Source organism: Triticum aestivum, chromosome 6B, assembly GCF_018294505.1.
Source record: "Triticum aestivum cultivar Chinese Spring chromosome 6B, IWGSC CS RefSeq v2.1, whole genome shotgun sequence".
In the NCBI taxonomy this organism is placed as follows: domain Eukaryota; kingdom Viridiplantae; phylum Streptophyta; class Magnoliopsida; order Poales; family Poaceae; genus Triticum; species Triticum aestivum.
In genome coordinates, this window is record NC_057810.1 from 140,911,738 (window position 1) to 140,983,826 (window position 72,089).

The following is a 72,089-nucleotide window of genomic DNA, read 5'->3' on the forward strand; positions in this document are numbered from 1 at the left end:
GCTCCAGCAATCCTTCTAAGGACTGGAGTAAGCATCTCGGAGTTGGAATATACGCTTTGATGAGATGATCAAAGATTTTGGGTTTATACAAAGTTTATGAGAAACTTATATTTCCAAAGAAGTGAGTGGGAGCACTATAGAATTTCTGATGAATATATTGTTGGGGAACGTAGCAGAAATTCAAAATTTTACTACGTGTCACCAAGATCTATCTATGGAGAGACTAGCAACGAGGGGAAGGAGAGTGCATCTACATACCCTTGTAGATCGCTAAGCGGAAGCGTTCAACTGAACGGGGTTGATGGAGTCGTACTCGTCGTGATTCAGATCACCGATGATCCTAGTGCCGAACGGATGGCACCTCCGCGTTCAACACACCTACAGCTCGACGATGTCTCCCACGCCTTGATCCAGCAAGGAGAGAGGGAGAGGTTGAGGAAGACTCCATCCAGCAGCAGCACAACGGCGTGGTGGTGATGGAGGAGCGTGGCAATCCTGCAGGGCTTCGCCAAGCACCTACGGGAGAGGAGGAGGTGTCACGGGAGGGAGGGAGGCGCCAAGGGCTCAGGTATGGATGCCCTCCCTCCCCTCCACTATATATAGGGGCAGGGGAGAGGGGGGAGGCACAGCCTTGCCCCTTCCTCCAAGGAAGGGGTGCGGCTAAGAGGGGGGGAGGAGTCCATCCTCCCCAAGGCACCTCGGAGGTGCCTTCCCCCTATAGGACTCTCCCCTTTTTCCTATATCTTGGTGCATGGGCCTCTAGGGGCTGGTGCCCTTGGCCCATGTAGGCCAAGGCGCACCCCCTACAGCCCATGTGGCCCCCCGGGGCAGGTGGCCCCACCCGGTGGGCCCCCGGGACCCTTCCGGTGGTCCCGGTACAATACCGATGACCCCGAAACTTGTCCCGATGGCCGAAACAGGACTTCCTATATATAAATCTTTACCTCCGGACCATTCCGGAACTCCTCGTGACGTCCGGGATCTCATACGGGACTCCAAACAACATTCGGTAACCACATACAAACTTCCTTTATAACCCTAGCGTCATCGAACCTTAAGTGTGTAGACCCTACGGGTTCGGGAGACATGTAGTCATGACCGAGATGTTCTCCGGTCAATAACCAACAGCGGGATCTGGATACCCATGTTGGCTCCCACATGTTCCACGATGATCTCATCGGATGAACCACGATGTCAAGGACTCAATCAATCCCGTATACAATTCCCTTTGTCTAGCGGTATGGTACTTGCCCGAGATTCGATCGTCGGTATACCGATACCTTGTTCAATCTCGTTACCGGCAAGTCTCTTTACTCGTTCCGTAACACATCATCCCGTGATCAACCCCTTGGTCACATTGTGCACATTATGATGATGTCCTACCGAGTGGGCCCAGAGATACCTCTCCGTTTACACGGAGTGACAAAATCCCAATCTCGATTCGTGCCAACCCAACAGACACTTTCAGAGATACCCGTAGTGTACCTTTATAGCCACCCAGTTACGTTGTGACGTTTGGCACACCCAAAGCACTCCTACGGTATCCGGGAGTTGCACAATCTCATGGTCTAAGGAAATGATACTTGACATTAGAAAAGCTTTAGCATACGAACTACATGATCTTGTGCTAGGCTTAGGATTGGGTCTTGTCCATCACATCATTCTCCTAATGATGTGATCCCATTATCAACGACATCCAATGTCCATGGTCAGGAAACCGTAACCATCTATTGATTAACGAGCTAGTCAACTAGAGGCTTACTAGGGACATGGTGTTGTCTATGTATCCACACATGTATCTGAGTTTCCTATCAATACAATTCTAGCATGGATAATAAACGATTATCATGAACAAGGAAATATAATAATAATCAATTTATTATTGCCTCTAGGGCATATTTCCAACAGTCTCCCACTTGCACTAGAGTCAATAATCTAGTTCACATCGATATGTGATTAACACTCAAGGTCACATCCCCATGTGACTAACACCCAAAGAGTTTACTAGAGTCAATAATCTAGTTCACATTTACCATGTGATTAACACTCGATGAGTTCTGGGTTTGATCATGTTATGCTTGTGAGAGAGGTTATAGTCAACGGGTCTGAACCTTTCAGATCCGTGTGTGCTTTACAAATCTCTATGTCATCTCCTAGATGCAGCTACCACGTTCTATTTGGAGCTATTCCAAATAACTGTTCTACTTGGAGCTATTCTAAATTGTTGCTCCATTATACGTATCCGGTATCTCTACTCAGAGCTATCCGGATAGGTGTTAAGCTTGCATCGACGTAACCCTTTACGACGAACTCTTTTACCACCTCCATAATTGAGAAAATTCCTTAGTCCACTAGTTACTAAGGATAACTTTGACTGTTGTCCTGTGATCCATTCTTGGATCACTCTTGTACCCCTTGACTGACTCATGGTAAAGCACACTTCAGGTGCGGTACACAGCATAGCATACTGTAGAGCCTATGTCTTAAGCATAGGGGACGACCTTCATTCCTTTCTCTCTATTCTGCCATGGTCGAGCTTTAAGTCTTAACTTCATACCTTACAACTCAGGCAAGAACTCCTTCTTTGACTGATCCATCTTGAACACCTTCAAGATCACGTCAAGGCATGTGCTCATTTGAAAGTACTATTAAGTGTTTTGATCTATCCTTATAGATCTTGATGCTCAATGTTCAAGTAGCTTAATCCAGGTTTTCCATTGAAAACACTTTCCAAATAACCCTATATGCTTTCCAGAAATTCTACGTCATTTCTGATCATTAATATGTCAACAACATATACTCATCAGAAATTCTATAGTGCTCCCACTCACTTCTTTGGAAATACAAGTTTCTCATAAACTTTGTATACACCCAAAATCTTTGATCATCATCAAAGCATACATTCCAACTCCGAGATGCTCACTCCAGTCCTCAGAAGGATTGCTGGAGCTTTGCATACTTATTAGCATATTTCAGGATAGACAAAACCTTCCGGTTGTATCACATACAACCTTTCCTCAAGAATCGTCGAGGAAACAATGTTTTGACATCCTATCTGCAAGATTTCATAAATAATGCAGTAATTGCTAATATAATTCCAACAGACTCTTAGCATCGCTACGAGTGAGAAAGTCTCATCGTAGTCAACTCCTTGAACTTGTCGAAAAACATCTTAACGACAAGTCGAGCTTTCTCAATGGTGACACTTACCATCATTGTCTGTCTTCCTTTCAAAATCCATATGTACCTAACAGCCTTACGACCATCAAGTAGTTCTTCCAAAGTCTACACTTTGTTTTCATACATGGATCCTCTCTCGGGTTTTATGGCCTTGAGCCATTTATCGGAATCCGGGCCCACCATCGCTTCTCCATAGCTCGTAGGTTCATTGTTGTATAGCAACATGACTTCCAAGACAGGATTACGTACCACTCTGAAGTAGTACGCATCCTTGTCATCCCACGAGGTTTGGTAGTGACTCTATCCGAAGTTTCATGATCACTATCATAAGCTTCCACTTCAGTTGGTGTACGTGCCACAGGAACAACTTCCTATGCCCTGCTACACACTTGTTGAAGTGACGGTTCAATAACCTCATCAAGTCTCCACCATCCTCCCACTCAACTTTTCGAGAGAAACCTTTCCTTGAAAAAGGACCCGATTCAAGAAACAATCCCTATTGCTTTCGGATCTGAATTAGGAGGTATACTCAACTATTTTTGGGTGTCCTATGAAGATGCATTTTATCTGCTTTGGGTTCGAGCTTATCAACCTGAAACCTTTTCACATAAGCGTCGCAGCCCCAAACTTTCAAGAAACGGCAACTTAGGTTTCTCCAAACCATAGTTCATACGGTGTCGTCTCAACGAAATTATGTGGTGCCCTATTTAAAGTGAATGTGGTTGTCTCTAATGCCTAACCCATGAACGATAGTGGTAACTCGATAAGAGACATCATGGTATGCACCATATCCAATAGGGTGCAACTATGACGTTTGGACACACCATCACACTATGGTGTTCCAGGCTGTATCAGTTGTGAAACAATTTCCACAATGTCTTAATTCTGTGCCAAACTCGTGATTCAGATATTCATCTCTATGATCATATCATAGATCTTTTATCCTCTTGTCACGACGATCTTTCAACTTCACACTGAAATTACTTGAACCTTTCAATAATTCAGACTCGTGATTCATCAAGTAAATATACTCAACATCTACTCGAATCATCTGTGAAGTAAGAACATAACGATATTCACTGCATGCCTCAGCACTCATTGGACTGCACACATCAAAATGTGTTACTTCCAACAAGTTGCTATCTTGTTCCATCTTACTGAAAACGAGGCTTTTCAGTCATCTTGCCCATGTGGTATGATTTGCATGTCCCAAGTGATTCAAAATCAAGTGAGTCAAAACGGTCCATTTGCATGGAGTTTCTTCATGCATATACACCAATAGACATGGTTCGCATGCCTCAAACTTTTCAAAAACGAGTGAGCCCAAAGATCCATCAATATGGAGCTTCTTCATGCGTTTTATACCGATATGACTTACGTGGCAGTGCCACAAGTAGGTGGTACTATCATTACTATCTTTTGGCATGAACATGTGTATCACTACGATCGAGATTTAATAAACCATTCATTTTAGGTGCAAGACAATTGAAGGTATTTATTCAAATAAACAGAGTAACCATTATTCTCCTTAAATGAATAACCGTATTGCGATAGACATAATCCAATCATGTCTATGCTCAACGTAAACACCAATCTCGATGGTAGAGGGAGCGTACGATATTTGATCAACCTTGGAAATACTTCCAACACATATCGTCATCTCACCTTTTAACTAGTCTCTGTTTATTCCATAGCTTTTATTTCGAGTTACTAACACTTAGCAACCGAACCGGTATCTAATACCCTGGTGCTACTAGGAGTACTAGTAAAGTACACATTAACACAATGTATATCCAATATACTCCTATTGACCTTGCCAGCCTTCTCATCTACCAAGTATCTAGGGTAATTCTGCTCCAGTGGCTGTTCCCCTTATTATAGAAGCACTTAGTCTCGGGTTTGGGTTCAACCTTGGGTTTCTTCACTAGAGCAGCAGCTGATTTGCCGTTTCATGAAGTATCCCTTCTTGCCCTTGCCCTTCTTGAAACTAGTGGTTTCACCAACCATCAACAATTGATGCTTCTTCTTGATTTCTACTTTCGCGGTGTCAAACATCGCGAATACCTCAAGGATCATCATATCTATCCCTGATATGTTATAGTTCATCACGAAGCTCTAACAGCTTGGTGGCAATGACTTTGGAGTACCATCACTGTCTTATCTGGAAGATCAACTCCCACTCGATTCAAATGATTGTTGTACTCAGACAATCTGAGCACAAGCTCAACAATTGAGCTTTTCTCCTTAGTTTGCAGGTTAAGAAAGTCATCGGAGGTCTTATACCTCTTGACATGGGCACGAGCCTGAAATCCCAATTTCAGCCCTCAAAACATCTCATATGTTTCGCGATGTTTCAAAAACGTCTTTGGTGCCTCAACTCTAAACCGTTTAACTGAACTATCACGTAGTTATCAAAACGTGTATGTCAGATGTTCGCAACAACCACAGACAACGTTCGAGGTTCAGCACACTGAGCGGTGCATTAAGGACATAAGCCTTCTATGAAGCAATGAGGACAATCCTCAGTTTACGGACCTAGTCCGCATAATTGCTACTATCAACTTTCAACTAATTTTTCTCTAGGAACATATCTAAACAGTAGAACTATAGCGTGAGCTACGACATAATTTGCAAAAACCTTTTGACTATGTTCAGGATAATTAAGTTCATCTTATGAACTCCCACTCAGATAGACATCCCTCTAGTCATCTAAGTGATTACATGATCCGAGTCAAACTAGGCCGTGTCCGATCATCACGTGAGACGGACTAGTCATCATCGGTGAACATCTTCATGTTGATCGTATCTTCTATACGACTCATGTTCGACCTTTCGGTCTCCGTGTTCCGAGGCCATGTCTGTACATGCTAGGCTCGTCAAGTTAACCCTAAGTGTTTCGCGTGTGTAAATCTGTCTTACACCCGTTGTATGTGAACGTTAGAATCTAACACCCGATCATCACGTGGTGCTTCGAAACACGAACTATCGCAACGGTGCACAGTTAGGGGAGAACACTTCTTGAAATTGTTGTAAGGGATCATCTTATTTACTACCGTCGTTCTAAGCAAATAAGATGTATAAACATGATAAACATCACATGCAATCAAATAGTGACATGATATGGCCATCATCACTTTGCTCCTTTTGATCTCCATCTTCGGGGCTCCATGATCATCATCGTCACCGGCATGACACCATGATCTCCATCATCATGATCTCCATCATCGTGTCTTCATGAAGTTGCCTCGCCAACTATTACTTCTACTACTATGGCTAACGGTTAGCAATAAAGTAAAGTAATTACATGACGTTTAAGTTGACACGCAGGTCACAAATAAATAAAGACAACTCCTATGGCTCCTGCCGGTTGTCATACTCATCGACATGCAAGTCGTGATTCCTATTACAAGAACATGATCAATCTCATACATCACATATATCATTCATCACATCCTTTTTGGCCATATCACATCACATAGCATACCCTGCAAAAACAAGTTAGACGTCCTCTAATTGTTGGTTGCATGTTTTGGCTGCTATGGGTTTCTAGCAAGAACGTTTCTTACCTACGCATGAACCACAACGTGATATGCCAATTGCTATTTACCCTTCATAAGGACCCTTTTCATCGAATCCGATCCGACTAAAGTGGGAGAGACAGACACCCGCCAGCCACCTTATGCAACTAGTGCATGTTTGTCGGTGGAACCAGTCTCACGTAAGCGTACGTGTAAGGTTGGTCCGGGCCGCTTCATCCCACGATGCCGCCGAATCAAGATAAGACTAGTAACGGCAAGCATATTGAACAATATCGACGCCCAGAACTACTTTGTGTTCTACTCGTGCAAAGAATCTACGCAATAGACCTAGCTCATGATGCCACTGTTGGGGAACGTAGCAGAAATTCAAAATTTTCCTACGTGTCACCAAGATCTATCTATGGAGAGACTAGCAACGAGGGGAAGGAGAGTGCATCTACATACCCTTGTAGATCGCTAAGCGGAAGCGTTCAAGTGAACGGGGTTGATGGAGTCGTACTCGTCGTGATTCAGATCACCGATGATCCTAGTGCCGAACGGACGGCACCTCCGCGTTCAACACACGTACAGCTCGACGATGTCTCCCACGCCTTGATCCAGCAAGGAGAGAGGGAGAGGTTGAGGAAGACTCCATCCAGCAGCAGCACAACGGCGTGGTGGTGATGGAGGAGCGTGGCAATCCTGCAGGGCTTCGCCAAGCACCTACGGGAGAGGAGGAGGTGTCACGGGAGGGAGGGAGGCGCCAAGGGCTCAGGTATGGATGCCCTCCCTCCCCTCCACTATATATAGGGGCAGGGGAGAGGGGGGAGGCGCAGCCTTGCCCCTTCCTCCAAGGAAGGGGTGCGGCTAAGAGGGGGGGAGGAGTCCATCCTCCCCAAGGCACCTCGGAGGTGCCTTCCCCCTTTAGGACTCTCCCCTTTTTCCTATATCTTGGCGCATGGGCCTCTAGGGGCTGGTGCCCTTGGCCCATGTAGGCCAAGGCGCACCCCCTACAGCCCATGTGGCCCCCCGGGGCAGGTGGCCCCACCCGGTGGGCCCCCGGGACCCTTCCGGTGGTCCCGGTACAATACCGATGACCCCGAAACTTGTCCCGATGGCCGAAACAGGACTTCCTATATATAAATCTTTACCTCCGGACCATTCCGGAACTCCTCGTGACGTCCGGGATCTCATCCGGGACTCCGAACAACATTCGGTAACCACATACAAACTTCCTTTATAACCCTAGCGTCATCGAACCTTAAGTGTGTAGACCCTACGGGTTCGGGAGACATGTAGTCATGACCGAGATGTTCTCCGGTCAATAACCAACAGCGGGATCTGGATACCCATGTTGGCTCCCACATGTTCCACGATGATCTCATCGGATGAACCACGATGTCAAGGACTCAATCAATCCCGTATACAATTCCCTTTGTCTAGCGGTATGGTACTTGCCCGAGATTCGATCGTCGGTATACCGATACCTTGTTCAATCTCGTTACCGGCAAGTCTCTTTACTCGTTCCGTAACACATCATCCCGTGATCAACCCCTTGGTCACATTGTGCACATTATGATGATGTCCTACCGAGTGGGCCCAGAGATACCTCTCCGTTTACACGGAGTGACAAAATCCCAATCTCGATTCGTGCCAACCCAACAGACACTTTCAGAGATACCCGTAGTGTACCTTTATAGCCACCCAGTTACGTTGTGACGTTTGGCACACCCAAAGCACTCCTACGGTATCCGGGAGTTGCACAATCTCATGGTCTAAGGAAATGATACTTGACATTAGAAAAGCTTTAGCATACGAACTACATGATCTTGTGCTAGGCTTAGGATTGGGTCTTGTCCATCACATCATTCTCCTAATGATGTGATCCCGTTATCAACGACATCCAATGTCCATGGTCAGGAAACCGTAACCATCTATTGATTAACGAGCTAGTCAACTAGAGGCTAACTAGGGACATGGTGTTGTCTATGTATCCACACATGTATCTGAGTTTCCTATCAATACAATTCTAGCATGGATAATAAACGATTATCATGAACAAGGAAATATAATAATAATCAATTTATTATTGCCTCTAGGGCATATTTCCAACATATATGTTGTTGACATATTGTTGATTGGAAATGATGTAGAATTTCTGGAAAGCATATAGGGTTGTTTGAAAGGTGTTTTTCAATAAAAACCTGGATTAAGCTACTTGAACATTGAGCATCAAGATCTATAAGGATAGATCAAAAACGCTTAATAGTACTTTCAAATGAATACATACCGTGACAAGATTTTGAAGGAGTTCAGAATAGATCGGCAAAGAAGGAGTTCTTGGTTGTGTCATAAGGTGTGAGTATTGAGTAAGACTCAAGACCTGACCACGACAGAAGAGAGAGAAAGGACGAAGGTCGTCCCCTATGCTTTAGACGTAGGCTCTACAGTATGATATGTTGTGTACCGCACCTGAAGTGTGCCTTGCCATGAGTCAGTCAAGGGGTACAAGAGTGATCCAGGAATGGATCACAAGACAACGGTCAAAGTTATCCTTAGTAACTAGTGGACTAAGGAATTTTCTCGATTATGGAGGTGGTAAAAGAGTTTGTCGTAAAGGGTTATGTCGATGCAAACTTTGACACTAATCCGGATGATTCTGGGTAGTAAACCGGATTCGTATAGTAAAACAGTTATTTGGAATAGCTCCAAATAGAGCGTGGTAGCTGCATCTACAAGATGACATAGAGATTTGTAAAGCACACACTGATCTGAAAGGTTCAGACCCGTTGACTAATAGCCTCTCTCACAAGCGAGATATGATCAAACACCATGGGTGTTGGATTCATTACAATCACATAGTGATGTGAACTAGATTATTGACACTGTTGGAAATATGCCCTAGAGGCAATAATAAAATGGTTATTATTATATTTCCTTGTTCATGATAATTGTCTATTGTTCATGCTATAATTGTATTAACTGGAAACTGTAATACATGTGTGAATACATAGACCACAACATTTCCCTAGTGAGCCTCTAGTTGACTAGCTCGTTGATCAATAGATGGTTATGGTTTCCTAACCATGGACATTGGATGTCACTGATAACGGGATCACATCATTAGGAGAATGATGTGATGGACAAGACCCAATCCTAAGCATAGCACAAGATCGTGTAGTTCGTTTGCTAAAGCTTTTCTAATGTCAAGTATCATTTCCTTAGACCATGAGATTGTGCAACTCCTGTATACCGTAGGAATGCTTTGGGTGTACCAAACGTCACAACGTAACTGGGTGGCTATAAAGGTGCACTACAGGTATCTCCGAAAGTGTTTGTTGGGTTGGCACGAATCGAGACTGGGATTTGTCACTCCATATGACGGAGAGGTATCTCTGGGCCCACTCGATAATGCATCATCATAATGAGCTCAATGTGACTAAGTAGTTAATCACGGGGTTATGCATTACGGAACGAGTAAAGTGACTTGCCGGTAACAAGATTGAACGAGGTATTGGGATACCGACGATCGAATCTTAGGCAAGTAATGTACCGACTGACAAAGGGAATTGTATACGGGATTGCTTAAATCATCGACACGGTGGTTCATCCGATGAGATCATCATGGAACATGTGGGAGCCAACATGGGTATCCAGATCCCACTGTTGGTTATTGGCCGGAGAGATGTCTCGGTCATGTCTGCATGGTTCCCGAACCCATAGGGTCTACAAACTTAAGGTTCGGTGACGCTAGAGTTGTTATGGGAAATAGTATGTGGTTACCGAAGGTTGTTCGGAGTCCCGGATGATATCCCGTACGTGACGAGGAGCTCCGGAATGGTCCAGAGGTGAAGATCGGTATATTGGACGAAGGGTATTGGAGTCCGGAATTGTTCCGGGGGTACCAGGTGATGACCAGCGTGTCCGAAAGGGGTTTCGGAGGCCCGGGCAAGTGTTGGGGGGCCTTATGGGCCAAGGGGAGGGGGCACATCAGCCCACTAAGGGGTTGAGCGCCCCTCCCACCCCATCTCATGTAACCTGGAGAGGTAGGGGCGCCACCCCTAGGGCAGCCTCCCCTCCCGGCTTGGGGGGGCAAGTTTCCTAGGGGGTGGGGGCGCCCAAACCCATCTAGGGTTTCCCCTGGCCGCCGCCCCCTCCTCTAGATCCATCTAGAGGGGCCGGCCTCCTATCCCCTTCCCCCTATATATAGTGAGGGGGTGGGAGGGCAGCCACACCCTTCCCTTGGCACAGCCCCTCCCTCCTCATACATCTCCTCCTCCTCCGTAGTGCTTGGCGAAGCCCTTCTGGAGAACCACGAGCTCCACCACCACCACGTTGTTGTGCTGCTGGAGCTCTCCGTCAACTTCTCCTCTCCCCTTGCTGGATCAAGAAGGAGGAGACATCCCCGGGCTGTACGTGTGTTGAATGCGGAGGCGCCGTCCGTTCGGCGCTAGATCGGATCTTCCGCGATTTGAATCGCCGCGAGTACGACTCCATCAACCGCGTTCTTGTAACGCTTCCGCTTGGCGATCTTCAAGGGTATGAAGATGCTCATCCTCTCCCTCTCTTGTTGCTAGAATCTCCATAGATTGATCTTGGTGATGCGTAGAAAATTTTGAATTTCTGCTATGTTCCCCAACAGGCACGTCCACGGGCGCCGCTGGTAGCAAGGAAAAGTAGTGCACGGTAGGTCGACGCTGCTATGGTCCTAGGAAGGCCGCCGCTTTTCCCCTCCCATCGATGCCAAGAATGGTGGGCTCAACATCATCGACCGATTAGTCGCTTGGCGGCGATGTGGAGGTGGACAACTTCACTTCCTGGGCCTCCGGAGATGGAGGTTACAGAGACAGAGTTGGAGAGCGACGAGGTGGAACTAGAGATGGTGAAGCTTCACTTCTCTTGGTTCATGGTCGGACATGGGAACGGGCGCCGGCAACCATTTAGACCTAGTTGGACGAGCTCCGCTTAGTTAATGTAAATGTAATGAAATCTATCATATTTACATTATATCCGTCATGCTTAAATGAAATCCAGCCGTGTTTATATGAAATGACCGTTGACTGAATTTCGTCCGATTCGTTTAAATTGTTGTCAAATGCATGCAGCTAGCATTGAATGGCGGCCTCCCGCATCCGTGTCCACGGACTGGTCCTCCCTATCTGCGGATGGATCAGAGAAAAATTTACGGGTTGCCGTTGAAGATGCCCTAATATCAGTACAATATGAATTGCATATTATGCTGATATATCGTCGACCTAGGGACGTGTGTGGACCTGATAAACCGGAAAGCCGGTAGCAGACAACTCAGCCCATGGTCCAATGATCCAATCCATATCATCAACTAAGACCAAGAGGACGACCCGTTTTCCGGGTTGATACATCGCGGCAGTAAAACCAGACAAGCCCATGGACCAAGCACGAAAGCATGCCCCAAATTGTTCCTTTATTTACTTTGCCTCCGGCACGCAACCGAGAGTCTACACCGGCTTCCATTAGATATGCAGTTTTTTTTTTTTTTTTTGCGGGGAAGATATGCAGTTACTCCTATCCTATCTCCGATCAAGTTCATGTGTACCTTCCATGGATTGCTTGACCCCCGGGGCATTCTCTGGTTGGTGCAAGTTACTGTAAAAGATAAGGCACCGGTGGTGAACAAAACCGAAATCTGTCTCGGTCGTCGAGTAACTATCTGCACCAGCAAAGGAAAAAGGTCGCCTGCGAAAAAGAAGTAAAGGGAAAAGGTACATGAAAAGAAGATTGAGTCTATTTGTGGCGGGCGATGCTAGCTCCACCAACGACGGCGACGCGCGCGACACACATAAGAATCGTTGGTGAATCACGATCCCGGCGTGGAGCGCCACCGGTCGATGTCGAGATCGAGGACCGCGTGCCACCTGCCCCTGCCTGCTGGCATCGTTCTCCTTGTCCTTTGCACTCTCGAGACGAGAAGATGGGATTGAGTCCAAGCACGATCAACCAGTCCACGGACGAGAGCGACACAAAGCAAAACCAAAGCAGACCAAACCCTTGTACCGTTGTACGTCACCCTAGAAAATGTCTTGTGCGTCATTCCTTCCGTCTCTACGGCAGAATTCTTCCGTGTTAGGACCGTCGTGGGTCTGGTCTGCCACTGACACATGCGTCAAACCAGGCGGCTTACTGTGATGCGGGGCCATGGCAGGACGCAGTCATGGAGCCACCTGCCATGGGTACCACGGGTAGGTAATGCAATAATGTCAATTTCTCTCCAAGAGTACTAGGACTAGCTGGGTTATTTTTCACCAAAAAATGACTCAGATCTACTTAAGCAAGCAGTACAGACACCCTGAAAGCAAAATACATGAAGTTCCCTGGGGTCAATCGTCTTCCTACACGTCGCCGCTACTGCGTCTCCGTCGCAGACAGCCGTCGCTGAACTGGAACACGAAGCCATATTCCCGAAAAAAAAGGGAACAGGAAGTCATCAATGGCGTGAACTTACCGAACTAGCGTCCTGAAAGACAGACATAGATTCAAGATCTAAACCTAGAAAAATAATAACACACCCTCGTGCCGGCGTCAAAGGTTGCACCAACGCAATGAGGAGGAGGACGGAGACCAAACTGCAACGAGAAGTCGTCACCGCCGCCACTATGCCGACAAACCCTAACCTCACTAGCCATGCATGAATCTACCCAACGAGACATCAATGCCGCGGTTACCGATGGCGTCGAAATGAAGAGAGGCTCAACGAAAATTTGTTCGTCACGTCGATGAAGTCACCACCCAACAAAGCGTTGTTGTGTAACCCCGTTAGAAACCTTGAAACGGGAACTAGGGTTTGGAGATGAGAGAGACGTGATCATAATGCGATTGAACATAGGTGTATGTGCCTTTTATGTACTGCTTTAAAATGACACAAGTCATCCATTAAATGGGTAGGTAGAGACTCGCGTCGAGCTGCAAAAGCTAGCACAAGCATTTGCAATCACCGTCGAGGCGACCTATACGGCACCAAACTCATACAAGGATTTACATGCAAAGAAATTAACACCTAAGTCCCTGACTTTTATAAGAACCCAAAGTGACATATAGAATTACAATCGCGTTTAAAACAAATTCTATCCGGAATGAGTCTCCCCGTCGCCGAGGAAGAGCCACTTGGGGCGCCGTGACCGTCACAGCCACAACGCCACGCTGCGAACTCCGAATAGAACCTGCAAATGCCTCCCTTAAAACACACATGGTAGGAGGAAGAAAGAGATGGATGCCCTTCAGCCAGGAGATGCAGCACACCCAAAAACTGCAGCCAACAAGCGTCGTAGCTTCGCCAAAACGACCACCACTCCATGTGCTATGAACCCATCTAAAAAATGCACACACACCCTCCATCTTCGACTCATTGTCTACCTCCATAACAACACGTAGCGTTGAGAGAAGGGGTTGAGTCCTTCTTGAGTACAAGGTGTACGTCTCGCTTATTGAGGGATGTGTCGATGATGATCCTCCCGGCAGCAACTAGCACCACGCCACCGCCACCAGCAAAACCGCGGCTTCTAGCCAGCAAGCGCTGCCCGCTCGCGTTGGTGGCATGCTCCCCATCGTCTGCTCGCCAGACTCCCTAAAGGGAAGACAAGCCCTACAACTATTGTACACACGAGAGCACCAAGCGCCTCCCCCATCTCTACTCCGGCCTCGCAAAAGATCCAGGCTCTAGTCGGCCCGAGGAATTTGGAGATGACGACTCTCAGTGGTGGTAGTTTCGACAGAAAGCAACTCGTTGGAACAAGTTTTGTGAACTCACCCAAATCCATACGCGTACGACTCCGGAATTGAAAGTGAAAAGCACCAACGGAACCTTACCGACAAACTAAGCTCGGATGGTTAGGTTCCTTTGGTGGAACCAGCCCATCAAGATTCAAGAATTAGACTTACTGATGAGAACATGTGTCTAGCATGGTTCTCATGATCTTCTTGCGTGTGGCTACCAACCAGGGCTCTAATCCTGGTTCTCACAAAAAAAGGCCCCCTTGCTGCGCATACTTGTGTTGTGCAAGTCGCCGTGTTCGCTGCGTATACTTACGCTGCGCAAGCCGGCTTTTGGAGCCTTTTCTCGACCTTATAATGCAGTGCCTCCGGGATATCTCTCTCCTCGGGCCGAGTTTTTTTTTTTGCAAGACTTACATTGATGCTCATATTTTTTTAGATTTATGTTCACTCTTTCAACAATGTTTGTTTAGTGGAAGGAGACATCACATCAACCCTCGAGATGTGACGTCGGCCCAGTATCTCGGAGGTACAGATAGAGATAGGATGTGCACCCGTGCAATGATAAAGATGAGTATATGTGGGCACCTGCAATTAATTTTCTTTCTACTAAAAAAACCAAACCTCACCTAACTGCGCCGTACGAGGCGACGGGACGATACCCCTCCGAGACAAAACGCACAGTCCGATAGACGACCCAGCGTGCGTACTCGGCAGCCGGACCATGAGCTCAGCTCACAACAGTAAACTACTCTCCGATTATCTCTCGTGCCACAGCAGCACACGCAGGCAGGCATAAATTCCAGCTGCTGCCTCCCCTTTCTTCCCTCCCCACCCCCCTCACCCTCCTCGACAAGAGCACGGCCATCCCCCGTCCGCCTCAAGTCGAGAAGGCCACGACCATTCCTTGGCGGTAGATAGTCGATGGAGGTGGAGACTGCGATGCCTCCTCCGGCGGAAGGGCCGGTCCGCGTGCACCCTGCCTCGCGGGAGCCGGACCACACGGGGGCCTCCTCCTCGCCGTCGCCGGCGGCCGGAGGCGAAGCGAATGGCGCGGCCACCAAGGTGCAGAAGGTCTACCGGAGCTACCGGACCAGGCGCAAGCTCGCCGACTCCGCCGTCGTCGTCGAGGAGCTCTGGTAACCAGATCCTATCTACTTCCACAAAAGGGAAGCATTACTGCTCTGCTTCTTTTCTTCCACTTGGTGGTCTGATAATTTCGGTCAAGAAAATCGCCCAGCCCCCCTCCCTTTCTTGGGATTCTGCTCTTATCGCTGCCCTTTTCTTGGTTCTTGCCCTCTTTTTTCTGGTGCCGGCAATGCCTGATTTGCTTCGTCTTGATGGTTACGGGTGCTGAAAATTCACCGGTGTTCTCTGGTTTGGACTGGTCAAGGTGGCAAGCGCTGGACTTCGCGCAGCTCAACCACAGCACCGTCTCCTTCTACGACGACCCGGAGCCGGAGACCGCCGCCTCGCGCTGGAACCGCGTCAGCCTCAACGCATCCAAGGTCTTAAACACATTCCTTTCCCCTGCATCAGTCGCCAGCACAAGGCAGCTCACCATGATGGCCTTTTCCCCGCAAGAAAGTCATTTTTTTTACTGGAATCTCCTTATTTTTAACTCTCAACTCATGCTCATGAGCATGTTGCAGGTGGGGCAGGGTTTATCCAAGGACGCCAAGGCTCTCAAGCTGGCTTTCCAGCACTGGATCGAGGCAGTGAGTACAAAATATCCTACACATCCACTACAAATTTTAATCTAATTTTGGCAGTAGTGTTGTACGGCAGGAGTATGGTACTACTTGCTGCTTTTCTATGCTCTCCAAATGTGTGTGTGAAAAGAATAAGCTTCCCAGTATCAGCTGATCACACTGTCAGTCAGCTCTGAACATCGATGATACAGTAAAAGTTCCACAGCTTGCCCTCATCTTGACTTGGGACTTCTGTTCGCAAAATTTTGAAATCCATCTGTCATATTCTTGTAGATTGATCCAAGACATAGGTATGGGCATAACCTGCATTTCTACTATGCTGTCTGGTGCCAGACCCAGGCTGGCCAGCCCTTCTTCTACTGGTAAGAAGAACATGACTGCCATTGTGCATATGAAAATCTTGCTGTTCAGACGGAATCATGCAAATCAATATGTACTCCCCATTTCCTAGAAGATAAGTCTGATAAATTTTGCACGGAAACTGATAGTCTTTTACTCATTCTCTTTTTGCATACGCAGGCTTGATATTGGTGAGGGAAAAGATGTAGATCTTCCAGACTGTCCAAGGGCTCGGCTGAAGAAGCAATGCATAAGATATCTTGGTCCAGTAAGATCATTTGCATGATGGATGCTATCTTTATCCTTTTCTTACTGAAAATATTCCAATGAGAGCTGCGTTAGAAATTCAGAGTGCTAAATTCATTCAGCGGTCAAGTTTCATCAGCAAGCCTCGGTTGCGATTAAGAATACCACTGACTTTGTGTTTCTCATGTTCACCTTCTAGAACATGTTTTGCTCATGATGAGAACGTGGGTTATGTTGCCATGGGTGTCGAATCAAGGGACAGCGGTGAAGGGCAGCACCATGCCAAGCGCTGTCACGTGCAGGAGTCACTATTGAACCTAACAATAACATGATCAATTGATAAAGGAGTTAGGAAAGAGATAGATTAAAATAGGAAGATGTTGATATGGTTTTCTGGGAATGATGATATTTAGTTAGGCAAGAGATAGCTTCTATAGTTGGTAAGGATATCTCAGATGTCAAGTCAAAACTAAGCCAGAGCCTGCCTAATTTCGACAGCGATTAGACCCAGCCTCGGTCTCTGCACACTTTGCGGTGCGCTGCACGTGACATATGTCTTAATGCTATTGTAAATAAATCAATATTCCCTCTGTCCAGAATTATAAGGCAAACACATGCTTCTCAGATTTATTGGTCTATGACTATGAGGATTACGTCATACAAAAAAATCAATATCGTTGGATTCATACTAAACGCACTTATCAATGGTATCAATTTGTATGAGATAATCCACATAGTTGGGCAAATCGTTGGTCAAAGAAGTTTCAGAAGTCTGGAGTTATGTTTAATACTTTGTACATATGAGGTTATAAAACTCCCTAGCCTGTGCATTAATACTTCCCTTCAATTGTTCATCTTAACCACAGCATGTTCAACAAGTTCAGATTAGTCGTAACAAATTGCCACATCAAAGTTTAGAAGAAAATCGTTGAGCATGAACTCCTGTAACAGCTGTCTGATGTTTTGCAGCAAGAGCGTGAGTTCTATGAATACATCATTAAAGAGGGAAAAATTATCCACAAGATATCTGGAGAGGCACTTGATACAAGCCAGGGCCCTAAAGGGACAAAATGGATTTTTGTTATGAGCACAGCAAAGAAACTTTATGCTGGGCAGGTAGTTTGATAACTCAGAGAATTTTATTGCTGCATAGCACTGTCAGGTCATGTTTTGGAAGGTTAGCTTCACCATATGTTTAACTTCCATGCTTATTTCTATATCCAGAAAGAGAGAGGTGTATTCCAGCACTCCAGCTTTTTAGCAGGAGGTGCTACTATAGCTGCTGGAAGGTTTACTGCAGAAAATGGAGTTATCAAGGTATTATCAAGAACCACCATCGTCTCTAAGTGCTACTATTTACGCAAAGATTTTACACTCTGTGATTTGTTACTTAAATATTGTATCCATATCCCAAAAGATTTACTAGTCACTTTATACTCATCATTTTGTTCTTGTGCTTTCTCACTGGATGCATTATGCTAATCTTATGCTTTGATGATCTCTTCTCATTTCAGTCCATCTGGGCTTATAGTGGACATTACAAACCAAGTGCGGAGAATCTTAGCAACTTCATGAGCTTTCTAGAAGAGAATGGAGTTGATCTGAAAGAAGTTGAGGTATACTATTTTCGGGCCAGCTGAATCTGAACACGCTCCTATGCTACCAAATGTAAGACGATTCACTTAACCAACTTATTTTTGCGTATTCAGGTACGCTCATCCACCAAGGAAGACTACTATGAAGATCCAACACCTAATAGCAAACAGAACCCTGCTGCTGCTATCATGCCATCCAATCCTCCACAATTGATTCTCCCCTCCAACATGGTAGAAGAAGCCAAGGCATCTGGGCCATCTTCTCAGACTGAAGTTGGCAAGGATGATAATCTCCGTGTGGAGAAAGCAAGGCCAGCCTACCAAAGAACCTTATCAGGTGGCTTGCAAAGCCCTAGAGATGCCGGTGTCTCGCAGGATGCAATTCTTGAGAGGGTGAACTCCAAGAGCAAGTCAAAATCCTATCAGCTCGGCCACAGGCTGTCCCTGAAATGGAGCACTGGAAATGGTCCAAGAATTGGGTGTGTGAAGGATTATCCAATAGAGCTCAGAATGCAAGCGCTGGAGATGGTGCAGCTCTCACCGAGAGCATCGACTCCTCCGGCCTCGTGGAGGGTGCCGTCATGCCTCTCCCCCACCTCGCCGACGTCACCGCTCGTGCCAATGCAGGCCTCCCTGCCCCAGCCAAGCTAGGAGCCTGTGTCTTAGGCAATAGCTGTGTAGTTCTGCTGCTTCATGTTTGATGGGTGCTGCAAAGGTCAGAAGTTTGTGCTTGTTGTTTTTCCTTATGTTCCTCGAATCCATTTGTAGCTCAGATGGATCTGGTGAGCATTGTATGAGTTCGAATTTGGTTGAATGGAACCGACAATGTGTGATTGCGCCTTTTTCCAGCCAAATGTCACTATTGCAGAAATAGCTTCAGCAGAGTTTTCTGTTTCAGATGTCATAATATGGTACTGTAGTATCATTGCTTACCACAATCAGAAAACATTCAGGGACAAAACCTACAAACCATGACTGAATTTAAGGAAAATCAAGGATCAGCGAGTCAAAATCGCTAGCAAACTGGTAGTGCAAAAAGAGGGCCATGCATGCAATAGTACTCCCTCTGTTCCTAAATATAAGTCTTTGGAGGGATTCCACTATGAACCACATACGGATGTATGTAGATGCATTTTAGAGTGTAGATTCACTCATTTTGCTCCATATGTAGTCCATAGTGAAATCTTTACAAAGACTTACATTTAGGAACAAAGGGAGTAGGATTTAGAAAATGAGAAGCAAATACAAACGAGAAAAACTTTGGAGCGAGGCTCTTAAGAACATCTCTAGCAGATGTGGTAAACGTCCACCTTGGAAAAATTGTTTACGGTATCCCGGAAATGTTTATTGCAGGACGGCGGACGCTGAGACGGAATGGATCAGGTAAACGTATACCGCATATTCAAACTCGCAGTTCGCGCTTAAACTAGATCACCGGAGTTCATACATAAAAACATAGTTCATACTACATAACAGAGTTCATACTTAATAAAAATGGAAATTAAATAGTTCGTACTTAAACGGGGTGCATACTAGCATACTAGATCTACTCATCGTCGCCATCGTCGCGGGGCGGGTTGCCGTGGAGGTGGTACTCCATGAGGGTGTTGGAGAGGACTTGCGCGAACTGGTACTCCTCGAACAGTGCCTCCACCTGCGTCGCTGCAGCTTCATCTCCGGCGTTGGCGGCCTCCTTGGCCTCGAACCACACCTTCTCCGCCTTCCAGCGACGCTTGAGCGTGGGGGAGAAGATGCGGTCAAGGCGGTTGAAGTTCCTCCACGCCCGTGCTCCGGCGCTGCGGAAGCGGGTGCGCCATTCCTCCACCAGCGGGCGGAGGGAGGAGCTCCCGGCCTCCACATCGTTGTGGCGCTTGCAACACGACTCGTTGTTCCCCCTACGGCCATCGAGCCCCCCTCGGCCATCCCTCCCGCCGCCCGCGCACGGCATCTCCTCTCGCCTCGGGTGGCTCAACTCGCCGGAAAACGACGCCCGAGCTTGCTTGATTTGTCGCCGGAGTAGAAGAAATACGGCGGAGGAGGATGGGAACCCTAAAACGTCCCAGAGTCAGCAAATATAGAGGAATCGGGGGCGGTTTACGGGCCTCCCGCAAAGATTACGAGCCGGGCCGTTTTTACCGAACCTGGTCAGGCCTTTTTTTTCGACCGTCCCGTAAATCCGCCGGAAAAAGCACCCTGGCGAGGTTTTACGGGATCTGCTAGAGATGCTCTAACACGGAATCTAGCTAGTTCCTTTGTTACCTTATTGCTTGTTTGCTTAAGGTATAGATTGTTTTCACCTAATTGCATATCTAAATAACCAACTTTATCAATATCCTGAAATTGCCAATTACATTAAAATTCGTAGTTACCTATTCATCCCTTCCTGTCTATCAACCAATTCACGGAGTCTTCATCAAACTACCCCCGTGGGTAAACGATCATTTTCTCTGTCTTTCTTTCACATTTATGCAATCAATTTAGTGTCTCTTCGGTTCCACTCCACTCCCTCGACTCCGCTTTCAGAGTGGAGCATGCTGTAGCTCGTTTTCACAGAGCGGCTCAAGCCCAGCTCCACGGAGTGGAGCGGGGCGGAGTGATTCCAAACCAGGCTTTAATCATTGAGATCTGAAGAAGGAATAAGTTGATTATCAAGATGGGGTGGCCATTCGCCCGCATTTGCATTCATCGAGGCAGGGCAGACGGTCCTGACAGCCATGGTATATAGGCCAAAAGCCAAAAGCACATAAATAGATGCTTTTTGGCTCATAAGCCAAAATCCAAAATCAAAGTTAAGCCTAACCAAACACCTTCTCATTAAAGGCTCAAACTATCATCTCCGACAGGACGGATACCAACATATTCTGGTGAGACATCGTAATCATCATCATCATCATCATCATATGTGTTTCTGTTGGGTTCATGACACTAAACGTGAACAGCAACACGGAATCTAAGCCATCAACGAACATGTGGCAACCGTGTAATCTTACACTGACTGGAGAAACAAGAATAACATGACCTCGAGAGTCTTAGACAGCATAGCTTAATCCGACACAACGCAGAGAGTCCCAGCTACAAGAATGGGTAACACAACACTGAAACAGCGCCTAGCACCTGCCGGCACTCGCAGACGTTCACTACCTATCTTTCAGCTCGAGCTCGAACGCCCGCAGCTTCTCCTTTATAGGCGAAAGGAACAATTTCACATCCTTGCAGATCCGCGACTTGTCGTCCCATTCGAGGGTATCGGTGAACCTCACTTCTGCCTGAAATCAGAAGGGATTGTTTGAGACAACCAATACCCAGTAATTGATTATAAATGGTACAGGCACTATAGAGAACAGTAGTGGTTATTTGTACCTCAAGGTCATCAAGCTCACCAAATGAAAACTCGGGGATGTCTATATGGCCAGTGACCTTCTTCTTCTCTTCCTTGACTAACCATTCACCTAATTAGCATTACCACAAACGAGTTAGCGACAATGGAGTAATACATATTTTAAATAAATGAGGCGATGCAATGTTTGGCATGATATATGCCTTACCTTTAAATCTCAAGCTCAGCTCATAATTATAACCTACTCTCTTCTTATTACGGACCGTTACTAGAAATGCCTGTTAAACCACCAAGGATATGGTTAGTTATTTAAATTACACACATGACAGGATTACTTTGTGCAAAAAGGTTATCAAGTTATGAAAAATAGTTATGAATTGATGGAATTGAACGGTCTTGTCAGACATTGTGCTTACATCGCCTGAGCATTTGGACACTTCATCAATAGATGCCTTCCCCGTGGAGAAATCCAGTGAACCTAAAGAACCCAGCAAATCCTACAGTACATATGAGCTAATAACTGTCAGAGAAATTTAATACATACAATGGAAGCATCAGTGAACTATTTTAGACAAGCATTTTGTAAACAGCTGGCTACTAAACCGCGCACCTTTATCCTACCATTAGCCCATGAATTGAGATTCTTTTCCTCCCATGTTCCAGCCTGCAAGTGCAAACATGAAAAATGTCAGAAAATAGTAGATTGGCAATTAGCAGCATAACCATCCCAGAAGATAACGGTATCGAAAAAATAGGCAGCTACAGCAAAAAAAGAAAACGCCGAAGGTGGTAGAACCAAATCTGGACAGTTTGCAGATGGTACGAGTCAGCAATAGAAGTAAATTTGTCCAAACAACTCAAAACTCGGAAGTTATAAGGCTGCTACTAAATTTCTTGAGGTCGCCGTAAGTGTACTCCATATCTCTATTTAACTCATCAAGAGAATCATATAGGTTATTACTAGTAAGATGCCGGCCACAGCTCCTCTAAATGCACAAGACCACCAGTATATACTAACTCAAGTATCGTCCTAGTAATTCAAACCCCAGTGTAATCAGATCTCTTTCCCCTTTGCATATTTATTCCTCTATTTATGCAATTGTAAAACTAGAACTATGAGCTTGAGGCCAAGTAGCAACTATGCCTAGAGCAGAGCTGTAGAGTACACCAAAGTTATGTACTGCAAAGCTAGTCTTTGTTGCAGAACTTCAAACAACACAAGACCATTCCCTCTCTTCTTTAATCAATTTTGATTTTGCTGTGAATCCACATCAATATTCAATAGTTTATTTATTTTTAAACAGGAACACTGTTACACTAGCTCTATCTAGATAGAATATATTGTCGAACAGCAATACTGATGTGTGCAATGTGCGGCAATACACAAATTCCCTGCACGTAGGGTGAATGCACCCCCACAATCCACTGGCAGCAAGCGGAGATTACAGATATGCCAATACTAAAAAATCGACCGAGTGGGTTCATGGGGACCGAAGGAGGTTTATGATGGCGAATCGACATTTCCCTGTGTACAGAAGTATGCAATCATGTAGTACGAACGAGATATTAGGTATTACTTCCGGCAACGCGGGTAGCTGCCAGTCCTTAAGGCGGCAGCGCGCATAAGTGTGGGGAGAAGGGCCTCTGACCTGATTCCAGACGGAGCCGAGGGCGTTGGGGTTGCCGCCGCCGCCGTTGGCGGCGGAGGGGTCGAGCTTGCGCGGGACAGGGGGAGGCGCCGCCTCGCCCGTGGCCTGCCGCACCCAGTACCTGTACGACGACTTCTCCGGCGTCCCCGTCTCCGCCGCCGTCACGGTCTCCGTCGCCGCCGCCACGGCCGCCGTCTCCTCCATCGGCGGATCGAGCTACAGATCTCTCGGCGAGCGAAGGAGGGAGGACGGCCGGGCGGGTGGGAGATCCGCGAGGTCGCGCGCCCCTTCTCGGGGGATCGAGAGGCTTCTTCCCCGGAGGAGGAGAGGATTGCCACCAGAATTTTCTGTGCGCGTCGCGGATCGTATGGGGTATGGGGCGGGGGGGGCTCCAATTTTGACTCTTTTATTCTCCCCCGCGGCGAGTGCCCACGTGCCTCGGGAAGCTTCTGGATTCTTTTCCGGTTTTCTACACTAGCTAGCTGGTCCCCACTGTGGGCCCGCGTGTCAGCGTCGGCGTGGGAGAGGTTTTTCCTTATTTTAAGGAAGAGGGATAGAACAGAGGAGCGGGGTGACAAAAAAAATACTAATTTTTACATAACAATACAACGAATACCAAAAATAAGGAAAGAAAATACTATTGCATGTATACTTTGTGGTAGTTAGGGCTTGGGAACTATTGTTGGTCTGTATATTTTGATGAGGTGATACTACCTCCGTCCGGGTTTATTGGTCCCCATTGTATTTCGTGCCAAATTTTGACCATAGACTAAACTAACAAAGTGTTCATGCATGTCACCAAACATTATATTTTTGAAAACTATGTTCAAATACGAATCCAATAAGATAATTTTTCTTGACATGCATTAATATTTTATTAGTTAAATCTTTAGTCAAAATTTGGCACAAACTACAAAGGGGACCTATAAACCAGGACGGAGGTAGTATATATTAACCCCTCACGTTGATGGCGAACTTGTGATGATAGGATTACATCCTCTTTTGAATGTGGTGGTAGGATGATACCATAGTAGTGGTAGGATGAACTTGCTATGCTATGATCATGCCATGCTTTATTATGTTACATGTCTAATGTGCTCCATTATTTGTTGCTTGATTTGTTTCTCTTTTGCCATACTAGAACAAGTGTTATGTGCTGTTCCGAGAGAGGGTTCCAGGAGTTTGGAAAGCATGCGATTACCAAGTAACGAGTTACAAAAATAGCTGGTACAGAGGGTTTAAGAGCAGCCAGACAGGAGAGGATTCTTAGCTAAGGCCATGCTCAAGCAAGCATGTAGTGTTGAAGTTGGCAAGTCGGATCGACGGTTTTGGGCCGAAGAACTTCATAATCACCCGTCTAGTTCGTCGTGGTTGCAGTTTTGTTTTATTGGTGTGATCGTATGTAAGGTGTAGCTAATAACCTCGCCACATAGGGTACAAGATAAGCAGACCTCACTGCCTATTTGCAACCAAACACCGTGTAATTGCATGAACAGAGCCAATTACAGGACACCAAACGTCATGCCAAAACTGCTTCCAGCCTAGATGCGGGCAACCAAACAATATGTAGATGATGTTTTTTTTTCCTCTGTTTTTCCTCAACCAGACCAATTGACAAAATCGACGCCTAAAAGACTTTCGCAAAGTCCACACCTAGCTGCTTAGTCTCCATGATAGTCATGTATCCAGTCCAACATATGATCTCCTAGTGCTCAAGGGGGGACATGTTCCTGATGCGCGTCTTTTCTTTTCTTTGAAAAAAAGGAGGATGACCCCCATCCAGTGGATACGTTGCTGATGTGGCGGGACTAAAGCTCAAGGGGGGGATATGTTCCTGAAGGTTAACCAACTGTTTATTCCCATTCAGGATTATAAAATAAGTTTACATCACAATTCAACACCAATTGAACTTCAGTGCCGCCACGCGTTCTGTTTACGACGCTCAGCTGCGTCGTGCTATGTGAGCGAGAAACTAATATATACCGGACGTAGTACGGTGCAACCCTGCTGCTCCACTTGAGAATGTCTTCTGCAGTTTTGCTCTGCTTTGGAGGCACATAGAGTTTCTCAAACATCGAGAAATATACTCCGTATTTGAGTAGTAAACCCTATGCACGTTTGTGATTCTCCAGTAAGCCACTTGCTTTCCATCCCAGACGAACGAAACACATTTTGACGAGCAGTTACGAGTACAAAACTAACAAATTGCACGCGAAACTGATCTGCGTCTCTGCAACTTGTTACGAGCATCTCCGCATGTTCATGCACCTCTAGAACACAAAAGGCAAGGTCAAAACTGATGATGAGCTCAGCTCCTAAAACCGTATCACGCACAAGGAGCAGCGCGGCAGCAACAATAACAAGTAAATAGTGTTACAAAGCAAAAGCTTGCGAGTTACAGCATGTGCCATGCATCCATGTTCTAAGATCTGTTTCTTTGATCCAGGTAGCCGGACGCACTCAAAAACCAAGCATATGATCGTCACTTCTCTCAAAAGAAACGACATGCGAGTATTCTGATTTTTCGAATTATAGACCAACCCAGTACGAACGGCCATTGCTGTTGTGGATTGGGGAAGGAGACGGCGCCACCAGAGCCCACTCGTACCACACCTGAATCAACAGCTGATAACATGAGACTCTGGTCCGTTGCAGGATTCATTTATCAAAGGATCAACAGCGATGGAAACCACACTGACCTTGGTGGCACCACAGCATCGCCAAAAGTGCACTTCTATGGGCGACTCTGACGGCACGTATATGGGCTTCCTCAGTGGGAAAAAGATTGGGAACCTGGCAATGTTCATAATATGTCAGAATTATGACTAAATTGCAGGATTTGGAAAATATTGCTGCTGGTTTTTAAGAGCAGCGGGTTGACAGTTTGCTACTTACCAGCTAAACATGTTTGGTGTACATGTGTTCGGCTCAATTCCTAGATGGACATCTTTATATAGTACGGCATCAAAATATCCAGCGAATCCTGCCAAAATGATTGGATAAGTAGAGTTAGAGTGATATATGAATAGCTTTACAGAATAGAAAACTGAATGGCAAGTACAGCTGCATACCGTGCACAAGGCATGATCCCGTGTCTTGTGGTAGTTCAAACTGCAACTTTGTATACCTTTGGTTGCTGACCTTTGGTGAGAAGTTTGGATGTGTGAAAGAGAAAACCTGCTCATTTAAAGGTGATCATCAAATGTCGTTATGAAAATAGTTATTGGAGGAAGGCATGATCAATGAAGGGCATATTGAGCAGAAAGTGCAGTCTCTCACCTCTTGTGGAGGTGCAAGTCTTGCTACTCGGTGTAGCTTGACAACATATGCCGTTTCAAAATGTGCAATATCTTTGTGTGCTTTAATCTGCAAAAACAAAGTCGCTTCAAGCTCTATTGAAACTTTGCAGATATCACTGAGATGGCGTAAGTACTTACATCATTGTGTAGTTTTGATGCAGTTACTGGTTGGACAAAGCTTGTGTAACTGCAGCAGAACATATGAAAACAATCAAATAATAAGAAATATGAGGATACCTAGGATTGAAAGAATGCAGAGAAGTTCAATTATATAATAATAATGCAAAAAGGGAAAAAGGTCAGTACGATGAAGGAATAGAAATCCCATCAGGCTTCAAGAATCTTTGGGCACCATCTAGACACTCAGGAGATAACTCATTATCACCAAAGGACCCAAGCAACTCGCTGACCTGTTTCATAATTGCATGTAAGATTGTTAAGACATAGTTGTGACTGCCTGGTAAGAGATTTGAAATGTCACTTTCGAATAAAGTATCAGCATACCAAAATATCAGCTTTTTCAGGAGCATCCCAGCACCGCATGTCACTAGAAATAATAGTAACCATGCTTTCCCACCCTTCCAATTTGATCAAACTCTGCACCAGTGCCCGAAAACCAATCAGATCATCATATAATATATTTTTATTAACGCAGCAATGCAAAAACAGACTACCAACACAATGGTAGGGAAAAAGAGATGCATCAATGATCCCTAAACTGACAAGATTACACCCCTGTCTAATGGAATAACTTGAAAACTGAAAATATAAGAACTCACATGAAGAGTAATAACTGCGTTAGGATTTTTCTCCACTGCATATACTTTTAGCTTCCGACCAGTTTCTTCTGCAGCCTGCATTTAATATGAAAGCCTATTTAGCTTCCTGGACAATATGAACAAAGAAGTTTTCTTCGACAAAAAATACAGGCACATTATTTAAACACCAGCAAATTTATCAAAGTTTGTGGTAACACCCCAAGTGTCAGGAGCAAAAGAACTCACTTGCAATGATGCTCTTACGAGAGGCCCTCGGCCTGCTCCAACAACCATCAAGACCTTTGTGGAACAGCGAATAAATTAGTTGATTAAATGCAAAATATAACATTAAAATAAAAATGTAGGTTTAATATGAGTGGTGCAGGAAATAAGCTCCAGTGAGCTGTCTACGATTTCAGCCTAGGAATATTACAAATAAAACAGGCATAAGCTGGATTGGCTACAGATGCAGAAGAGGCAATGCAGAAACAAGATATGAATGCATGCTTTTGCCAACTCATGGCTCTATGAATCACTGTTTAAAGCGATTCAAGTATGAATTGCTACCATTTTATATAGGAAAAAGAATACAAAGTTCAGGGCCAATCGTACCGTCCTAGTTGTGGAAACTTCATCCTCTGAGACCTTATCAACCAAAGCCTTAGCAATTGCTCTTTGATACTGTTCATATGATGTAAAAAAGGAATTAGCAATGAGATCAATACTAGTATGAAGAGTGCTGTTAGACTGACCAACCAGCCAAAAAATAGAATTCCAGACTCCCTAGTTAATAAAGAAGGGCTGGAATTTTTATCCTTGATTTCTTTACAAAACCTGGTTCATTGGCTATTAAGTGCTAATGTTAAAAAATGTGATAGCTGAAGCATGCATCTATAAATCTCAAGTATATGACAGAAACCTGTGTATAGTAATTCTCAAATACTTTCAGGGTGTACTAACTGGTAGAAGAACCATGCTATTGTCAATAGTTTGGAAGAAATAAATGAGAACGTATTTTTAGAAACTTCAATTTAATAGCTAACTTTCTTCTCACAAATGTATTGATGGAAACTATTGACATAAAGTGAAGGCAATGTTGCTTCTTCAAAATGTATAGCATTAAAGATATACAGATTCCAAGTATATGACAGAAACCTGTGTATACTTCACAGTGTCTTTCTCGAAAGTCTCATACGTCTGAGCTTCCAAATTATCCATCAGAGGCTGCCAAAATAAATAAATAGACAAGTTATGAGGAAGTGAATGTCACATTCATTGTAATGGAGTTAAAAAGGAGACCCATATGCCCCATAACTTCACGAGAAAGAATAATTTCTTTCAGGTGATTAGAACTTGAGAATAAGCAAAGCAGTAATTACCTGGAGCGGAGATTGCAAGAAATCCCTATAGTTGATCTGGAGTAAGGCAAATAACATAAGATCAAGAAAGATGTCAGTAAATAAGATAAACAATGGGTCATGGGTGAGAGGAAGTCTACTAGAGTGGATACCTCAAAGCGTTCTTGCTCAGGAAGTGGATCCATCCTCTGATAGAGGTAGGCCATGTACTCGAGGTACGGGCTCAATGCATGCCGAGTGGGGGTATCTGAAGTAACAATTTAGGCATGAGTGAGTCACATTTTAATGGAAATAAATGGTATTTTTGCAGCAAGTGTCACAAGTCAAGGCATTTAGTTCAGAGAGCAGGAAAATAATAGACTTGACACATTTCTCACATTAAAAGGGAGAAATTAAGTTTGATCTCTTCACAAAGTTTACTTCTTAGAGTACTGCAGTCACTTTAAATGTATGTAACGAAAATATTGTTTACATAATCATGTGCAAGTTAAAGACCCTCTGAACTATAACAAATCTGAAAGTTCACAGGAGTTACCTTCGGTGTGGTTTTCATCACCTGAGAGCACTCCTTCAGATACTTGGGAAACATTATGATTTGATCTCCCAGAGATAATTACCTAAACAAAATCAGAATTCAGGGCTTCAGGCAGAACACTACACACACATCAATTGCCTCTTTTACTTAGCACCATGAATGCAAAAGGAGGGCAGGTATTGCCGTATTGTATTGCGCCATTAATTCAAAAGGCTATGCTGTTATGCGAAGAAGAAAACTGCTTTGATATAAAGAAGCATAATAAAGAACCTACCTGAACTGAATGGTTAAAAAAACCAGTAAGCAGAGTTTGGTGGCGTTTGGACAAGCAAGGATAACCTCTTGCATTTGTTAGAAAAGCCTGCAGATGGAAAATTATTTAGTGCTGCAAACATGCAAGGCATATTGTAATACCCCGGGAGGGAGGTGATTGCATATCAAGATGGATTGATTAAGTTGTATGATTACATCTGTTTGAAGAATCGCAGCTCTTACAGGCTCCCCGAACCAGCGCCCTAGAGAGTTCATTGATGGCAGCGAGCTCCTGATAAGTGAATAGACAACATTTTTAAGGGATACCAAAGCTATAACATTATAGATGAAATTACTAAATTAGAGTGAAATCTTTATTTTGCAAGAATTTTTTTGGTGTGACAATGCAAGTCATCACTTACAAGATATCAAGTGCTACATACAGTTGACTGCTATGCTCGCATAACAGTCTGAATGAATTCCACCATTCCCACGAGTCTACTGTTTCACTCTGTAATTTAAGAAAACAAAAATTGAGTTACGCAGCAGTGTGTATACTTGGCCATCAACGAACTGCAGCATTTTGCTCTGGCAGACAAACGCCTAGCCAGCCTGCTAGCCTTGAATGCGCGCTAGGCACCCCCTGCTAGGCTTGGTAGAACAAACATTTACCGTGGGGTTATTGTTATTTACTTTGCCACGGTCTTCGTCCATAGATTCAGACTTCTCCAGAGGTATCCTAAGCCACAACTTAAGAAAGAAACAGAGCAAATAAAAGTTAGATGTCGACAAACTATTTAACAATAAGGCACCTATTCAACAACTGAAAGATGAAACTGAATATGGAGGGTGATACCTGCATATTGGTCAGGCCTTGCAAAATATTATTTACAACTCTAGCATAATTGGCACAGGTCGATCTCTTGGGAGGAGGAATAACGCACGCCTGCAAGGAAATGCGCCACGAATTCACATGTTTTGTTGAGACTTGTTTTCTAATAATGCATAAGAACTGGATCAAGTTTAATAAAGTAATGCAGTTAAGGAATCCAAAGACAGTCAACTGGACAGGAATTATCCATGTTTCTAGTTCTTCAGAGTCGATAGGCACCCCCAACAATGTTGAACGGCATAACTAGATAATTCATACTCCCTCCATCCGGAATTACTTGTCACAGGAATGGATTATCTAAATGTATTTTATAGTTCTAAATACATTCATTTCTATCCATTTCCGCAACAAGTAATTTCGGATGGAGGGAGTATGTTATTGCAGTTACCATTTACAAGTGTAATAATAAATAATGTGTAAAACCAACTGATTGAAATTAGACTGATAGGAACAAATAATGAGTAATGTGTTGTCGAGTGGGTGGACCTGCAAGGAGAGATGAGTCGCCCAGGCGATCTCCTGCTTGAGCGTGAGCTCCGAGTCGAGCCGGAGCTGCTCGTCCTCGGAATCCAAATCAATCCACTCGCTGATCTTCCCGACGATGTGGCTGCTCCACTGGGACGGGCTGAGGACGAGGTCCGAGGCCGCCACCGGCAGGACGGCGCCGGGCGTGGGCCGGTACTCGGGATCGACCTGCACAGAGCGGGGCAAGGCAAATAAGCCTCCGTTTCAGAGGGATGACGCGAGAAGGCGGCGGCGGTAGGAGCGGGAGAGGAGGGGGACTCACGAGCGGGGCGAGGAGGAAGTCGAAGGCGGAGGAGAGGGAGTGGGTGAGGACTGCGGGGAGGCCGTCGCCGGCGGGGAAGTCGAGCACCTCGACCCCGCAGTAGCGGGAGTCGCTCTTGTCCCCGGCGCGCTGCCCCAGCGGCATCTTCGCCCGGTGTGTGTGCTGCCGGTGGCTGGCGCCGCCGCCGGAGGAGGGGGAGGGGGTTAGTCGGGCTAGGGTTTAGGGTTTTGGTCGGCAGAGAAGAGGAACGCCCGGCCCTTTGGCTCTCTCTCTGGCTTCGCTTTTGTTTCTTGTTTTTTTTTCGCTCCTTTTTTCCTGGATGGATATGAGCACAACTGCACAAGCACGTGGTGTTCGATTTCTAGTAGCGGGTGCCGGGCGGAAAGTTCAACCAAATGCACAAGCACAACTGCCCCATCTCCTTCTTTCTTTCCTCGCTCTGCGCGCAATGCCCTCGCTCGCCTGGACATCCTCCCGGTCGTCAGCCACCACCCCCTCACTTGGATCTCCTTCCTCCATCGCCCCGTGTTGCTGGATGCACTCGCCGTCCTCATCGCCGCCGGTCGCTGTCGCAGCATCCGTCCTCGCCGGTATAGCGGGAAAGTCGTCGCCCCTCGTAGCAAAAATGGCGTCGTCTTGTAGCACGCTGACGCCCTTTGTCGTTGCAGCACCTAGTTGCCATCGTCGTCACCCATCGCTACACTGTCATGCCGCCCGCCGCAGCTCTCATGTCGCCGCCCGCGCCATTGGCGCGTCAGTTGAAACTTTTTCTCACACCGGTTGAAGCTTTCCTATGTTGTTTGAAGCTTTTTTCACGGATTGAAGCTTTCCACCTTGTTCGTTGAAGCTTTTATTCCTCTATGATCGAAGCTTATTCTGTAAATGGTTGCAACTTTTTTCGTCTTGCAGTGCTCGGTTGAAACTTTATATATCTTTCGGTTGAAGCTTTTTCCACCTAAGGTTGAAGCTTTTTTTTCGTAATAGTTGCAGTTTTGTGAGTTTGGCAGTGGCTGGTTGAAGTTTTTTATCAATGATTGCAACACTCGTATTGGTGGTTGTAACTTTTTTTGTCTCTGGTTCCTGCTTTTGCCCGTACACTATGGTCGGTTGTAGCTTTCTACTCTTCGATTGTAGCTTTCACCAAAGCCGGTTGTAGCTTCCGACTTTGTCGGTTGTAGCATTGCCCTTGTCTTCATTTCACAACACTGTTCCGGTTGAAGCACAAAAAAAGGTTGTTGCTTGGAGCGCCACCACCGGCTGCAGAAGCCCGACAAGGAAGCTTGGACCACCTCTGGGCCTTGGCACTTGGTTGCAGCATGGGGAGGGGAGCGGCGGGGGAGAGCCTAGGATGTGCGGCCGCGTGCTGCAGAGAAGGGGGAGGAAGAAGAGGAGGAGCAACAGGTGCACGGGGGCAGCAGGTGCGATGGGGGAGAGAAAGAGAGAGAGAGAAGATGCGGGAGGTGGAAGAAAGAGAAGATATGCAACGTAGATGGCCCCGCATCGTACGTGTGTCGCCAGCTGCTTCGCTAGAAGCGTGTGCGCGTGGACGCGTCCAGCGCACCGGTTCCGCCGACGCCCGGGCCACAAACGTTTTTCAATATAAAATGTAACCCTCCGATCAGAATTAATTGACGGAAGAGCAGTACTTGTTGTTCGCTAGTTGTGTCTCGAAATATTGGTTTTGTGAAGTTTAGTACTCCCTCGATAAAGAAACATAAGAGCGTTTAGATCATCATTTTACATATTTTTTTTACAAAATGAAAAGAAACAAAAACACTCGTTTAGTTTTGGTCTCTCAAATACTCGTGAAGTCTAAATTAATCAGTTAACGCTAAAACCGAACAGTTTCCATTTTTCTTTGCATGTTATACGGAAACACACCGTTGCGTTGGTTTTGATTATAGTGGGGAAAGGTCCAATTACCTTGTGTCTGAACATCTGAGCACAACTCATTCAACTTTATTATATGACTCCAAAATGAATATCTTGCTCTCTCAAATCTTAGTTCTTTGCAGACTTGGTTTTATATATGTAAAGGATAATGTCGATTATGACGTGGTTATGGTTTGCACAAATGGCATCCAGTGGACAAACGAAACTAGCAATAAAATATATGAAACTTTGAAAGAGATCAAGCAATAGACCAAAAAAACACAAAAATTTCTGAAATACTACCACATGTTCTTGCAGGAAAACCATGAATTTCAATGAAGGTTTTCCCCTAACTTCCCTAGGAAATTGCTGATTTCTAATGTATCTTGTTTCCCTAGTTCATTCACATTAATTTCCTTTTTAGAACTATTTAAAAACCCAGAAACATTGGTTTTAATAATAACTGGTTTCCTAGAAAACTAAGTTTTATTTCATTCGTATTTCCAGTTCTTAGGACAGCTTCACGTACCAGGTGGTATTTCTTCTTTTTTTATGAAACTATTATCTCCCTTCTTTTGAATTTTGTGTGTTTTATAGGCTTAAAATTTATGTTTTAATGTTATATTTCTCATCATTTTAGTTGTTTGTGATTAAGTATTATCAATGCAAATTCATTGGTAGCTAGCTAAATAGTCGTGCGTTGCAAGGGGGCTGATGGTTCAATCTAGAAAAAAAATGATTAGTTTGAGATTGAGATATCTTGTGGGAAGGGAATTCATATGCAAAATGTACGGAAATATATAATGTGATTGAGATTGTATAGGCAATTTATTGTTTGCTTCTAAGGGACTTCTTGATATCGGCAATTTATTTGATAAGTATTGATCTATTTGCGAGAGATTTCTATCCCCATAAACAAGGAGGTCGGGGTTTGTTAACGAAAAAAATATGTGGTTATCGCATGGCTTGAACAAAAGGGTGGGAGAGGTGTATCGATGGGAGGGGGTGAAAGCGATGTAAGCGAAATCAACAAACGTCCTTTTTTTTTGAATTGTTTGGATTGCTTACCACATGTTTCATGTGGTAACAAATGTCCCTTTAGTAGTAGAGATAATTAAAAATGAGTCAATTACATCACTGGTGCTAAAACTTGGCGTGAGAAATCACTTTAGTGCCAAAACTTGCGGCATACATTAAACTGGTGCTACAACTTGGCTTTGACGTGCATATACAGTGCAAATCGCATTTGTATACAGACACAGTGCTAACTAGGGGCGCCACATGGCATGGGACCCATTGGCAGCCATTAAATGGTATTGATAGGGCTTGTGGTCTGTTATTTTGTGAAATCCCATCGAAATTATTTTTCTCGCAAAAAGGCTACTGCCACGTGTCAGTTCATCTGTCAGCGAGCAAATTATGTGCAAAAATGGTGGCTGATTGATTTTGAACCCGTGCTCTGCAGCATGGATGCACGTCTGCCTAACCAATGGACCAAGAACCGTTTTCATACTAAACGGATACACACTCTATATATTCGGTAGACCTTAAGTGGGCTCGACACCCTACTGACCATTTTGCACTGTTATTTGTTAAAATATATATATTATATGTAAATTATAATTGTGCATTATTTATAAACAAAATAAACTGCAGAATAAAAATGAACACTTATATAATAATAAATATTTTATTAAAGCATGCAAAATTTAAATATATATAATCTTTATTTAGATATGTAGAAAAAAATACTTTGATATTTTCATTGAATATGAAAATTATTACGGGCATAATTATCTAATTTACAATTTATAACATCAGATTATAATTTACATATATTTTATAAATTTCTGAAGAAAAAAATGCTGTCGGGTGGGGTGGTGGCTACGCGCACCTGATTGCTACATGTCACTGTTGAATCCTAGCCAATGATTTTTACATAATATGAATATATGTTTCATAAAACATGAACACTTTTATAGACTACATGGGTATTTCGTTACTGTGAAGATTTATAAACTTATATAAGCATTTATTAAAATATAAAGAAAAATTATTAAAGCATGAACACTTTTATATACTACATTAATATTTTGGTAAACTGTGAAGATTTGTTTCTAAAAAAACTTGTGAACATTTTAAACTTATGTAAGCATTTATTAAAATACATAGTTTTTTAAAAAAATCTTAAAGCATGACACACGATTATGATTTACATATTCGTAAAAAGATTCTAATTTACGTATAGTTTTTTTTTTAAAAAATAACACTGCAAAATGGTTTAGGGTCTCCAGCTGGCATAAGTCCGCCTCGATATATAATGTACATTTGCAAATATACCAATTTTTTTTGTTTACTGGTAATCATGCAATGCAAGGTCAGTTGGATATATTGATCGTCAAGTCACTGGCTGGCTCCATACTAGAAAGCACTTCAAATTTTAGTGGCAATATTCGAGACAAGACTAGTAAAATACATATGTTCGTTCAAACACTTGTTTTGACAATATACTCCTTTTCCCAGTTTTATGTAAACAAATCTAGTAAATATAGAGATATATAATATTTTTTTGTGACAAAGTAAAAATACACCATACAACCCGGCTGCAGATACGTCTCATACACTAATACGTGGTAGTATATATCTCAATTTTTTTTGAGAGCAAAGCATAGCTTTATTACTTAACTGAGCCTAGGCATATCGCCCAAGACAGCAACGCCCACCTGGGCAGGTACATCGGACTCCCATTCCATGAACGTTTGGGTTACACCCATGGCCAACATTGGCCAATTCGTGGGCTACGGAATTTGCAGTGCGTCTACAAACAGTGAGAGTAAATTTGGAAAACCAAAGTTTGAGCTGGTACTTCATGTTCTCAATAACCACATCATACGCCGAGGAGTCCACTTTGTGCACGTCAAGGGCTTCGGCCAGAAGCTGCGTGTCCGTCTCTAGCTCAACAGAAACGATGCCCAGATCGGCTGTTGTGCTGATAGCGTGCGACATGGCCATTGTCTCCGCAGCGAATGCATCAGTGACATGCTCTTGTCTTCCTGCCGTGGCGCAAACAAGTGTTCCCTCCTTTGTTCTCACCGCGACACTCCATCCTGCATGACCTTGGCCCGGCACAAAGGATCCATCGACATTAATCTTGTAGTCTGCTCCCTTCGGTGGCCTCCAATTGTCCGGTTGCGGTTTGGCCGTTGGTTGTCGGAAGATTTCCCAGTACTCCAACACATTGGCTCTCGACTGCCGCGCGATATCCTGGGCGAGGTTGGCAGCTTTCCTTGCATGAGCTTATTTTTATTAGACCACCATAGCCACCAGAAGGTGAGAATGTGTAGCCGATTTTTCTCATCTAGCCCCCAAAGATAGTCGAACATTGCATGCACAGACCCGATTTTCTCTAGCTGCATGCGTTCTCCTTCAAGAGTAAGATCCCTCCATACTTCTTTTACCTCTTTGCACTTGATGAAGAGATGAGCCCCGTCCTCGTCAGCCCGTGCACAGAAGAGGCACTTCGTATCTGCAATGGGGATACCCCTCCTTGCAACATTGGTCCGAAGAGCAAGAGACTCGTGCTTTACCCTCCAAGCGAACATCTGGATATTGCGGGGGCATGGCATTTTCCAAAGTCGTCTCCATGAGTCATCCTTGGTCTCATTTAGATTCCCTGGATTGGTCGAGCTCCCTCCCGCTCCTCTATCCTTTGTCATCCTCTCTCACTGGACTTGGAGTTTATATGCAGTTTTAACCGAGTGGATACCTTTCGTGTCATAGTGCCATGCAATAAAGTCCTAGACTCCTTCTCGTAGGGGAATAAGCAGAATATGTTTTGCATCATCGGTCCAGAAGGTGTCACGTACGAGCTGTTCGTCCCAGTAGCCGGTCGCTGGATCGATTAGGTCACTAACCCACTCCAGCAGACACTGTCCCCGTGGTGTGATGACTCCTCTAGACCACGGTCGTGGAAGCCACGGATCAGACCAAATATTTACTTGAGTCTCATCCCCAATTCTCCAAATATACCCCTCGCAAAACAGGTCGAGACCATGAAGTAAGCTCCTCCAGGAATATGATATCTCCTCTCTAGGGTTTGCATCAAGGAGAGAACAATCCAGATAGTATCTGGCTTTCAGGATACGAGCACACAGCGAGTCCGGTGATTGAATGAGCCTCCAAATCTGTCTCAACAACATAGCAAGGTTGAGCCCATGCATGTCTAGGAAACCGAGCCCCCCCTGGGCCTTTGGCAATGTGAGTTTCTTCCAACCAATCCAATGTGCAGTGTTCTCCTTGTCTTGTTGGATCCACCAGTAGTTGCATATAAGCGAACTAAGTTCCTCGCAAAAAGACTTAGTGAGGTAAAAACAAGACATAGCAAAAGTAGGGATTGCTTGTGCAACCGTAGTGACCAATGCCTCCTTCCCTGGTTTAGCTATCAGCTTCTCCTTCCACCCATAGACTCTGCCCGTCATAGCCCCTTTGACAAAAGCAAATGCCTTCTTCCTCGATTTCCCAACATGAACCGGCAGCCCCAAATACTTATCATTCCATGTTTCACTCTAAATGTGTAGGGCATCCTTCACAGCAGTTTTCACCTCACTCCCCGTGTTGGGGCTAAACATTATTGCTGATTTCTCTAGGTTGATGCACTGTCCGGAGCGTTTTCACAAAGATCCAAGATCTCCCTCAAAGCTTGGGCTTCCTCTTGCTTGGCCTTTAGTAACATCATCGAGTCATCGGCAAACAGAAGATGTGAAACGACTGGTGTTGTCCGGCAGATCTTAACCCCGCTCACCCTCTCGGAGGCTTCGGCGTCATGCAACAGCAAAGATAGACCTTCAGCGCAAATGATGAACAAGTAGGGCGAAATTGGATCGCCTTGGCGAAAGCCTTTGGAGGGGGTGAACTATGACGTAAGAGCTCCATTGATCCTAATCTGGTAACTGACAGTAGTGACACAGTTCATTACCAAATCAATCCATCGAGCCCCAAACCCAAGCTTGACAAGCATCGCCCGCAAAAAGTTCCCCTCCACGCGATCATAGGCTTTACTCATATCCGCCTTTACTGCTGCTATACCCTCCTTCTCCTTCTTCTTATTCATCAAGAAATGTGACATTTCATATGCAATAAGGACATTGTCCGTAATCAACCGACCCGGAACGAATGCACTTTGATTGTAAGAGATGATATCCGGAAGCACCAACTTCAGCCGGTTGGAGATCACTTTGGACACCAATTTGTGCACCACATTGCACAAACTTATCGGTCTTAGATCTTTGATCCTGCTAGGGTTTTTTACTTTAGGGATCAAAACAACCACATCGTCGTTCCACCCTTCTGGCATTGCTCCTCCGTTTTAGGACCGCAAGCACCTCTTCGACTACCTTATCCCCCATGAAATGCTAATGTTTCTTGTACACAATGGAAGGCATCCTGTCCGGGCCAGGTGCCTTGAGGTCGGCAATATGATCCAGAGCTGCCTTCACTTCTTCCCTGGTCACTTCTGCTTCTAGGATGGATCTCATCATATGTGTGACACGGGGCTGGACTTTCTCAATCAGCTCGGCTGTGCGATTTCCTTGGACCGAAGAGAACAACTCCTGAAAGTAAGAACAAACAAAGTTATTAAGCTCCTCTCCTTCTCGCACCTCCGATCCATCCTCCCTCTTCAATTTTTTCACCCTATTCATCTTTCTTCTAGACGACGCCACTGCCATGAAGTATCTCGTGCTTCTATTACCATCCTTCAACCAAGACACATGGGATCTTTGCTTTGCCTTAGTGTTCTTCTTCTCCTCCAATTTCTCTACTTGGCATCTTAGTTTTGCTTCCTCCCGCACCTTTGCTTTGCTCACCAGAGCCCTCATGCAAGTTTCTAGGGCGTGGCGGGCGTGTTTTAACCGCTCTTCCAACTCCCCGGCCACCTCCTTGCCCCATCTCATCATCCTATTAGCTACACACCGCAACCCGGCCGTCACTCCTCCGCTTCCCACCATACACCCCTCCTCCCAAGCAGCTTGAACCTGCTCGCTACACCCGTCCTCCTTCAACCACCAAGCTTCAAACCGAAACCCTCTATCACCCCCTGACTCCCTTCTATTATCTCCTTTAGTACATACGATGACCGGTCTGTGATCGGAGTGGCGAGGGGAGCCATTTAGCATAGTGAACTCCGGAAACCACTCACACCATTGGGCATTAGCAACGACTCTATCCAATCTCTCGCAGATGTATGTGTCAACCTCTCTGCTGTGATTTCTCCATGTGAACTTGTCACCTTCATATCCGAGATCAGCGAGCTCACATGATTCCAAAGCTTCCCTAAAGTTATCTAGCAGTTGTTGTGGACGCAGAACCCCTCCTACCTTCCCATCCCATGACAGAATCTCATTGAAACCCCCAAGCATAACCAGGGTCTATTACTCTGATGTTGTTGACCCAGTAGCCTTAGCATTCTCCATGTCTCCACCTTTCGATCCGCAGCGGACTCTCCATAGACACCCGTCAACCTCCAAACCCTGCCATCACATTCTGTCACATCCACATCGATATGTCACCTTTCGTACGATCGCAACGACACATCCACCTCTTTCCTCCAGAATAAAGCCACTCCCCTACTTCTTCCTTCCGAGCTCCAAGCTGTCATGTGTGCCATTCCCAACATCCACCTGAATCTCTCTAGTTCCTCCACCGACAACTTCGTCTCTGCTAAAAACAAAACATTGGGCTCCTCCACCCTCCCCAACTCGAGGAGGCTACAAACTGCCGAGCCATTGTCCAAGCCCCGACAGTTCCAACCGATGAGTTTCATTGTGCCCGGCAGGGCTGCATGGACAGCCCGGCCGATTCTGCATCTATTGTTGCACCCATCAGGGTGTTGGACTCCTCTCCCATAGCATTACCCTCCTCGATTATCCTCCCCTTCTTACCCTCCTTTTCTCCCTCCTCACCCGCCCTTTCTCTCTTCAACCCTAGCAGCACTTCCCTCTCCTTGTTGTTCTCCACCATCGGCCGCTCTCTCCCCTTCTTTTTGTAGCGCTTCCCTCCTGGACTCCTGCTTGGGCCATCACGCCCTGTTGCTCACTTGGCTGGTTCTTTAGGTTCCTGTCGCTGTTCTTTTTGAGTGGGTTTTCCAGCTCAGCGACGGTCATATCCGCATATTTGCTCCCCGTCTCTAGTCGCGCATCAGCACTCCCTTCCTTCCCTGTCTCCTCCTCAGAATTCTGCACCCTGCCTTCCTCTAGCACAAGCTTCCTTGGGTTACCAGCCTTTTTTGGAGCAACCTGCTGCTTATGAGGGCTAGTAACCTCCTCTCCTCCCTCATTTTCCCCCTACCACCATCGCTGGACCTGGAGTCGCTCTTCCTCCAATTCAGGCTGTCACTTCCGCTCCCTGATCGCCCTCCTGAGCGACTATATCCATAGCTCCTAGCTCCTCCCCCACTTCTAGCCCCAGTCCTCCACGCCACTCCATCCGATGCACCTCTCCTTTGCCCCAGATCAGCCTTAAGCCATCTTCCATATTGTTGCTTCTCTCCCTTCTTCACTTTGATTGAGCAGTCCTTGTCTCCATGACCTATAATCCCACAAGTATAGCAGAAATCCGGAAGGTACTCATACTCAAATCTGCACCAGTCCCTGTCATCTTCCTCCTCCTCCCCTATAGTAGCCCCCTTCTCCTTTTGTTTCTTCCCTGTTTCTCCTCATCCTCCAACGTGAAGCCACGCATGAGTGGTTTATCAATCCTCATGCGAATTTTAACACGCAAGAATCTCCCTATGGCACTCCCATCGATCCCTATATCTGCCTCAACAAACTCGCCAATAATGTTGCCAATGTCCTCCGCAGAGACCACATTCATCATACCCAGAGGCAGGTTATACACTCTAACCCAAATCGGAATATTGTTAAACTCATAGTCCTCGGGCCTCTTCTTCAGAACATACTCCTCCACCATGATTAGGTCTTTATAAAACATCCACGGCCCGCCCTCGATCGCCTTCCTCTTCCCAAACTCTTGGTGGAACGTAAACAGAAACTGATTCACCCCAATCTCCTTGCAGTCGATGCCTTTGATCGGACACCAGATTTTTCCTAGGGTTAAGCATATGGCGTCAGGATGAACTAGCTTCTCTGACATGACCTTGCCTACCGCTTGCAACATCCAATCCTTCCCCTTCTCCTTGAGCGCATCTGACGTTTACTCCTTTCCTCTCATCATGTGACAACTTCAGGCCCCTCAGCATGCCTGCAACTCCCTCCATCTTCTCGTCTCCTCCTACCCTCCCGCCACAGTCTCCTCCTAGGGTTGATGGTGGTGTACGACCCCGAGCCCTAGGGAGCACGGGGAAGGCTTATGGTGGATGGGAAGGAAACAACTCGATCGCTGGAACAAAAACACGGGATCAAAGACCAGACCGGCGAGAACGAGGAACCCTAATGCACCGGGCGCCAGATCTTGATCGCCTCACAATCGCCCCCGCGATCTCCGGACTAGACGCTAACCGTCACCACATGGGACGGATCGTGACTGATGGTCACTTTTTTAAATATATTATTAAATTTATGATTGTGAAAGAGAGGTTGCCTTCTTCAATCCCCATTAATAGAAAACTGTTCTGGGTGCATTGGTTGGGCATGAGCGCATCCACGCTGCAGATCGCGGTTCAAATCCTGTTGCCCACAATTTATTTTTGAAAAATAGTTCCGATGGGTTTTTCAAAAAATAACAGGACACACACCCTATATCCATCCCTTGAGTGACGGGCAGCGGGCCTGATGCCATGTGGCGCGCCTAATCAGCTTCGTATCTGTCTACAAATGCAATTTGCACCGTATATGCACGCCAAAGCCAAGTTTTAGCACCAGTTCAATATATGCCGCAAGTTTTGTTACTACAGTGATTTTTCATGCCAAGTTTTAGCACATGTGGTGTAATTGACTCACTAAAAAAAGGCAAGACATAATCTAGGAGGCTCATTTGCCAGCGTGTTAACACGGAACTGATTAATACATGAAGATATAATAGGTAAAAATTACTTCTAAAACATTTTGATAAGGAAAGGATAAATACATGAAGATATAATAGGCAATAATTGATTATATAGTAAGTATTGCCAACACATTAATATAGGAAATAAATAAATGACATTAAATCCATTCTCCAATCTCTATATAAAGACTAGCACACCATATTCCGGTGACATTGTCGCTACAGAAGGACAACAACGCTACGAAGAAAAGGATCGCCAACATGACTAGCACCAAAGACAACGCTCGCGTTCCGTGCTTGATGGCTCTCCTGGCCATGTCTAGCACCATCATTTCCTGCCATGCAACAGGTACCTACTCCCTTCATTCACAAATGTAACATATTTTATACTCCCTCCGTAAAGAAATATAAGAGTGTTTAGATTACTAAAGTAGTGATCTAAACGCTCTTATATTTGTTTACAGAGGGTGTATATTTTTGTACATACTATATACAAACTGAAATGAGTGAACAAACATACTACAATGCATCCATATACATTTAAATCAGAAAAAAATCATCATAGAATGCTTTTACCACGCTTGCCACGTGGTGTATTTATTCTCTCTTTCATGTGCAAAATGAATTACTTTCTTCAATATAAATTAATCAAAATTCTAGCTTTATCAAAAAAACTTTATCAAAATTCTAGCTTTGTCCTAAATCTTTCATTTTTGACCAAATTTATAGAGAAATATGCTAATATTTACGACATCAAATATATACTACGGGGACATATTTTATGATGTAACTAATTTGGTGTTGTAGATGTTGAAATTTTCTCTATAGAGTTGGTCAAACTTAAAGAAGTTTGACTTAAGATAAAGTTGGAATTATAACTATTTTCTGGAAGGAAGGAAGCACCTTGGTAATCGATTGCTATGCAATATAAATGCACTAACGAGGTTATCGCTCCATTTTTCATAGGTACAACAGGTCTGGGTATAACAAGCACTTTTACGAAATTGTGTGTAGCCGCAAAAGGTTGTACGCCCCCAATCCAACCTACCGACAACATTGTGTGCAAGGCTTATTGTGTAGGGCGAGGTTACAATAAGGATAAAAGCTATTGCTCACCAGATAGTGGCGGCATGTGCTGCTGCGAAAAGTAATGAATTACATGTATTGCCATGTGCTGGAAAGATATGGTGCACTGTTGAGAATATCTATCTATGCACATCTGAAATTACTTCACATGAAGAATAATCAATAGATGTAATATTTGATTTATATCTTTTTGAAAACCTTCTTTCCTTAGGAAAATAAAAACATTTGATCGCCATGATGCACTATTAATGATAGCAATGTTACAATTCAGCAGAAGAAATTAGAAGTGGTAGTGGGATAATCATCAATGCTCTTGAAACAAATAAGCATAAATCCTAATTTAATTACTTCCGAAGCAGTTCGTATATAGAAGACTAATAAGGTTGTGAAAATTGCTATAATGTTCTTGTAGAATAAAAAATACCAATAAAAAATTGTCTCCATAAAACACTTGATGGATTACAATTCAATCTACTAGAAAAATGGTCATGGGTCATTGGTAGAGGAGCAATAAACCACCCTTGCATGAAAGCCAACATGCTAGCTAGGTGAAAGCCAACTTTCACAAGAGTGTTGGAGCCTTAGGGAGTGTTTGCTTCTCAGGGAATCCCTCATTGGGATAGGGATAGTCATTTTTTTAGGGATGCCACACATCTGGAAGGGAGTGAGATGGCTAGGGATAACCCGATTTAAAAAGTTGGTCAAAACTCGGCTGACGATACGCACAAAAAATTGGCGGACGAGAGGAGCCACACGTGTGCCACCCTCCTGTTCCCACGCTGAAGCACGCCCCTCTCTACGTTTCACGTCCCCACACGAAAAGGAAACCTACCTCTGTTATCCCCTCTCTCTTATAAGCCCTAGGGAGCGGCGACAACTGTTATTCTCGATAGGTGGGACTTTTGGAAATAATGAAAGAGATGATTAAACTAAGTACTAGAGAGAAGAGAAAATATAATAGACTAAACAAAGGAAATAAACTATGGAGAAATATGTGATATTTTAGGTGAGATCGTTGGCATCTAGGTACAGTCTCGTTCGGCCCCGGTGTGAGATGGAGTTTAAGCTTTTCGACTATGCCACGTTGTGGCTAAGTTAGTACCTGCATTACAGGATATGGCCATCTACAGAAGGTGGGCGGTCCCTCACATAACATTCCCTCTCAAGACGAGACGTGTCGAGACAACTCAAACGTCCTACTTCCCGTCCCATACTTGCGGCGGCTAACAGAAAGACATTAAGGTCACAAGAACTGGACTGAAGGCAATAAGTTTTATGGACAACTGTGACTCCTAGAACAATTGTGTTCACCTCAAGATATCAACGACTGCCACTCGGAAGGTCTATTGGTTTGAACAACTATCTATCAACTTCATGTGTAGTCTAAAGATTTGAACATCTCCAACTACGTGCACCAATGGATCGGATTTCTCCAATCACTAAATTATCGCAAAGGTAAAAAATCAACACGAAGAGACACATAGATAGACAACACATATCAAATAACTGCTTACTAGCCGGTCGATCCATAGCCAAAAATTACTCAAATAACATCACATAATGGAGGTTACAACCCATCACAGAGACTATGATGGGGGGGGGGAGAGAAGGGGTGTTGATGGTGGTGATGGAGGCGGCGTGGCGGATGATGGTGGTGATGGTGCAGTGGCGGTGACCCATGGCCACACCCACCGGCGGCGCTCCTCCGGCGGTGACGGCTCCCTTCCGGTCTTCCTCCAAGGTTGCAACGATGGTGATGGAGGCTTGGCACTGCCCCCAAGTGCGCTTGATGTGGACTATCAGATGAATGTGGAGATGTGTTCATGGTTGAAGTATATGGTGATGGCTAGGGTCGATGGTGTATATGTAATAGTTCTCTTGTAGCCTCCTCCATTGAGGTAGCATCTCTCTTTTGATCCAAAGGCTCTAGGTGAGCCCAAACCTTTCCCAAAACATCCTCTAAAGGCCAAGGAAGTCGTAGGAACAAACGGGGACAAAGTCCATGAAGAATCCCGTGTGAAAGGGAAACTTTTGGGCTTGTCTAGTATGATGCATATGAGACGCTGCCTTTGGCTCTGGACTCCTCTAGTAAAACGACCGCTATTTCTTCATACGAACTCGGAATGTGACGTTCTTGGGCTTGTTAGAATCGTATGAACGATGCCAACACACCTGTGGTTTTAGATCTTGTTTTGGAGCACTTTGTAAAAAATGATTTTTTTCACTCTGAAAATGCGCAAGTCTGGTGCCTGGATGTCCTATGTTTGAGTTCCTTTCATCGTGTTAAGTGCAGGAGATGTCCACATCACCTACAAAACAAATAATGACATTTAAAAAAAATAAAAACTAACAAAGATCTTATGCAATGCTCATGGTGAAAAGAGCAAATACTGGAAATCATGCATATGAACATGTAATTGGCTCAATGGGACATGATATACGAAGATAATAGTAAAAAAATAAGCTCTAAAATGCTTAAAATATGGATCCATCAGGTATGTAAAGAACACGTTTTCCAAAAAGCAAGGTTGAAGATTGAAGGCATTTGTGCTATTTGCATGACCTCTTTTTATATAACCGTCCCAAAACAACGAGCTTTAGATTATATGACTTGCTTTTGGTGTCAACTAAACTTTGAACTATGGGTTGTAGAACTTAAATATGATGTAATGCTCCATATGTATGTCTCAAGTACTAGTTTAAACATAGCATGTAATAGTTGAAACTTTTTCAATGATGTTGGACTATGAGTCTATGAGGTTGAATTACAGTGCTAGATTATGAAATTCAACTTTAATTCCTATTTTCAAAATTGTTGGTGTTGATATGTTATGTTGGGCTACGTTGATAAAGTTTATCTTTAAATTTAAAAGTCAGTGTTGTTACCAAACTTGTCATATCTATGTTTCTATAATTACATGCCAGAAGGGTAATCCCACCAGCTCAACCAAAGTGGTCACTATAAAAATCATCCACTCTTCATCTTCTCAACAAAATAGACGAAACCCACCTCTTTTCCTTCAACCAAATAGTAAAACATGGTTACCAAAATCACCCAATCCCTCACAACCAAACAATAAAACTATCTATCCCCAACACATGGTTAGTGATATCCTCACCCAAGTCATACTTGCTTGTGAATCAGACGCCACCTTAATGGACATATAACTGGTTAGAGGGCCAGTTCATCAGCAGTGTATTCATTATAGCCTCAAAACCCAATTATATTGTTGGGAACCCAAAAACCAAATTTAGCCTGCATTTGGCACTGTGGTGGGTTATGAAAAATCTATCTCTTGTAACTAGCTTGTGCTTATAGTTTTGTTTGACTAACAATTTTGTTGTTGTTTTATGTCTATTTTCATAAATCAAATTATAAGATAAGTTTAACACAAGATAATTCAACAACCGTACTATGAGATTTACTCTTATTCGCATCGTATCAAACTATGGGATTAAGTATTTGCAACTCGTGTATTTCATGAATGAGAGGTTTAGATATCTATCAAATTTCCATAGCTTGTTCAATCAACAACCTTTTTCTTTTTAGATATTCAAAATAGAGATCAATTAGAATAAAAATATATTTTATATGTTTGTTTTACTGTGATATATGGACATTCAATATGCAACATGAAGGAAGAAGGCCTTGTGCATCTCCACTTGAGCTTCATCGTCTGAGCCCATCCAAGACACAAGCAGTCATGGCCACCATCTAGGAAAAAGGAGGAGAAGAGGAGGAGGAGAGTAGGGGTGGGCATAAAAGCCGATGGACCGGAAACCGAACCAAAGTCGAAACAGAAAAAATAATTTTAAGTTTTTGTCATTGGTATATATAATTTCAGTTTTCATTTCTAATAATTGAACTAACTTGAGTAGATTCGGTTTCTACCACAGTTAACCGAATACCAAATGTAATTGTACCTACAACCTTCTTGCCTCTAAACTCTTGTAGGCTGGAACTAACGAGGCTATAGTTTCACGTACTCCAGCCACCCGCCTACTTTCTTCTCTTTGCTAATAGAGCAAGCTAGCCCTTGTGCAACTAGTGGACCATGGGCCAACCACCTGGACAGAAGCTTAGGAGACCACATACTTGTGGACAACCAGCCGATTGGGATAGTTGCAACAGGGGCAAAACGGATACCACTTTGGATGCATCCACGGGGACCTCTTTCCCCTTAATCACCGTTTGGTAACCAGAGTGGGGAAGAACTGTAGTGGCGTATGGGATATGGAGATACCACGAGTATGCATGTATCTGTACCGTCTCCGCCCACGAAGAGAAACATGTAAAGTGGCTTAGGAATTCGAAATAGCATTGTGTTTAGGCACCGCCGTAAATGCACACTAGTGGGGATTCTGGGCCCCTGGGAACTCTTTTAATCATTTGTCTCAAGTCTAGTCATTTTACTTGTTATTTATTTCAGCTCATTTATTCACCTTTACACTTGCAACCTTATTATTATCATCACTACTATTTTGGAACACTTACAATTTCTAGGCACATTATTTGCACCTTGCAAAGGACCAAAGATTGATTCATGTGCTCCCTGTGGGATCGATACTCTTACTTTGAAAAGGCTACAAGTCTACAACTAGACCCTGTGCACTGACAGACTATCAAGATTTTTCTGGCATTGTTGCCGGGGAGCTGAACGCTTTTGGTCTTAGTTCTGAGTTTGATTTGAATCTTGTGTACTAAGTTGTTTGCCAGTCTAGAAGAATCATGGCTGAGTATGGACATAATTATCATCTTGCAGCAACGCGTCTTACAAGTCCACCTGAAAGGATCGATATAGTTGACTAGAAGGGGGGGGGTGAATAGGCAACTAACAATTTTTAGCTTTTTTTACCAAATTAAACTTTGCATCAAAGTAGGTTGTCTAAAAATGCAACTAGGTGAACAACCTATATGATGCAATAACAAGAAGTGCACAAGCAAGCAAGGGATACAACACAAAAAGCTTGCACAAGTAAAGGCGCGAGATAACCAAGAGTGGAGTCGATGGAGACGAGGATGTGTTACCGAAGTTCCATCCTTTTAAAGGGAAGTACATCTCCGTTAGAGCGGTGTGGAGGCACAATGCTCCCCAAGAAGCCACTAGGGCCACCGTATTCTCCTCACGCCCTCACACAATGCGAGATGCCGTGATTCCACTATTGGTGCCCTTGAAGGCGATGACCGAACCTTTACAAACAAGGTTGGGGCTATCTCCACAACTTAATTGGAGGCTCCCAACGACACCACGAAGCTTCACCACAATGGAGTATGGCTCTGAGGTAACCTAAACCGTCTAGGGTGCTCAAACACCCAAGAGTAACAAGATCCGCTAGAGATTAGTGGGGGAATCAAATTTCTCTTGGTGGAAGTGTAGATCGGGGCCTTCTCAATCTATCTCGAGCAAATCAACAAGTTTGATTGGCTAGGGAGAGAGATCGGGTGAAAATGGAGCTTGGAGCAACAATGGAGCTTTGGGGGGAAGAGGTAGGTCAACTTTGGGGAAGAAGACCCCTTTATATAGTGGGGGGAACAATCCAACCACTACCCCCAAGCAGCCACGCATAGAGCGGTACTACCGCTTGGGCAGGGCGGTACTACCGCTGAGCCAGCGGTACTACCGCTGAGCCAGCGGTACTACCGTTCCCTCCCAGTGATACTGCCGCGCACACGAGGATAGCAAGGACCTGGGCCCAGAGCGGTACTACCGCGGAAGTAAGGGCGGTACTACCGCTTGGAGCGGTACTACAACCACTACTGCCGCTACTAGTACCGCACAACCCGACATGAAAAACAGAGGTCTCGAGTCGAGGCGGTAGTAGCCCGGAGCCTCTGCGGTACTACGGCCAAAGACAGCAAGCGGTACTACCGCTTGACGTGCTTCGGCGGTACTACCGCTGAGGACCGCGGTACTGCCGCTGGGATAGGACAGGGGAGGCAAGGAGAGGAAAGAGAGCTCCAATGACGTGGAAAGGAACAGTAGGGGTGATAAGGATGTGTACGTGTTGATTCTACCCTAGCCTTACCAAAGCGGACCCCCTCTTGATAGTACGGTGACTCCTACGAAACTAGTCCACCAACAGAGAAACGAAGGAGCTACACCGTCTTGAATAAAAACACCGAGGGGAGGGAATCGTCTTGTGCCAAAGGATGAATATCTGAAAATCTCAACGCACATGATTAGTCCGCAAAAGCATTGTCATCAATCACCAAAACACCTTGGGGATAAATATGCCCTTACAATCTCCCCCTTTTTGGTGGATTGATGACAATACGGGATTTGCACAAACGGGGAAGGACATAGGACATGCGCAAAACCCCACCGTCCTAAAATGTAGATGGGTTCCCCCTAGATGTGTGCTATATAGATAAGTGCTTTGGACTGCATGTCACACATACTAGGATCAATGCTCCCCCTACATTTTAGAGACCAACAACCTAAGCAGGGTATATGAGAGCAAAATAAATAACAGGATAAGCATGCAACTCATAAGCTAGATAGACATAGATAAAGATAATCTAAAGATAAGGTAGCATATGTCTCACACCATATGTCTGGAACTTAGGTCTCACTGACACAAAACCAAACAAAGCAAACGGCGAGGAAACACAAACACACCACACAGAAGATAGAAGACACAAATCCCTAAACTCTCCCCCCCCTTTGGCATCGAGACACCAAAAAGGAGAGGGAGTGTTGCTACGGCTTCAGGTTATAGCAAGCGAGGGTCTCAAATATCAGATCTCAGCGGGATCGTCTTCGCCACCATCGTCGGTCAGGAACTGCTCGGCATTAGAATCTGTCCACGAGCAGTGCTGCTGAATCCACTCCTCCTCCTCAGTAAGCTGGTCCTCAGATCCACTATTAATGGTGGCACCCAACTAACGCATGAGCTCCTTGTGACGTCCCCAGGCCTTCTTCTCAGCCACATGAGTCATGTACTGACCGTGAGACTCCAAGCAGAACAACTTCTTCATCTTGAGCTTGAGCTTCTTTGCCCAAGAAGGCTCTGCCCCAAAAGGCTCATAGTCATCATCATCCTCAACCTCAGCCTCCTCCTTGGTCTCCATGGCAGCAGCAGACGAAGGACCTCCAGATTTAGGGACCTGAGTGCCCCAGTTGTCCTTCTTCCTCAGACGCTTGATCTCATGAGAGACCAACTCTCCAGTCTCTAGCATCACCTTGGGATAGACATGATCCCAAGCCTTCTCAATAAGCAGCATGATGAACGGACCATACATCGGGCACTTGCGCTCGGAGATAGCAGATAAGAGCTCAGACCACATAACATGAGAGATATCCAGGGACTCGCCGGTGTTTTCTTCCTTCTCGCGCTGGCAGAAGAGAAGCATGTCCACGAGATAAGAATGAACCATATCCAGATTCCCGATGCGAGGGAAAAGAGTCTCACGGAAGACACGGTGAAGAATGTCCAGAAAGGCAGGCAACTCATACATTTCCTTCTTAGTCTCAGGATTGATCTTCAGAGTGCAGTAGGGCCAGAGAGCTTGCTTGTGAGTGGAGGTGGTGTTGCGGTGAGGGCGAAAGCCGACAGGAGACATAAGCCCGTGATCTTCCACCCCAAGTAACTCCATGAATGCCTTCCACTTGACAGAAAGCAACTTGCCATTGGTCATCCAAGTCAGAGTCCTGTCCTCGTCAGTCCCTAGATGGATAGTGGCATAGAATTGAGCCACAATATCTGCATCATAGTCCTTGTTGAATTGCATGATTCTGAGAATGTTGAGCTGAGTGCACATCTGAAGAGCTTCACCAAAGTACTCAGGATCCTTCTCCATATAGTCCGTGTCGATGGAGCGCACATCAACATAGAGATTCTTCTTGGCCTTGAACACATCAAAGAATATGGCAAACTGAAACCTGTTTCAGAACGGACGGTTGACCAAAGTGGGATCTTGGTCTGCCTCATAAGGGTTGCGGCGACGCCTTGCCCAGAACTCCTTGGCATTCATCTGTGGCACGGTCTTGCCAGTTTGCTTCGGCTTGACAACAGACTTTTTCTTGAGTTGAGGTGGAGGTGGAGCACTTGAGGAACCTCCTGCTGACTCAGTGGTGCGGTAACGCTTTGACGTGGCACGACCGGGGTTGACACGGCGAGCTTGATGTTCAGGATGTTCATCACCTGGAACCAAACACAAGAACATGCAAAACAACCAAAATGAACGAGCATAAGCCACCAAACTCAACAAAAAGATCACTGAATGGCAGGAGCATGATGGAAGTTGGTAGGCAGCAGTAGTATCGCGACATGGAGGTGGCAGTACTGCTCCAAGCGGTAGTACTGCTCAAGTGAGAGCGATAGTACCGCCCGAGGCGGGGAAACAGCGGTTTCCTACTGCCGCGGTCAGATCCGGCACTACCGTCCTACCAAATTCAAAAATAATCCTACAAAACACTGATCCAAACCGTCTAGTTGCCTTCTCCATTCTACTCAAGCCTAGATTTAGCCAAAAATCTAGAGATGCAACCACTATTGCCCCTAAGAGGCTAGATTTGAAATCTAGACAAGAAGAGAGAGGGAACGGGGGCAATACAGGCATCCATGGCAAGAGGACGAGGTGGGGATCGACTCCACCGAAGGGAATAGAGGGGGACGCCCCAGAGAAGGAGATCCGCCGGAGCCCTCCCACGGCGAACAGTTGCTGGAGAGAGGAGAGGGAGAGAGGGAGCGAAGCGAATGGGTATGGGGGAGAAGAAACTTCCCCCTACCTCGATATAACCCCCTGACCCCGCCTCGCAGCGGTAGTACCGCGTTGATGGGCGGTAGTACCACTTAAAGCGGTAGTACCGCACACCACCAGCGGTAGTACCGCCCAGCAACTAAAGGCCACTAGATAGCACGGCTATGCTAAAAAAGAAACGGAAAACCAAAGGCAAGAAACGGAGGAAAGCCCAACTTGGCAGCGAACACACTAGCAAGGGGCCAAGACACACCTCTTCAAGAGAGGGCGATGGCCGAGGCCACCTATGTTTGAGTCAAGAGGTATGGCGCCGCGAAGATTTTAACCTTGGGCCCATGACCAAAACTCGTCCGTGAAGCACAAACACCATCGAAGATGGTTAAAAGAAGGACATAATCAATTTATGCATAATGGGGGGAGGAAGAGTTCATTGAGAGAACAACACTCCCCCTATGTCCATGCCTACACCTAAACTAGACAACATGTTGAATGAGGAGGGGTGTGCAAAGGTTCAAGTCACATTGCTCGAATCAATGATATTTAGCTCATGCCTTAACTCGCGAAATCTTGCTTCATCCAAGGGCTTCATGAAAATATCTGCAAGGTTATCATGAGTGTTGACATACTTGAGCTCGATCTCCCCTCGCCTAATGTGATCCCGGATGAAATGATACCGAATCTCAATATGCTTCGTCTTGAAGTGTTGCACCGGATTGAGAGAAATCTTGATGGCACTTTCATTATCACACCAAAGAGGCACTTTGTCACAAATGACACCGTACTCCTTTAAAGTTTGCCTCATCCATAAGAGTTGTGCACAACAACTACCGGCCGCCACATATCCCGCTTCGGTGGACGAGAGAGACACACAACTTTGCTTCTTAGAAGACCAATTCACCAAAGAACAACCAAGAAATTGGCATCCTCCGGAAGTGGACTTCCTATCCACTTTGTCTCCCGCCCAATCAGAATCCGTATATCCTTCAAGCTTGAAGTTTGCTCCTCTTGGGTACCATAAGCCAAAGTTTGGGATATGAGCCAAATATCGAAAGATTCACTTGACCGCCACATAGTGGCTTTCCTTTGGTGCGGCTTGAAACTGTGCACACATTCCCACACTCAACATGATATTCGGTCTAGATGCACAAAGGTAAAGCAAGGAGCCAATCATGGAGCGATATACCTTTTGATCCACCGCTTTACCATTGGGATCAATGTCAAGTTGGCACTTGGTAGGCATTGGAGTGGAAGCCGGCTTGACATCGCTTAGCTTGAATCTTTTCAGCATGTCTTGAATGTATTTGGCTTGGTGTATGAAAGTACCTTCTCTTCTTTGCTTGATGTCGAAACCGAGGAAGAACTTCAACTCTCCCATCGACGACATCTTGAACGGAAAATTCCTCATTGAAAGCTTTGCTAGGGGAACCAAAGATAATATCATCAACATATAGTTGGCATACAAACAAACTCCCCTTTGACCTTCTTAGTAAAAAGAGTGGGATCGATTTGCCCCACCTCAAATCCACGATCTTGTAACAACTCGGTAAGGTGGTCATACCACGCACGTGGGGCTTGTTTAAGGCCATAGAGTGCCTTATCGAGTTGATACACATGATCCGGGAAGTAGGGATCCTCGAACCCGGGGGGTTGCTTGACATAAACCAACTCATTAATAGGACCATTAAGAAAAGCACTTTTCACATCCATTTGTTGCAACTTAAAGTTGTGATGGGAAGCATAAACAATCAACAAACGAATGGATTCAAGGCGAGCAACGGGAGCAAAGGTTTCACCGTAGTCGATACCCTCGACTTGGGAGTAGCCTTGTGCTACCAATCTTGCCTTGTTGCGAATGATGTTCCCATGAGCATCTTGCTTGTTCTTGAATATCCACTTGGTTCCAATGACGTTGTGGTTCCCCGACGGCCTTGGCACCAATCTCCACAGCTTGTTGTACTCGAAGTTGTTGAGTTCTTCATGCATGGCATTGAGCCAATCCGAATCTTCGAGCGCCTCATAGACCTTTTGGGGTTCAACACAAGAAACAAACGCGTGATGCTCACAATAGTTTGCTAATTGTCTACGAGTGCTTACCCCCTTTCTTAGGCTTCCAACCACATTCTCCATGAGATGACCTTTGGTGGTGAGCTTGGAAGCAATCTTTGCGGCACGACGCTCTAATTCCTCCTCGTATGTGGAAGGAGGAGGGTTAACTTGATTATCTTGAGCGCCGTCTTGAGCTTGTTCAAGATCTTGAGTTTGCTCTTGATCTTGACCTTGCTCGAGGTGGAGAACTTGACCTTGGGCATCATTTGGTGGTTCACCACCATCTTGAGGTTGATCTTGTCCTTGGTCTTGTTCCCGAGGTTGAGGGCCTTCACGTTGTTCTTCAGAAGTGTGTGGGTCTTGGGGAGGTGATGGCTCCACTTGAGTGGAGCATTGTCCTTCTCCTTCGGCCACAAGGGGTTCCTCAATGGGTAGAATATGACCAATACCCATTCTTCTTATGGCTTGGGGAGGAATTTCATCACCTACATCACAAGTACCACTTTGCTCCACTTGGGAGCCGTTATTTTCGTCAAACTCCACGTTACATGTCTCCTCAATGAGTCTGGTGGACTTGTTGAGGACACGGTAAGCATGAGAGTTTGTAGCATAACCAACAAATATGCCCTCATAAGCTCTAGCCTCAAATTTAGACAAACAAACACCTTTCTTGAGAATGAAGCACTTACACCCGAACACCCGGAAGTACTTGAGATTGGGCTTGTTGCCAGTGAGAATTTCATAAGGAGTCTTGTTCAAACCTTTGCGGAGATAGAGCCAATTGGATGCATGACATGCTGTGTTGATGGCTTCGGCCCAAAAGTTGTATGGAGACTTGAACTCCGCCATCATGGTCCTTGTCGCATCCATCAACGTCTGGTTCTTCCTCTCCGCGACACCATTCTGTTGAGGGGTATATGGTGCAGCATACTGATGCTTGATCCCCTCATCACTAAGAAACTCATCCAAGGTGTAGTTCTTGAACTCGGTGTCGCTGTCACTTCTTATTGTCAATATCTTTGCATCATGTTGACGTTGAGCTTCATTTACAAAGTCGATGACGGTTTGTTGAGTCTCACTCTTCCTCTTGAAGAAATATACCCAAGTGTATCTTGAATAATCATTTCATAATCACCAAGCAATACTTTCTACCCCAAGACTATCAAATGATGGAGGCCCAAAGAGGTCCATGTGAAGGAGCTCTAAGGGTCTCTTCAAGTAGATGATAGTCGTGGGAGGGTGAGCCTTTTCATGAAGCTTTCCCTCGATACAGGCACTGCAAGCACGATCTTTGGCAAAGCTAACATTTGTTAGTCCATGGACATGGTCCCCCTTGAGAAGACTTTGCAAATATCTCATATTGACGTGGGCTAAACGGCGATGCCAAAGGCATCCCACATCAACTTTAGCCATTAGGCATGTCGCGGTCTTAGTGGGTTGCTCCGAAAAGTTAATCACATAAAGACCGTTCTCGACATGCCCAACAAAGGCTACTTTAGGAGTCTTGCTCCACAAGAGGGCCACGGTATCAATATCAAAGAAAGTGGCAAAGCCCATGAGTGCAAGTTGACGAACGGAAAGAAGATTGAATGCAAGGGACTCAACAAGCATGACTTTCTCGATCGTTAGATCATGAGAAATGACAACCTTGCCAAGACCCAGTACCTTAGAAGACGAGGCATCATCCCACTCGACATTGGTGGGCATAGAAGGAATCGTGTGCACGTCCACCACCAAGTCCTTTCTTCCGGTCATGTGATTTGTTGCTCCACCATCGAGCAACCATGATCCCTCACCAGAAGCAAACACCTACAAGAGATCAATGCTTGGTTTTAGGTACCCATTTAGTAATGGGTCCTTTGATGTTAGTAACAAGGGTCTTAGGAACCCAAATAGACCATTCAATGTACTCATAAGGAGAACCAACAAATTTAGCATAAACATGCCCATCACTAGCACGACACAACACATAAGAAGGGTTAAAGTCACCGGCTTTGTTGGAGACGGAGGTGGTTTTGCCCTTTTTGACATCAACACCCTTCACATTGTTCTTCTTCTCCTTAGGAGCACCCTCTCCCTCTTTCACAAAGGTTTTCTTGAGAGGAGGAGGTCGTTTGGTCTTGTCGTTCTTCTTCTTGTTCTTGGACGGGTGCGAACCCAATTCCTTCCTTGGCCACAACTTCCTTTTGGTTTCTCAAAAGGTCGTTGAGGTTCTTCTCACCTTGAATGCATGTCACAAGGCCTTTCTCAAGTTGATCCTTCAATTTGGCATTCTCCTCCACAAGATGCACATGCTCACAACACGGGTTAGTGGCATATGCATTATCAATTAAATACCATATGAGGAAAGGTGGCCTTTTCCTTGGTTAGCTTAACTTGGAGTTGAGCATGAGACTCCTTGAGTTTTGCATGAGCACCCTTCAAGACCTTGTGGGCCTTGTCAAGTACATCAAACTCATCCTTGAGTCTAGCATGATCAACCCCAAGTTTAGCCTTCTCGGAAGATAGCACACGAGACACAATAAGAGCATGATCAAGATCTTTCTTTAGCTTGGCATTGTCATCGTTGTGTGACTCCTCAAGAGCCAAACGATGCCCACGCTCTTCCTCAAGAGCATTAGAGAGATCCGATATCTCATCGGCATAGTCACGACTATGACCTTCCATCTTAGAGATGGTTTCTTTGTGAGCCTCGATCATGTCATTGGCTTCACCAAGTTGTTCCAAGAGAGCAAAAAAGTGCTTCTTGGATTTACCTTTTAGCTTACTCATAAAACACTCAAATTCATTTACTTCCTCATTAGACTCCTCACTTTCATCAATGCCATCCGTCGAAGAGGGATTAGTAATGATGGTGGTTTTGATGTTGGGGGTTACCTTGTTGGTGGCTTTAGCCACGAGGCACTTGGCGGTGATGTTCTCGTTGGGTGAATCGAAGAGAGACATCCGGGGAGGTGTGGCAATGGCAACGGATGCCATGGCCATTACTTCACTATCTGCATCATCGTCGTCATCCTCACGGTATTCTTCTTGAACCACCAATCCTCGAGTAGGAGTCTTCTTGGTGAAGTTGTTCTTGTTGGGGAAGGACTTGGCTTTGTCCTTTCAGATGAGCTTGCCACCATTGTCTTCCCGCTTCTCGTAAGGACAATCCGCAATGAAATGGCTCACATTGCCATAGTTGTAACAAGTTCTTACTCGTTGCTTGCCCTTGAAGCCACTTGAGTTGTTCTTGTTGAAATTGGGCCTTGAGTTCTTCTTGCTCCAAAATTGCCTTGAAGCAAGAGCCATGTGCTCATGATAATCATATTTTGTATCTTCGGGGTTGCTCTCCTCATCTTCCTCTTCTTACTCTTCTTCCACAATAATCTTGGCCTTCAAGGCAAGGTTGGGCTTCTTTGCCCTTTGAGAACGGGGCACCGCATTATCGGCGGTCTTGTCCAAGATGCTCATTGCAACGAACTCATCCAACACTTCACTTGAGGTCATGGAGTGGAAGTCCGGTCTTTGACGAATGACGGAGGATATGGCCTTGTTGTAGGGCATCATGGCCTTGAGAAACTTGCGCTTGATCCAATTGTCATCCGTGTCCTTGCTCCCATGATCTCGGAGTGAGACCGCAAGTTTGGTTACTCTTCAAAAGAGCTCATGAGGTTCTTCATCTTATTTCATTGCAAACTCATCGGCTTCATCTTGCACCACTTCATAGTTGGAGCGTTGAATGCTTGCGCTTCCCCGATAGAGAGACACAACGCATTGCCATGCGTCTTTGGCCATGGCATGGGGTCGGAGATGAGGGAGATCTTCGGGGAGGATAGCATCTCGGATGATGAAGAGAGCATTCTCATTGAATTGATTATCCACTGCTTCTCTAGGGGTGAAGTTGCTTCGGTCATGTGGATAGAAACCTTCTTCACTGATTCTCCAAAGGTAAGTGTTCACATGGTTTAAATGACGCTTGAAGCGATACACCCAAGAATCAAAATCATCATTTTTCACAATCTTAGGAGGAGGACCGGTATGATTTAAATGAGTAGAGGGAATCGGTCCTCCATAAGTTGGAGGTTCCACATGGGCAAAGATGTCGGTGCCATTTCTACCACTAGTAGAAGGACCCTTCTCACTAGGGATGAAAACGGCGCGGAAACGGACGGAACTGGTTGCTACCATATTTGTTTTCGTATTTTTTTATAGAAGCAGAAACGAATACAGAAACCCCGGAAACGAATACGGAAACAGATACTACCTGAAACAAACACGAAGCGAATACAGAGCGGACACGGAAACAAAACTGTGTGTTGACCGGAACTTAAACCCCCTTGAATCATAAAGAAATACAATCAAAAAACAAACAAATTGATGGAATTCTTAACATGGCTACAAATTAATATGGTTGTGTCGGTAACATAGGATAGTATTGTAGTAGTACATGACAATTCCGTATATAGTCTAGCTGAGTATGTGTGTGGTAGTAAAAGTTGGTACTCAAATGATACATTCTGCTCATTCTACTCATTGTGTCATTGTGTGTTGTTTGGTAGTTGGCTACAAAGTAGCCATGAGGCTATAGTAGAAACAGAAATTCCATATTAACGGAAACGAAAAGTTTCGTTTCCACGTGTGTTCCACCGGAAAACACCATTCCATTTTTTGCTTCCATTTCTCCATAAAAAATTCCATTTCCATTTCCATTTTGCAAATTTCCATTTCCATTTTCATATTTCCTCTTTGTTTCCATTTTCCCCCCAGAAAAGCGGAAACTTTCCACTCCATTTTCATCCCTACTTCTCACTATTAGCTCCCCCCTTGTCGGAGTTAGCATCCGTCACCTTGTTAGTGGGATCACCCACTTTCAACGACGAGGTAGGTAGTTTAAGTCCTTCTAAGAATTTATTAAACATGCTTTCAACCGTGGTTGTCATGGAGGTTTTCAATGTGTCCAAGGCCACATTGAATTCCTCACGGGACACCGTGGTTTCCCCATCACCCGTAGACGAGATTGGATTCACACCGGAGTGCTCCTCCTCCCCATGGTCTATGGTGTCAACCATACTCTTCGGACGGCAAAGTCCTTAATAAAGAGACGAGGCTCTGATACCAATTGAAAGGATCGATATAGTTGACTAGAAGGGGGGGAGGGGGTGAATAGGCAACTAACAATTTTTAGCTTTTTTACCAAATTAAACTTTGCATCAAAGTAGGTTGTCTAAAAATGCAACTAGGTGAACAACCTATATGATGCAACAACAATAAGTGCACAAGCAAGCAAGGGATACAACACAAAAAGCTTGCACAAGTAAAGGCACGAGATAACCAAGAGTGGAGCCGATGGAGACGAGGATGTGTTACTGAAGTTCCTTCCTTTTAAAGGGAAGCACGTCTTCGTTAGAGCGGTGTGGAGGCACAATGCTCCCCAAGAAGCCACTAGGGATACCGTATTCTACTCACGCCCTCACACAATGCGAGATGACGTGTTTCCACTATTGGTGCCCTTGAAGGCGGCGACCGAACCTTTACAAACAAGGTTGGGGCTATCTCCACAACTTAATTGGAGGCTCCCAACGACACCATGAAGCTTCACCACAATGGACTATGGCTCCGAGGTGACCTCAACCGTCTAGGGTGCTCAAACACCCAGGAGTAACAAGATCCGCTAGGGATTAGTGGGGGAATCAAATTTCTCTTGGTGGAAGTGTAGATTGGGGCCTTATCAACCTATCCTGAGCAAATCAACAAGTTTGATTGGCTAGGGAGAAAGATCGGGTGAAAATGGAGCTTGGAGCAATAATGAGCTTTTGGGGGAAGAGGTAGGTTAACTTTGGGGAAGAAGACCCCTTTATATAGTGGGGGGAACAATCCACCAACCGTTACCCCCCAAGCAGCCACACACAGAGCGGTACTACCGCTTGGGCAGGGCGGTACTACCACTGAGCCAGCGGTACTACCGTTCCCTCCCAGCGGTACTGCCGTGCACACGAGGATAGCAAGGACCTGGGCCCAGAGCGGTACTACCGCGGAAGTAAGGGTGGTACTACCGCTTGGAGCAGTACTACCGCCACTACTAGTACCGCACAACTCGACACGAAAAACAGAGGTCTCGAGTCAAGGCGGTAGTAGCCCTGAGCCTGTGCGGTACTACGACCGAAGATAGCAAGCGGTACTACCGCTTGGGGAGCGGTACTACCGCCTGACGTGCTTCGGCGGTACTACCGCTGAGGACCGCGGTACTACCGCTGGGATAGAACAGGGGAGGCAAGGAGAGGAAAGAGAGCTCCAATGACGCGGAAAGGAACAACGGGTGTGATAAGGATGTGTACGTGTTGATTCCACCCTAGCCTTACCAAAGCGGATCCCCTCTTGATAGTACGGTGACTCCTAAAAAACTAGTCCACCAATAGAGAAACGAAGGAGCTACACTGTCTTGAATAAAAACACCGAGGGGAGGGAACCGTCTCGTGCCAAAGGATGAATCTCAGAAAATCTCAACGCACACGATTAGTCCACAAAAGCATTGTCATCAATCACCAAAACACCTTGGGGATAAATATGCCCTTACACCACCTATTCGAGAAATGTTCACATCATTGGGTCCTAATCCCACCGGTGTAGCTTATGAGGTGAACCCAATTGTCCTCGAATTGTTGCATGGTAAATAGTTTAAAGGTGAGGAAGGTGAGGATCCTTACCAACATTTGCAATTTATTGAAGATCCGTTTGGGACATTTAAGTTGAATGCTTTTAGCCCAGATGATATGAAACTGAAATTATTCCCTCACACTTTGGCTAAAAAGACAAGGAATTGGTTAGTGTCTCACCCTGCAGGTACCTTTGATACATGGAGTAAACTAGCATAAAATTTTCTATCAGATTTTTATTCAGAGAAGGAGTCAAATGAAGCAAGGAAGAGCATTTTAAACTTCCGAGTGAGGCCTGGAGAAAGTTTGGTAAACGCATATCAAAGGTATAAAATTTTACTAAACGATTGCCCTCATCATAAGCTCCCTGAATGTCTAGTATTAAATCTTTTTTACGGAGGACTGCAATATGATTCAAAAGAAGAACTAGATTTAGCATTTGCAGGTTCTTTTATTACTAGGGAAGTCGCAGAAGCATTGGAATTATTATAAGGGAAACTTGCTAACCACGAAGCTTGGGGGAGCGATGAAGAGGGAGAGGGTAAAATAGAAGTGGATTTGATTGCATAAAATGTTTTTTTGACTGAACACTGCGAGGCAAAAGCCCCACAGCCTTTGAACAAATAAGTAATGAATTTTACCTTGACCCTGATGTTGTTTTAAGATTTGTTCAAAGGTATGCAAAACACATGGAGTTCTTGAAGAGGAAGTGGGAGAATTATACAGATGAGGACCCCAAGGAAGAGGTCATAGTTGAGACCTTGGAGGTAGGAACATCAGTCCTCCCCATGGATGTAGATTATGAGCCTGAACCGGTATTGCCATACCCGATGAGAAAGGCGCAACTTGAGTATTTTACAGGGAACATTCTAAGGATGAAAATGAGGACAAGAGCAAAGCAAAGGTGAATCCTCAAAAAGGGAGAAAACAGGAGACACCCATTCAGACAATGGATGAGGAGGTAACCTGTTTTGTGAAAGGTTGATTAAAGCTGCTGATATGTCTCCAATGCATCTATAATTTTTGATTGTTCCATGCTATTATATTATCATTCTTGGATATTTTACAATAATTTTATAGCAACTTTATATCATTTTTTGGGACTAACCTATTGACATAGTGCCCAGTGCTAGTTGCTGTTTTTTGCTTGTTTTTTACTTCGCAGAAAATCAATACCAAACGGAGTCCAAATGCAGCGAAACTTTTTGGAGATTTTTTCTGGACCAGAAGACACCCGGTGGGCCAAAGAAGTACCAGAGGGGAGCTCCAAGGGGAGCACAACCCACCAGGGTGCGCCTGGGGGCCCAGGCGCGCCCAGGTGGGTTGTGCCCACCTCGGTGGCCTCCAACACCGCCTCTTCACCCTATAAATTGCCAAATATTCCTAAAACCCTCGGGGTAACCCTAGATCAGAAGTTCCGCCACCGCAAGCCTCTGTATCCATGAAAACCAATATGGACTCTATTCCGGCACCCTGCTGGAGGGGGAAGATCATCACCGGAGGCCATCTTCATCATCCCTATGGTGTCCATGACGAGGAGGGAGTAGTCCACCCTCGGGGCTGAGGGTTTGTACTAGTAGCTATGTGTTTAATCTCTCTCTCTCTCTCTGTCATGATCTTGAGATGTCACGATCTTGATATATCGCAGGCTTTGCTAATATAGTCGGATCATATGGTGTTTTCCCCAGTCTATCTTGTTGTGATGAATTGAGTTTTCCCTTTGAGATTTTGTTTTATCGGATTGAATACTTTTATGGATTTGAGAGCACTTGCTATATGTCTTGCATATGAATACTCGTGGTGACAATGGGGTATTATATTGATTCACTTGATATGTGTTTTGGCACTTAACTCGCGGATTCTCGAGGTGACATTGCGGTAATCTATGCATAGGGGTTGATGCATGTTCTCGTCTTTGTTTCTATGGTAGAAATCTTGGGGCACTTTTTGAGGTTCTTTGTGTTGGATTGAGTATTATGAATCTGAATTTTCTTTGGTGTTATTTTAGTACGAACTCTTGGATAGATCGAACAGAAAGAATAACTTTGCGCTATTTTAGTACGAACTCTTGAATGGATCAAATGGAAAGAATAACTTCAAGGTGGTTTCGTACCCTGCAAACAATTTCTACTTATGTTCTCCGCTAGATAGGAACTTTGGAGTGATTCTTCATCGCACGTAGAGGAATGGTTAGATGATCCAATTATATTAGCATTGTTGAGAGATTGCACTAGCGAAAGTACGGACCCTAGGTGTCACGCCCAATATGCGATACTATCCTAAAGAGACTCGAAGGTCCCACCAAGGATAGAACCGCATATTGAAACACTTTTGCAAGGTGGATATCATCACATCAACATTACATAATAGATGGGGATACATACAAAAGGCATACAATGCCACATGAATACAACATCATCTTACATAAGAGCACTATCCGACTACGGATGAAGCACAAACAGAAACTCAAACGACATCCACCCTGCTAGCCCAGGCTGCCGACCTGGAACCTATCCCCTGATCGAAGAAGAAGCAGAAGAAGAACTCAAGACAAGCAAACATCGCTCTTGCGTCATGATCATCGCATAACCTGCACCTGCAACTGTTGTTGTAGTAATCTGTGAGCCACGAGGACTCAGAAATCCCATTACCATGGGTATCAAGACTAGCAAAACTTAAAGGGAAAGTAAGGGGTAAAGTGGTGAGGTTGCAGCAGCGACTAAGCATATATGGTGGCTAACATACGCAAATAAGAGCGAGAAGAGAGCAAGCGGAACGGTCGTGAAGCTAGCAATGATCAAGAAGTGATCGTGAACTCCTACTTACGTCAAACATAACCCAAAAACTGTGTTCACTTCCCGGACTCCACCGAAAAGAGACCATCACGGCTACACACGCGGTTGATCCGTTTTAATTCGGATCTGGTGTCAAGTTATCTACAACCGGACATTAACAAATTCCCATCTGCCGCATAACCGCGGGCACGGCTTTCGAAAGATTATACCCTACAGGGGTGTCCCAACTTAGCCCATGATAAGCTCTCGTGATCAACGAAGGATATACCTTCTCCCAGGAAGACCCGATCAGACTCGGAATCCCGGTTTACAAGACATTTACGACAATGGTAAAACAAGACCAGCAAAGCCGCCCGTTGTGCCGACAAAATCCCGATAGGAGCTGCACATATCTCGTTCTCAGGGCACACCGGATGAACACTACGTACAACTAAAACCAGCCCTCAAGTTGCCCCGAGGTGGCGCTGCAAGTGGCTCTAGTTTGGACCAACACTCGAAGGAGCACTGGCCCGGGGGGGGGGGTTAAAATAACGATGACCCTCGGGCTCTGGAAACCCAAGGGAAAAAGGGCTAGGTGAGGCAAATGGTAAAACCAAGGTTGGGCCTTGCTGGAGGAGTTTTATTCAAAGGGAACTGTCAAGGGGGTCCCATAAATCACCCAACCGCGTAAGGAACGCAAAATCCGGGAACATAACACCGGTATGACGGAAACTAGGGGCGGCAAGAGTGGAACAAAACACTAGGCATAAGGCCGAGCCTTCCACCCTTTACCAAGTATATAGATGCATTAATTAAATAAGAGATATTGTGATATCCCAACATAATCCTGTCCACCATGGAGCAATCTTCAACTTCACCTGCAACTAACAACGCTATAAGAGGGGCTGAGCAAAAGCGGTAACATAGCCAAGCAACGGTTTGCTAGGAAGGGTGAAAATGTTAGAGGCTGACATGGCAAATAGGGAGGCTTGAAGAGCAAGCGATAGGTAGCGCAACAAAGCGATAGAACGAAGCAACTAGCATAGCAATGATAGTAGTGAGATCCAGGGTAGCGGTCATCTTGCCTGAAATCCCGCAAGGAAGAAGAACGAGTCCATGAAGAAGACGAACGGGAGTAGTCGAACGAATCCTCACAACCGCAACATTACCGGAACTGTCGAGGAGAAGCACAATCGGAAAGAAGCAAACAACAAGGTAAACACACAACACATAAACATGACGTGATGCTCAACCAAGTATGATGCATGTCCGGTTTAAAGAGCATGGCATGGCAAAGTGCAACGAACAACACTACAAATTAAGTGGAGCTCAATATGCAATGAGTTGCATATTGACGAAACACCACATCAATTATTTAGTTCTCTCTCGGTTTTGTACCCAACAATATTAAATGTTGTTAAACATGGCAAGAGGTGAAGCATAATAAATACTACCTCTCTAGGCAAGTTTAAATGAGGCCGGAACAACAACCAACAATTCCGGAAAATCCTCATATCCACATTTCGAATTTAGTACTGTTCTACCTATTACATAATTTTAGAGTTGTTAAACGTGCAAAGTAAGTGAACCAAGTTAATCTATGCATTTTTCCACCCCATTTGCATATAAAGTTTATTAAATTTGGAGCTATGGTTATTTAGTTATGAAATAAATCACTTTAACATGGCATTTATGCAAATTAATGCAAACAACAATTTAAACATTTTAAACATGGATGAAAGTGGCATAAAGTGAAACTAGATAAAATTCTAAGCATTTTACATGTATAATTTGTTTTAATCCGATGCATGGTTAATGAGTTTTTTATATGCATGAAGAGCAAGGGGTTATCTGCAATTCTGAAAATCCTGGGATAAATGCTAGAATCGCAGATCTGAAAAAAGTACTACAATTGGCCGGAACTGGCTGGCCCGATAGGTGAAAAAAACAAGAGGATGGGCGCTAGGGGCTTCTCACCCATGGGCCAGGCCCAGTCGGTGGTGAGGCAGGCAGGCCGGGCGAGGGGAGCGGCTTGGGCCGGATCTGGAGAGGAGGTCGACCCGCTCGGGTGGGTTGACGATGCGGTCAACATGGCGCAGTTGCCTTGCCTCGCTCGATACAAAGGAAGCAGATAGAGGAGGCGAGACGCGGGGCGGTTTCAGGCGATGCGGGGCGTGGTAGTGGATGGAGCTCCTGCTCTGGCGACGCGGGACTACAGGAACGCGAAGGGAGGCGCGGATCCGGGTGCTGGACGGCGTGGAGGAACTCAGGCAGCCATGGCGTTGGTCTCCTGCGGATGAGGGAAGAGGGAGTGAGCAATAGCGACTCGAGAGGGAGAAGGAAGAGAGAGACCAGGGAAGCGGAGAGCAAGGCGACATGCCTGTAAGGAGGCGGTCGCCGGCGGCGGCACGGCGAGGTACCAGTGGCGGGGACAGCCAGACCTTGCGGGTCTGAGCAGCAGGATCGAGCAGCGGTCAATGGAGCGAGCGGCTGCGCTCTGCTCGCTCTTGAGCAACGCAGGGGAAGAAGCGGCTGCAGGACTCGGCACGGCGATGTGGATCCAGCGGGGAACGGCGATGGACGACGAGCTCGGGGCTATGGGCGCCATGTCACCGGAGTTCATGGTGGTTGCATCCTGGTACAGAGAGAATGGGAGAGAGATGAGATACAGAGAGGAGGAAAACGGGGGGGGGGGGAGGGAGGAGAGGGTGCGACGGGGGCTCATCTGCTGGAGGCGCTGCACCGACGAGCGTCCCGGTGACCGGATGGATTTGAGGGTGGCTGCGAGTGATGGGGATCGAGGAGGGACATGGGGGAGCACTGGTTGGTGGATTGTCGGGAGGATCCTGAGGGAGAGAAGGCAGGTAGGTGGCGGCGGAGGGATTCGGAGGATGGGACAGCTCCCCTAGATTTTAGGGTTGCTCTATTTATATAGTAAGTAGGCTAGGTTTAGGGGGGTATTTGATCCCTCTGATTTTTAATCGGACGATCGAGAAAAATAGGCTAGGGAGTCCAAATAACAAAACGGGGATGTTTTATAGACGTTAGGGGATGATCCGGATCCAACGGTGACGACTGCTCCGGTCGGGTTCGGGAAAGGTTTCAGACGCGCACGCGAGTGGTCTGAGAGAGACTCCGGTTTAGGCAAGAGGAAAAAAACGAAGACCAAGGTTGGTCTCAGAACGGTCAACTAAAGCAAGAGGGAAACGCGGCGACTACGAACAGATGCAAGCTTTATGAAAACATGCAGATGCAATGCGCATGATGCTATGAGATGAGATGCATGACATGAACAAAATGCAAAACGAAAGACAAAAACCCTACCACGGAGGAAATATCATATCGCATCTCCGGAAAAGGCAAGAGTTGGAGTTACGAATATGGAAAGTTGTATCCGGGGCGTTACAACACACCACCACTACGAGAGGATCTCGTCCCAAGATCTAGGATGGCACCGGAGGGAAAAGGAAGAGGAAGAGAAGAGGTAAACTAAGTTGCTTCTTTGACGAACGAGTGAAACCAAAGAACTTTGAGAGGTTGAAAAGTGGAGAGAAAGAACACAATGGAGTTGAACACAATCGAGAGCACTGCGGTAGAAAATAGAAACAAGGAACACCATGTGTACCTTGGAGGTTGCAAAGCTATGAATGGCGAGTACAATGGACAAGAAAGAATTGAGACCACTTTGGTTGACACGAGATAAACAACGAACAAGGAAGATCAAATTCGGACAACACTCCGGTTAAAAATGGAAGGAATAGAATATGAACTTCACAAGACGGGATGACACTTGATGAGATAAACAATGCAATGCCTCCGGAAGAATTAAAAGAATGGAATGAAATGAACTTAGAAGGAAGGATTGAATGGAGTTGTTGAGAAAATCAACAACGAAAAGAGTAAGCTTGTTGTGGTCTTATAGGTAACATCTCAAGATCATAAGGTGATAACCAGCCACAAACGAAAATGATTGGATAGCTGAGAAGAACAAACAAATGCAAAACTCCACTTCAAAAGAATACGGAGAATTAATTGCACTTCGAAAATCAAGAAGGAAAGATACTTGAACTCCACCGACAAGAATCTTGATGAACACTTGAAGAATGAATTAAATCATGAAGAACCACCGTGAAGAACTCCGGTGACAAAAGGATGATAAAAGAAAGAGAACTTGAAAACACAAGGTGAACGATGATTTAGAAGGAGTTTCACGATGATATAACCGAGAGAACTTGGAACTTCGGAAAGAAAAGATGAACACTAGAACTGAGAATTACTTCATCATGAACAATCTTCAGAAGAAAAGAATTGAATCACCTCGAGGAAATAAGAATAAGATTTATTGTATGCTTATCCTTCATCAAAATAAATTGATGACAAGTAATGGATTTGGCATACTACTTATTCCGTAGAAAGGATTAAGAGAGATATAGCGCAAACTTGAGAAGGTATTGATGGAAACACCGGTGGGATTGGAAACAACGAATAAAATTATACGATAGCAAAGGAAGAGGGATCTCGAACGAACCACTGTAAGAATTGAAAATGAAAGTAGCAAAGGCACAAATCATCGGAAAGAATGAAGATACTTGAGGGGATTTAGATACATGAGAATGAAGGGAGCATGAACTGATTAGATGATATTTGAACGATGCACCGAGAAGATTTGGAGAACGATATCTACACGCTGAGAATGAAGAATTGTGACATGATGGCCTTCGGAGGAAAGAAATGGAAACAACTCATGAAATGCTCCGGATGGGTGAAAAGAATTCTCACAATCGAAAACAATTATGAGAGGATGGCATCAAGCTTGAACTACGCATCTTTGGAAGAAGGGTAAGGATTTAAGAGGAACTCTTCTTCGGTCTTCAAATCCAAGAATGACGACGAGAAACACCACCATGAATTACTGAGATACTCCGGGAGAAAATTAGAAAGGTTGAACCAAAGATGAAAAGAATTTGAAAACGACATTGGAGAAGGCATGTGACTGATGAAAATTCATTCTTACATCAAACTTTGAAATGAATTTGGGAATAGCTCCGGGAAAATTAGAAGAGTCAGGTAAGATCCTGGAAAAGATCTGTGGGTTAGGGCCCACTAAAAGATACACCGTTGAACAATTGATTGAAAGGGGGGATTGCACCGGTTGAATTAAATGGCTTGAATGAGATAACAACCTCAAAACAACTTGAACAGATAGAGAATGGAAGCACGAATCTTCCGAGATATCTTCAGCACTCCGGATATGAACTGGGAGAGGTGAATAAATAATAGAGCCTTGGATAAGAAATTCACATGGGAAGATAAGTGAAACAAAAGGAAGAGTTATGATCAACGTCGAAGCTTGAATTAAATCCACCGGAGAAGAAAAATAACGAAGAATGATGAACTCAAAGCCCCGTTAGTATCTTCCTGAGAATCACTGGATAAGAACATTGACGGGAAAAGAATGGAGAAACTTCACATCCATAAGATGGATACTTGATTAAGATATCTGAGTCCTTGAAGAAAAAGGGTGGGAGGGCGGGAAAACAAAGGCAACTTGGGGAGATGGAATGGATACCGTTGAGAAAACATAGAATTGATCTCACAAATCTTGAAATGATCGGATCCACTTGAAGAGAAGCACACCGGTTGGAAAGAATTGACATGACAATCTCGATGATCAAAAGGATTAGTACTCCCATAGAAATATGAGAACACCGCTTGAAAGGTATGGAATCAACACTTGACTTTGAAGCAACTCGAATACCACAAATAAAACAAAACAAAGGATTTGGCTTGCAGAATAAGCCGGAACAAATACATATGATAGAGATTTACCCAATCCCATATCATGCATGTGTCGGAACGATATCCTAGGAGATACTTGAATTCCCACCTATAAACTCCCAAAACTTTCTGGTTATGCAATCTGGTGTTGGGGATACAGGGGAAGCAATATATCTCACCCAAACTAACAATCCCTACATCCAGCTGTATCCATCCGTCAACACATAACCAAGAAAACTCCGGAAATCGCGTACCTCAACCTTCGAAAAGCATCCGTTATACGAGCTATGGCAATACTCCCGAACTCCCGCCCCAGTACTGGGTGGCGTCGAGGTTATCTCACCAACAACTGCATAAAAGAGATTTTCGATGTCGGCAAAACTCAGGTATTCCAGAACCGCAACGATAAAATTATGACGACAACACCTCGAAGCTCAACTCCCCGGGTCACTGCAACATAAAAGACAGGAGGCACCAAGAACAATGTTCTCGTCATAAGACTATCGAAATGATCCCAAGATACTCGCGTGATCCTAAATTTTTTTTAGTGAAATTTGAGGAGAGGAAAGACAAAATATCTACGTCAGGAGACCTCACCAGAGCGACGAAGGGGGCTAAGGAGTAAAAAGAATCCTACTCTCTGATATATATAATCCTAAGACTCAAAAGTAGTTTTCTTCTAGACTCAACAACGGCCAACAATCAAGGGGGCTCCTATGGTCGGTCGAGGCTCTGATTACCAACTTGTCATGCCCAATATGCGATACTATCCTAAAGAGACTCGAAGGTACCACCAAGGATAGAACCGCATATTGAAACGCTTTTGCAAGGTGGATATTATTACATCAACATTGCATAATAGATGGGGATACATACAAAAGGCATACAATGCCACATGAATACAACATCATCTTACATAAGAGCACTATCCGACTACGGATGAAACACAAACAGAAACTCAAACGACATCCACCCTGCTAGCCCAGGCTGCCGACCTGGAACCTATCCCCTGATCGAAGAAGAAGCAGAAGAAGAACTCAAGACAAGCAAACATCGCTCTCGCATCATGATCATCGCATAACCTGCACCTGCAACTGTTGTTGTAGTAATCTGTGAGCCACGAGGACTCAGCAATCCCATTACCATGGGTATCAAGACTAGCAAAACTTAAAGGGAAAGTAAGGGGTAAAGTGGTGAGGTTGCAGCAGCGACTAAGCATATATGGTGGCTAACATACGCAAATAAGAGCGAGAAGAGAGCAAGCGGAACGGTCGTGAAGCTAGCAATGATCAAGAAGTGATCCTGAACTCCTACTTACGTCAAACATAACCCAAAAACCGTGTTCACTTCCCGGACTCCGCCGAAAAGAGACCATCACGGCTACACACGCGGTTGATCCGTTTTAATTCGGATCTGGTGTCAAGTTATCTACAACCGGACATTAAAAAATTCCCATCTGCCGCATAACCACGGGCACGGCTTTCGAAAGATTATACCCTGCAGGGGTGTCCCAACTTAGCCCATGATAAGCTCTCGCGATCAACGAAGGATATACCTTCTCCCAGGAAGACCCGATCAGACTCGGAATCCCGGTTTACAAGACATTTCGCCAATGGTAAAACAAGACCAGCAAAGCCGCCCGATGTGCCGACAAAATCCCAATAGGAGCTGCACATATATCGTTCTCAGGGCACACCGGATGAACACTACGTACAACTAAAACCAGCCCTCAAGTTGCCCCGAGGTGGCGCTGCAAGTGGCTCTAGTTTGGACCAACACTCGAAGGAGCACTGGCCCGGGGGGTTAAAATAACGATGACCCTCGGGCTCCGGAAACCCAAGGGAAAAAGGGCTAGGTGAGGCAAATGGTAAAACCAAGGTTGGGCCTTGCTGGAGGAGTTTTATTCAAAGCGAACTGTCAAGGGGGTCCCATAAATCACCCAACCGCGTAAGGAACGCAAAATCCGGGAACACAACACCGGTATGACGGAAACTAGGGGCGGCAAGAGTGGAACAAAACACCAGGCATAAGGCCGAGCCTTCCACCCTTTACCAAGTATATAGATGCATTAATTAAATAAGAGATATTGTGATATCCCAACATAATCCTGTCCACCATGGAGCAATCTTCAACTTCACCTGCAACTAACAATGCTATAAGAGGGGCTGAGCAAAAGCGGTAACATAGCCAAGCAACGGTTTGCTAGGAAGGGTGAAAATGTTAGAGGCTGACATGGCAAATAGGGAGCTTGAAGAGCAAGCGATAGGTAGCGCAACAAAGCGATAGAACGAAGCAACTAGCATAGCAATGATAGTAGTGAGATCCAGGGTAGCGGTCATCTTGCCTGAAATCCCGCAAGGAAGAAGAACGAGTCCATGAAGAAGACGAACGGGAGTAGTCGAACGAATCCTTACAACCGCAACATTACTGGAACTATCGAGGAGAAGCACAACCGGAAAGAAGCAAACAACAAGGTAAACACACAACACATAAACATGACATGATGCTCAACCAAGTATGATGCATGTCCGGTTTAAAGAGCATGGCGTGGCAAAGTGCAACGAACAACACTACAAATTAAGTGGAGCTCAATATGCAACGAGTTGCTTATTGACGAAACACCACATCAATTATTTAGTTCTCTCTCGGTTTTGTACCCAACAATATTAAATGTTGTTAAACATGGCAAGAGGTGAAGCATAATAAATACTACCTCTCTAGGCAAGTTTAAATGAGGCCGGAACAACAACCAACAATTCCGGAAAATCCTCATGTCCACATTTCGAATTTGGTACTGTTCTACCTATTACATAATTTTAGAGTTGTTAAACATGCAAAGTAAGTGAACCAAGTTAATCTATGCATTTTTCCACCCCATTTGCATATAAAGTTTATTAAATTTGGAGCTATGGTTATTTAGTTATGAAATAAATCATTTTAACATGGCATTTATGCAAATTAATGCAAACAACAATTTAAACATTTTAAACA

General features: G+C 45.0%; 3 protein-coding genes across 5 annotated transcripts; 1 reads left to right on the top strand and 2 right to left on the bottom strand.

Moving 5' to 3' along the window:
• Window positions 1–15,217: 15,217 nt before the first annotated feature.
• Window positions 15,218–19,184, top strand: LOC123136207 (IQ domain-containing protein IQM3). The gene is made up of 9 exons (XM_044555533.1): window positions 15,218–15,583; window positions 15,838–15,952; window positions 16,097–16,162; window positions 16,430–16,518; window positions 16,676–16,763; window positions 17,711–17,857; window positions 17,966–18,058; window positions 18,256–18,357; window positions 18,451–19,184. Exons 1-9 carry the CDS (start codon window positions 15,369–15,371, stop codon window positions 18,985–18,987), a joined length of 1,452 nt encoding a protein of 483 aa, XP_044411468.1. The 5' UTR covers window positions 15,218–15,368; the 3' UTR covers window positions 18,988–19,184.
• Window positions 19,185–21,150: 1,966 nt separating this feature from the next.
• On the bottom strand, window positions 21,151–23,710 carry LOC123136209 (uncharacterized). The gene is made up of 6 exons (XM_044555538.1): window positions 23,323–23,710; window positions 22,284–22,337; window positions 22,090–22,170; window positions 21,882–21,951; window positions 21,697–21,785; window positions 21,151–21,602 (listed from the first exon to the last, which is right to left on the bottom strand). The coding sequence occupies exons 1-6, from the start codon at window positions 23,524–23,526 to the stop codon at window positions 21,474–21,476; spliced, it is 627 nt and encodes a 208-aa protein (XP_044411473.1). The 5' UTR covers window positions 23,527–23,710; the 3' UTR covers window positions 21,151–21,473.
• A 1,885-nt stretch (window positions 23,711–25,595) lies between these two features.
• Window positions 25,596–31,523, bottom strand: LOC123136208 (protein arginine N-methyltransferase 5). 3 transcript variants are annotated; one of them, XM_044555536.1, is made up of 22 exons: window positions 31,204–31,523; window positions 30,903–31,109; window positions 30,381–30,470; window positions 30,218–30,274; window positions 29,947–30,035; window positions 29,741–29,816; window positions 29,547–29,633; window positions 29,273–29,354; window positions 28,890–28,984; window positions 28,759–28,794; window positions 28,535–28,603; window positions 27,992–28,060; window positions 27,626–27,679; window positions 27,401–27,475; window positions 27,126–27,218; window positions 26,928–27,031; window positions 26,760–26,808; window positions 26,602–26,688; window positions 26,394–26,499; window positions 26,218–26,305; window positions 26,022–26,115; window positions 25,596–25,935 (listed from the first exon to the last, which is right to left on the bottom strand). In XM_044555536.1, exons 1-22 carry the CDS (start codon window positions 31,345–31,347, stop codon window positions 25,852–25,854), a joined length of 1,935 nt encoding a protein of 644 aa, XP_044411471.1. In that variant the 5' UTR covers window positions 31,348–31,523; the 3' UTR covers window positions 25,596–25,851. The 3 variants fall into 3 exon arrangements, with proteins under 3 accessions (XP_044411471.1, XP_044411470.1, XP_044411472.1); XM_044555535.1 differs by having other exon boundaries at window positions 30,197–30,274; window positions 31,204–31,522; XM_044555537.1 differs by lacking the exons at window positions 30,218–30,274; window positions 30,381–30,470.
• Between the last annotated feature and the right edge of the window lie 40,566 nt (window positions 31,524–72,089).

Bases quoted from the DNA above. Each gene is read 5' to 3' on its own strand.
- LOC123136207 (XM_044555533.1), top strand. From the start codon at position 15,369: ATGGAGGTGGAGACTGCGATGCCTCCTCCGGCGGAAGGGCCGGTCCGC. The intron at 15,953-16,096 runs GTCTTAAACACA...AGCATGTTGCAG, and splicing joins TCAGCCTCAACGCATCCAAG to GTGGGGCAGGGTTTATCCAA. The intron at 16,519-16,675 runs GTAAGAAGAACA...TTGCATACGCAG, and splicing joins GGCCAGCCCTTCTTCTACTG to GCTTGATATTGGTGAGGGAA.
- LOC123136209 (XM_044555538.1), bottom strand. From the start codon at position 23,526: ATGGAGGAGACGGCGGCCGTGGCGGCGGCGACGGAGACCGTGACGGCG. The intron at 22,171-22,283 runs GTGCGCGGTTTA...TATGTACTGTAG, and splicing joins GGGCTAATGGTAGGATAAAG to GATTTGCTGGGTTCTTTAGG. The intron at 21,786-21,881 runs GTAAGGCATATA...AATGCTAATTAG, and splicing joins GCTGAGCTTGAGATTTAAAG to GTGAATGGTTAGTCAAGGAA.
- LOC123136208 (XM_044555535.1), bottom strand. From the start codon at position 31,347: ATGCCGCTGGGGCAGCGCGCCGGGGACAAGAGCGACTCCCGCTACTGC. The intron at 26,689-26,759 runs GTAAGTACTTAC...TTGTTTTTGCAG, and splicing joins CATCAAAACTACACAATGAT to ATTAAAGCACACAAAGATAT. The intron at 26,500-26,601 runs GTGAGAGACTGC...TTAAATGAGCAG, and splicing joins GACTTGCACCTCCACAAGAG to GTTTTCTCTTTCACACATCC.